The 72,089-nt window shown below is 41.5% G+C and overlaps 1 protein-coding gene and 1 pseudogene across 4 annotated transcripts; both read right to left on the reverse strand.

The window, feature by feature from the left end:
• Window positions 1-948: 948 nt before the first annotated feature.
• On the reverse strand, window positions 949-43,076 carry IL1R1 (interleukin 1 receptor type 1). Of its 4 annotated transcripts, none has more exons than XM_077749221.1 (12): window positions 42,460-43,073; window positions 31,746-31,899; window positions 27,138-27,204; window positions 18,147-18,381; window positions 17,849-18,038; window positions 16,704-16,872; window positions 14,683-14,748; window positions 9,101-9,218; window positions 7,972-8,123; window positions 5,967-6,110; window positions 4,806-4,973; window positions 949-4,302 (listed from the first exon to the last, which is right to left on the reverse strand). In XM_077749221.1, exons 3-12 carry the CDS (start codon window positions 27,196-27,198, stop codon window positions 3,884-3,886), a joined length of 1,722 nt encoding a protein of 573 aa, XP_077605347.1. In that variant the 5' UTR covers window positions 27,199-27,204; window positions 31,746-31,899; window positions 42,460-43,073; the 3' UTR covers window positions 949-3,883. The 4 variants fall into 4 exon arrangements, with proteins under 4 accessions (XP_077605347.1, XP_077605348.1, XP_077605349.1 ...); XM_077749222.1 differs by lacking the exon at window positions 42,460-43,073 and adding an exon at window positions 41,599-41,619; XM_077749223.1 differs by lacking the exons at window positions 16,704-16,872; window positions 17,849-18,038; window positions 18,147-18,381.
• Window positions 12,145-12,565, reverse strand: LOC144219258 (small ubiquitin-related modifier 1 pseudogene; annotated as a pseudogene).
• Window positions 43,077-72,089: the final 29,013 nt, after the last annotated feature.

Here is a 72,089-nt window from a genome sequence, read left to right on the forward strand (position 1 = left end):
AAGGCCGGCAGAGGGTCAGCTTGAATGAACATCAGTCACTGCCCCTCGGTGACACAGAGACGCTGTGGCTGAGGGGAGCAGGGGTCCTGGCTCAGTGTCCTGCAGCTTCATCTGGCCACTTGTACTTTATTTTTCTGATTGCTTTACTTCCTCCTTGGTGTCAGTTGCCACTTCTGGTTTATTACTCTCCTCCCTCCACTCTATTTGCAGATTCTAATATGATGTGAGATACCCAAGTTTATTCATCGAATGGCTACTCACCAAGCTCCCACTTTGTGAGGGCCCCGCTAGGCATGGTGCCTGTCAGAATATACTTCATCTTTCTGATCCTTTCACAACTCTATGAATTAGATATTATACCCATTTTACAGGTGAGGAAACTGGTGCTCAAATGATTTTTCCAAGTTTGCACAGCGAGTTGGAGGCAGGATGTAGGGTGGGTCCTCAGACTCCCGGTTGGCCTGTGTCCTCAAGCCCACTCCCCAGGTGCCGCCAGAGCCACCTGCTTGCTGAGTATTGCTCCGAGGTGAGAGCAGAGCAGCACTGACCATGCAGAGGGCTCTCTGACCATTATTACAGTTTGTGAGCACTGTGAGCTGGCACTGTGGACACGTTTGTCAATTCTGTTCACCTCCTGGGTCAACGGGGGAAATCAACAGAAACCCTAAGCAAAATGCACAACAGCCCATACAAATGTTGCCCTTGTCTTTTTGGGACTAGTAAAGGGTTAACACTAATAAAACTCACGTTTTAATCCATTTTAGAAGCCAGCAAACAAGTGGAGTAGACTTGAGGCTAGAGATGGGATTCAGGGCTCACTGGCTGGCTCAGGGTTCCTGAATTCCCCAGACGGAAGGTGTGCTCACCCTACATCAGACCCGGGAGTGTGGCCGGGGAAGCCCAGGGCAGGGCTGGCGTGGAAACGGATTTAAATGAGGAGACTCAATACCAGCTTTTGCCAATTTTATTGGAAAACAAGTACAGTCCATCAATCAGTGATACATGCTATACACGAATCTGGTGTTTTCCTATATAAAAATACTTGGTATCTGCTTAGAATGGTACAAACAAGTTTTTAAAAAACCCTTCATTGTCAACCAGTAAAAATATAATTTATCAAAAATACCACTGGGGAAAAAATGGCTCACTACCTTTTCTGTTATTGCAAATAAACAAAGGGGGGTGGGGGAGAGAAGGAAGATATAAATTCTGCTAAGCCAGTTTGGACAACTGGAAGCGAAATGCTTTGTGGCAAACTTTCCTTTAAAAGCTCACAGGAACAAAAAAATCACCTTCGGATAATGCAGTAAAATCTAATTAATGGGAAAGGCCTGAAAGGAAGAGCTTAAAAGAGGTTTTCAGGGAAAACAACAAAACAAAGGAAGTTCCCAGGGAGCTAGGAGCGTAGCTCCTTCCCCCGGAATCCTCCCCTGGGAGCACTGGGAGTGACATGATGACATGCACTTTCCCGTTGGGGCTCCTCCTGGTCCCCAGCAGTCCCTCCTGCTGTCAGACTGGATCCCAGAAACATCCCTTGGTCCTTGTCCCTTCTGAAATGCCAGGTGCAAATGCCACTGGCAATTCTTGGTTATTCTCCCTGCTCCTTACTTTCTGGCCAACTTTGCTGCCAAGTCTAATATTCAGAATTGGCTTTCGTGGGACTACACGGCAAGTATATTTTACAGATGACAGACTACAAATGATCAACAACATTATACGTTCTAAGCATCAGCCCCCCCACCCGAGCCCCTCAGACTTCTGGCTACAGTCCGTGTGTTCCGGCAAATAAAAGTAAGGCAGTTTTTTAAAAACAACAGCAGCAACAGTCGCAAAACCGCACTATTACTTAGTGCTGTCAGACTGGATCCAAGAAAAAGCAGGTGGAGAGAGGAGAGGCAAAGCGTTCAACTCTGTTTCTGTCTGGCTCTGACCACTTTCGGGGAGAAAAATATACTATATGAGGCTGTGTTCACCCATAACGTTAAACTTAAAAAATTTAAAAAACAAAGGGCCTGTCCATGTTCATTCAACTTCTAAAATGGTACACATGTCCCTCAGCAAATGGCACGTGAACTTGGCTTTGCAGTTTTCCAGGGTTTCTCTGAGGACTACGATCACATTTTAAAATACCATGTCCTGGACCAAAACACCAACTTGCTTTCATTTTTAATTCACTAAGAAATATCTACCGTTTGGGAAAGAATCTAGGAGAGCAGAAACATTTTCCGTAAAATTGAAACAATTTTTGGAAATTCCAATGCTCAGAAATTTAGAATTTGGTTTCTTAAATGAGAGCATCTCTAGACTCGGCCACCCTCCCGGAAGACGGTCATTTCTTCTCACAAAAGTGCCAGGGTAGGGGCCAAGGGGACATTGGATGACCTGAAGTCAAGCGTTCAGGACAGCACACTAAGAAGCCAGCGACGGAGCTAGAAGGCCTAGGTCAGACAGCACTAAGCGTGATTTTTAAAAAGACAGGTCACTTATTTTCTCTGTAAAATTCGGATGATTGCAAAACTTAAATATGAGAACCTGTGGATACTCTTCAACAAGAAAGCCCCACACAAACCTATGTCACAAGTGCAGGCACCACAGTCTACAGGAGACACACCCCTAGCCTCTCCTGCAGACAGCAGGGTCTCTAGCTGGACATAGAATAACCTTCTCATTAAGTGATGGCCAATGGACTACGTGCTGTCAGACCGACACCAGACAGCAGGGGTCTTAGGGCAGTTTCTTGGGGAAATCTCTTCGAGAAACAGAGCTGGGGTAAATCCTGAATTTCATACAACTCTGGCGGGCTGGAGAAAATTCCAGAAGGCATTTTGGTCAGAGGAGACAGGAAGGAGAAGCAGAGATGAAGGAGCACGAGGCGCAGGTATGAAGGGGCCCAAAGGCTGATGTGGGAGTTCACAGAGCAGGACAGTGAGGGGCACAGCTGTGCAGACAGACCGGGGCGGTGGGGGGGTGGGGTAGGGAAGGGGGCGGCAGCGGTGAAATGCAAGTGGGGAATTGGGCTTTAAGTCCTAAACCAGGAGGAGCCCGCAGAGGTGTTTTTAGGAGCTTAGAGCAGCACTTTATGAAGGAAGGTGAATCCATGGCCCAGGTGTGCGATTGAGAGGAAGGAGAAAGGGACTGAGAAGCTGTCCTTCCAAAGATGAGTCAAGTGGAATGTGCAAGAGGAAGGTGCGACAGAAGGGTCATTCCAGGGGGGATGGCGTCCGGAGGTGGATCAATTCTCTGCTACTCCTGCTTCGGAAATGCTCTCTCTCCAGCAGAAAGCTAAGGTGATCTCAAAAACGTGCAATCCTTTCTTTACTGAAATGAGAATTTTAAAGGGCCACGAAATGAAATTCAGTCTTTGGAAACTGACTGCCGGCTGTCGATGAGTAGGGAAAGTGCAGAGCAAATGGAAAGTTCTCCAAGCATGCTTCTTTCCTCCTCTGTGAAATACCAGTCTCACTTGGCCTGCTGCAGCGCCAAGGGAAGCCCCTGGGGGAGCCGGTGACTGTGCCATCCCCAGGCCAGGCCACAGCTGCCCTCCCTGGACTGTGGACAGCGCCAAAAAACCTTTTCTGGAGGGTAAATGTTTCCTGATTGTTCTTAGCTCTCATTTGCCGTCCTGGTGTCTGTTCTCAGCAGTTCAAACATTCAGACGGGACGTCCGGGGCCCTTTCAAAGGACTTGCGAGCCCTCATTCTGAACTGCCCTGACCTGCTACCGTCACCACATCCTGTTCCCTGAGCAATCCGATTCCAGGTGATCTCAAGGATAAGGGACTCTACGCGGGCATTTTATGACTGTACAGTCAGTGCGGGCACAGCCCGGCCTGTGATGCCAGAGGACAGGAGTCACAAGGAATTCTTGGCCAAGCTTCTCCCTGCTACCCGAGAGGCACCTGCACCTCCCTCGGAAGCTTCTTCTTAGAGTCTGGTCTCAGAGCCAGGGACAGTAACTGGTGTTTGGACGAAGGTGGCTGCCGCTGGACAGGCATGTGGTACCTGACATTCTTCCAGAACCTTGTCTTTGCAGACTGCACGCCCTCTCTAAAATCCCCTGACCAGCGTATGGCCCCGCGTTTCTGCTTAATGAATTTAATGGTCTCTGGCATTTTCTCATAGTCTTGGATTGTCTCCAGTTCAAGCAGTACAACTTTAATCCCATCCTGAATGAAAGCATTGTACATTGCTATCTGCTCTTCAGATGAATTCCCCAGCCAGCCCAATCCTGATGCTTCTGGGACCAAAACGATGATCAGTCTTCTGCTTTTCTTTATGTTTTCATTAGTGACATCAGCAATGTCTGAAAAACAGGAAGCCCGGCAGAGTACATAAAATTTCAATTTATAATCATTCGCTCCCAAGCCAAAAGCCGACCCCCATCCCCTATGTCTTCCAATATTCTTTTCTCATCCTAATTAAAGACCAGCTTAAAACCCGCCCACAAAAGCTCAAGATTTCATTTAGGACTCAGAATACGCCTGGTAGAAACTTTAAAACCTTAAACCATTTGATCTATTCCACTCCTATTTTACTGTCTCAGTTGTAAAGTAACTAGCAGATCTAACTAGTTCTGAAGTTTTCCAAAAATAAATAAAACTGTGTTAATTCCTGTGCCGACAAAATACAAGAAAAGTAAGTAGTACATTTTGCACTTAATAGATGTGGAAATCATCAACACCCACCACTGAGGAAGTTCTTGAAACTACCAAATATGCACACCTAATGCCACAGTTCTTCCTGAAAGATGAAACCTAGCTTTAGCAATTATTTTTACAACCATTTTTTGTTCTTTGACACACATACCTTCCCCAACATAGGCGTCCCTTCCATAAATGAACAGCTTATATCCACACTGTTTTTCCAAGACCTCAGGCAGGACTTTAAACACAAAAGTATCTGAATTCGAGGTGGACCCTTCCCCAAGGGTCTTTGGATATAGTATGTATGCATCATAGGTCTTTCCATCTGAAGCTTGAGGGGGAAACATAAAATATTTAGATGTATTTGGACCCAGTCCATTTGCAACAAGAGATCTGGTAAAGTCAGCATCCCAAACATGCACTTCAGAATGAATTATTAATGTCATGTGTGTGTGATGGTATGAATGAAGTAGCGATGCCAAAAGTCTAATAACTGTTTGAAGTGTTCATCTACAAGTTTCTATGTATTGTGCTTTACTATGAAGGTGTTCTTATGTTGCTGAACGGCCACCTCCTATGCAGAGATTGTGTACCTCTTGGTCTGGGAACTATCCTTGCCTCGCTGGTCTTTTCTAATTTTTTTAATGTTTTATTTATTTCTGAGAAAGAGAGAGACAGTGTGAGCAGGGGAGGGTCAGAGAAAGAGGGAGACACAGAATGTGAAACAGGCTCCAGGCTCTGAGCTGGCTGTCAGCACAGAGCCCCACGTGAGGCTCGAACCCAAGAACTGTGAGATCGTGACGTGAGCCAAAGTCAGAAGCTTAAACGACTGAGTCACCCAGGCTCCCCGTCACTGGTCTTTTCTTCTTTCCCAGTTGTCTTGGCCCTGAATTCTATCCATTCTTCCTTTTATGTATTATGGTAGTATTTTTTTTTTTTTGCAAGGTTTAAACAAAGGAGAAAGTGAAAGCTTCCCTGACACATGAAAATCATCATTTCTTTCCTTTGGAGGCAGATCATGGAGTCATCTATGTCCTAACCAGCATGGAGCAGGCGCTCAAACAACACATCCTGGATTTACCAACAGATGCTCTCAGTGCCTGTTTATCCCACCATTGTGAACACCAAAGCAGTAACTTGGAAAACAATGATATTCAGTCTATTCAGTCCCAAAACTATAATTATATATAAGAATAGTTACTATTCTTGTATAGGCCACATTTCATTTTACAATTTAAGTAAAAACCCTCTCAGCTCTCTTCTACATTGCTTAACTACCCCTTATCTCCAACAAGGAAATATTGAATAGAATACAAAATTGTACCTTTTGGGGGGAGAAAATCATAGCAAGAATCCCTGTACCACAGCACAATGTCAACCTTGAAGATTTTGTAGATGAAAACAGAGCATGTAATTACTAGAGTTAACATGACAAATATACCAATTGTGTGCTTCTTGAAATCAGGGACTATGGAAGAAAAAAGGAAAAAAATACGTTAGAACCAGAAGAATTAAAAATTGGAGCATACCAAATTAAATATTATCATCCCAAAGAGACCATTTTTGGGATTGGCCTGCAATCCCAAATCCCAGACAATATTAACCTATTCATGATCACAACTTAGTAATGCATACTAATGTACAAAGCTGTCTAGAATTGATACTGTATAAAACTGAGGTACAATGTATTAAATTTCCACCTAAATATTATAATACAGTTGACCCTCGAGCAATACAGGTTTGGACTCTCTGGGTCCATTTTTTACAGTAAAGTGCTGTAAATGTATTTTCCTTATGATTTTCTTAATAGCATTTTCTTTTTATGCTTACTTTTTTGTAAGCATAAGCATACAGTATATAATACATACAACATGCAAAATATGTGTTACTCAACTGTTCATGTTATCCAGCACGCTTCTGGTCAACAATAGACTATAAGTAGTTAAGTTTTGGGAGAGTCAAAGTTATACTCAACTTTTGACCAGGAATGAGAGCATTGGTGTTTCTAATCCCCATGTTGTTCAAGGGCCCACTGTATACAGCCATATAATAAAAAATGCCAAAGACCACAGAATAGAGCATTTCAGAGTAAAACAAGTCAGAGTCACTCAAAAGTCTACAAAAGTTTCTGGAGGTACAAGAGTTAGCTGGGGAAACCTGAAGTCTGGGAGAGGAAAGAAAGGGCTTAGGAATCCCATACAGTATGTTTCACTCTTCCACACTCTCTTAGCTTCACTCTCTAATTATTCACCCAAAGATTGCAGTGGGGGAGGGGCAGAGAAGTAAGGTGAAGGAGGGGTAACGGGTACGGCGTAGGGAAGAAAGAAGAAAGTGCCTTCTAAACCTCAGGGACCATACAGGCATCCGGAAAAGAGAATCTAAAAGCTCTATCACTCTAATTTCCCTGTTGGGTCTTCAATCCATCTGCAGCTGATTCGGGTATGAACTAGAAATCAGGATTGCACATTTTCCAGACCCATATCCAACTGGTCCAATGGATAGTTCACATTTATAGCCTTAATGACTGTAGCTTCACACAAGATCATGATACCTGTAGTGTAAATCTTCCATATTTCTTGTTTTTATGCAAGACTATCTCGATTATTTTTGTTCTTTTACATTTCCATATGACTTCTAGAATAAACCTGCCCACAACAACACACCCACCTAAACACATACCCACAGAAACACTAGTGATCGTGCCAAATTCATTTACTAATTCTAATCATCTGTCTCTAGGTTTTTACATTTTCCTCCATGTACACATTTATAAATACACTATTTTTATTCAACTACAATCAAAATATTACACAAAAATTTTCAATACTGTGTTTCATTACACAGTTGAAGAGAACTAGTAATTTCTGACTTCCTCTCTGGAAACTGGATATTTAGGCTTCCCCTGTTCATCCATTATGCTGTCATTTACCTAAAAATATTCATCAGGTACCTACAATATACCATACTTAAGTCACTACTAGCTCTGGATACAGAATGATTGGTAAGATAAACGGTCAGCACCAACATAGAACTTAATTCAAGGAAAGAAAACTAAGTATGACAGATACTGTGACAGGGACATAGGGTTCTCTGAAAGTATATAACAGAGACACTAACCTCATCTGTCTGGGCAGAGAGCTTGTTAAGAGCAGGCAGCAAGAGAGAAAGCTTCCTAGAAATAGTTCAGCTGACAAGTGAAAGCATAGAAATTTGCCAGGTTAAGAGGAATCCAAGAGCTTCTAAGCAGAGGCGATAGCATTGCGAATCTCAAAGTCATGGAATCTTGCAACAGTAAACCCAAACTGCATTTCAAATATGTTGTTGTTTACCTGGATGTATTAATTGGATATATGCCGAATTCATACCATCTGTATTCTTGGCAACACAGATAAATGGATATAGATAAAATCTACTTTCCACTTGTGAAATATTAAGCACAGTGATGATTGTGTTCTTTCCTCTGGCTGAAAGATTTTCCACTCTGTTCAAAAAAGAGAGAATAAATGAAGTTGTTTAAGCAAAACTACTACAACTGAGACACATACACATGATTTATCTCTTTATTTGCCACGTGAGTTACAGCAGCATTATCACCAGCACTAAGCACAGGGATAACAATCAGGCTGTTGGCAACACTGACCTGAGATTTTATAGCCTGAAGACCACAGTCAGTGAAAGAGTCAGTAGCAGAGGTCATATTAAAATTACCAGCTTCCAAGAAGAAAAAGATGGATGCACATGTTAACCGCCATGGGGCACAGAGAATACATGAAACAGGAGATTGGGACAGGTGAGCAAGGAGAATGCTAAGGAGTCAGGAGCTGATCCCGAGAGAGGAAACAGAAAGTCACTTGAGAGTTGAGAGGTAGAGTGCCAGATTCTTGGCCCACTTAATGAGTCTTTCTTAAACTGCTTTAAAAAACCCAGAATATCAGGGTGACTGGGTGGCTCAGTCGGCTGGGCATCTGACTTTGGCTCAGGTCATGATCTCATGGCTTGTGAGTTCGAGCCCCGTGCTGGTCTCTGTGCTGACAGCTAGAGCCTGGAGCGTGCTTTGTATTCTGTGCACCTCTCTTGCTCTGCCCCTCCCTCACTCATGCTCTCTAAGAATAAACAAACGTTGAAATAAAAAAAAAAAAAAAAAAAGAATATCATAAAGGGTAATTCAGGAAAGTTGTTTCACTGGAATTCTGTAACACATCTATCTACATTCAAGAGAAAGCCTTCCAAGTGGTTCAGAATTTGTACCAGGATGACATGTGTTTTTACCTGAAGTGTATAAGTTCTTATAAATCCTGCTAAGCTCAGCGAAACTCAATATGGGCAGTAAAGGGTCAAGGGCCAGTCAACTGCCAACTAACTCTTGAGATTCAATGAAACCATTAAGGTTGTATAAAGCATGATATGAAATTTAATACCAAAACTTCTTTGTGCATGATAGGCTTTTAGCATACTTACGGCAAATAATCCTCCACCAGCACTGGGTCATCTTCATCAATAAATGACCCATTCCACTTCCAGTAGACAAAGTCACTCAGCTGGCCACTGACATTGCAGATCAACTGTAGCTTGGATCCTGCAAAACAATGTATTTTTAATCAGAGCAATTGATTTTTATCTGATCTAGATTGGTAAATGGCTATTGATGAAAAATTTTCAATTCTAGAAAAGTACAAAGAAAAACAAAAATTGCCCTTTGACCTACCACTTGGAGATAACGGTGATTAGTAACCTCATGTATCTCATTCTCTGTGCATATGAGCAATTTTTAAAATGGAACATTGTTGTCTGCTATTTGTAAACATTGTATACTGGGAATTTCAGCTCAGCCTTCCAAAAGAGACATTTCATGAATACTTAGAACTCCATAATACAGATCTACTATGATTAATGGTTTTCCTATTGCTAAACACAATTTGTTTCTAATTTTTCATTATTGGGACTATATTCTAATGAACATGCTTATGCATCAATATTGTATATACCCTGAAGTATTACTTTGAATCTGGAAGTAGAATTAAGAGATAAACATATTTTAAAAGTCCTCCTCCTTCTTCCAAATGAGACTGTACATGTCTACACTCTGTCCAGCAGGGTATGCAAGTGCTAGCTAACCCCCAATCCCCCCAGATTCCAAATATTTTTGGTTAATGATTGTCCAATGAGAGAATTAAAACCGCCATTTAAATTTTCATCTGCATTTCTTGGTGTGCTTGAGTGACTCAGTTGGTTAAGCATCTGACTCTTGATTTCAGCTCAGGTCATGATCTCATGCTTCTTGAGTTGAGCCCCACATCAGGCTTGTGCAGACAGTGTGGAGCCTGCTTGGGATTCCCTCTCTTTGCCCTTCTCTCTCCTCTCTCTCTCTCTCTCTCTCAAAATAATAAAGAAACTTTGAAAAAATTTAAAATTTAAATTTTCATCTGCATTTCTTGAAATCATGGTGAATGGACATCTTTTAGAAGCTCAGTGTTGGTTTGTGGTTAAGAACTGTTTGTTATGCTTACTGTCCATTATTTAATTGCTTCTCATATTAACCTCACTTCTGTATGGGAGTTCTTTATTCTTCAAGGATATTAACTTTTTATCATACATGAAAACTATTCCAAATAACCTTCAGAGTTTGTTGCTTTTGTTTTATTTGTTAATGGAAATTCTTTGGTGTAGATTTTTTTTTTCATCAAATTTCTGTTTCATCTGTTTTCACAATTTTTTTCTTAAAGCTCTACCACCAAATCAGGAAAATATCCATGTCCGTTCTCACTGAGGTATATACTGCTGCAATTGTTTTGACTGTTTTAGTTCTTTACTCTGTCTAGAATGTAATTGGGTATGGTGTGAAGGAGAGACTTAACTTCATGTTTTTATCCAAATAGCTCATTTATCACTTCAGAACCCCTTATTGGAAAATAATTTGTAATGCCACTTTTGTTATAAAATAAAATATTTATTTGGGACTCTCTTGGTTGATCTGAGTGGGTATACTGATGCCAAGGATACCACAATCTTAATTGCTACAGTTTTAGGGTAAATATTGGTATAATTTAGAGCTCTTCTTGTCAATATTATTTTAATAATCTCATCATTTAATATTCTTGGTTAATTTTAGAATCACTTGCAAACTTTTGAGCCCATTCATATTTTTTCTGGAATTCCATTAACAGTATAATTTTAGGGACGCCTGGGTGGCTCAGTCAGTTAAGCATGCAGCTGCAGCTCAGGTCATGATCTCATAGCTCATGGGTTCAAGCCCCACATTGGGCTCTGTGCTGACAGCTCGGATCCTGGAGCCTGCTTCGGATTCTGTCTCTCTCCCTCTCTCTCTCTGCCCTCCCCTGCTTTCTCTCTCTCTCTCTCAAAAATAAACATTAAAAAATTTTTTTAAAGCTATAATTTTAAGAGTTGATATCTTTATAATTTCTAATTTTCCACATATGAAAAACATACATTTCTATTACAGTTTTCCTTAAATTGGTGTTTCTCAAGATTGTTTCCATTATTGCTCCCTTTTGAGCCATTTTAGACATTTTTATCCTAATTGACTACCTCCCCATAAATCTTTAATGCCTCAGACATACAGTCTTTCTATTGATTTAGATTTTTTCCCACTAAGTACCAATTTTCTCCTCATTGGAAACAACATAGCTCCCACTCCTTGTCAATATGTATGCTTTAAATCTCAATTTTCCCGAGATTTGTATGTCAGAATCTTTTCTCCCCTCTAAATCCTGTTTATTTTTAAAAAGATTTTGCTAAGAAACTTTAGAGATATCTTTGTGACATGTTGCAAATAGGACCTCTTTCCAAGCCATTACATTTTCTAGCTGGTTATTGCCAAACAAGTTTATCATTTTTAGACTATTGATTTTGTTTTTTACAAGCATTTTATTTTAATTAAGTTGGTATAGACAATGTTCATTTAAAACCCATATCCCAGGCCAAAAAGTACAAATAAAATAAAAGAGTGCACTGTTCGGTGGTATACACTTGTGAATGAATAACTTTATTCACTGCTTATGAAAACCAGAACTTTTCAGGGATCTTCTGACAAGATTTTCTTTCATCTTAAAACGCTTTCTCTTCAGTGACACCATCTTTGGAGTTAGTTAGTATTCGTACCATCTCTATGTCAACTCTACTCCAACCCGACATTCCTCTTCTTTGGGTCCAGACCCCCAGATTTTAAAAGCAGCTTTACATTAAGGAAAGGCCATTTTGCCACCGCTCAGTTCTCTGAGAAACTTCTGTCTCCCACTGACAGCCACAAGTCCAGGAGAGAAGCGATCGTGCTAGAACTTCAGAGCCAATTGGAAAGCCATTATGAACACTCACATTGGCCAGTCTTAGTCGCCACAAGCCTGAAGATGCACAGGCCTGGAAAAGATGGCCCCTCTGTGCACACACGTGATTTATAAAAAGGAGAGGACAAAGGAAGGAGGCTGAGGTTTGATCACCAAAAATCAGCACCATGAAAACAAATGATGACAAATGGACACTAGAATTCAAATTACTGAAAGATTTAAAGAGGTAAGGTGCCAGTCTTCAGTTCCATGTTGAACACCACAAGATGAAAGAAGTATTTTTAAAAGTAAAAAGGGATTGAAGGGGAAAAAAATGAAAGATAAAAAGATATCTAAACCACTGAAGGACCCTGTTTGTTCCTGATAAACTTCAATCACTTCTTCCTCCATTCCCAGCTCCTTCTGACTGTGATTATCAGCAATTCTCTGACCTTTGAAACCTGAGTGGAGTCACTGGAACTTCCAGTCTTTGACAGTATAATTCTTAGAGTTTCTTGAGACATGTCATCTTCACTTCAAAGTGAATCTCACTGCCATCCTGTCCGACTCTGAGTTTAATGCATGCTCTTTCCTTCTTATCCCACAAGTCCCCACTTGAAGGCTTTGTCTCCCAGTCAGACATGGTGATGATGGCTTCACCCAGCGTCTCCTCTGCACAGCAGTGACCTCAAAGAGGTAGCCCTTGTTCTGGGGCTCACAAATCCATGTCTTCCCCACGGCACACCACCAGAGCTGGAGGGACATCTGCTATACCTAGAATATTAATTTTATATCTAGCCAATTAATATATTAATTTTAATTTTAATAATAAAGTCCTTTTCTCCCTTACAGTAAGTATGACTTACTTACTTACTTACTTACTTATAGTAAGTAAGTATGTATCAGTGGGCACTTCTACAATATGTTAAGTAATGTTGGTTATGTGGCCATCTTTGTCTTGCTCTTAACTTCAGTGAGGGGAGGGAGTCTATACCTGTAGAAAGTCAAACACTACAGTGGTTCACCATCAAGAACGTTAGTGACCAGGGCGCCTGGGTGGCTTAGTCGGTTGGGCGGCCGACTTTGGCTCAGGTCATGATCTCACAGTTCGTGGGTTCGAGCCCCACGTTGGGCTCTGTGCTGACAGCTAGCTCAGAGCCTGGAGCCTGTTTCTGATTCTGTCTCTCTCTCTTTCTGACCCTCCCCTGCTCACGCTGTCTCTCTCTCTCAGGAATAAATTAAAAAAAAAAAAACATTAAAAAAAAGAATGTTATTGACTATTGGTTTGAATTGATGTTATTTATTAAGTTAAGGAAGTATCCCTCAGTTCCTCAGTTACTTTACTGGTAATTCATATTGAATCTTATCAAATGCCTGTTCGACCTTCAGGGTAATCATATGACAGGGTGATGTGTGCATCTGACCAACATGATATATTAAAAATGATAAAATATGATATATTAAAATATGTTTCTGAATATAGGGCTATTTTTAGATTTGGAGATCAATGTCACCTAAACTATAGTGCTCTGAAGTGTACACAGTCTAGAATAAGAATTCCCAACAGGGGCTATGGCCACTAGGGCAAAAAGTGGATCTTGGGAAGAAGGCAAGAAAATCCTTAGATATTGCAATGGTTTGTAGCCCTGCAAAGGGCACGGCACATCAACAGATATACAATATATCTGTGGGATTAGAAAACTGTAGAAGGGAAGAAGATTGGGTGGGGGCAGGGGGGAAATACCTTTTTAGGCTCTACAGGGGAGCAGTAATGCGGAGGAAAAAAAGGATTAAGGAACACTGCTCTAGATTCTGTTGGCTTATATTTAATTGTGAGTTTTCACGTCTTTGTTCTTTTTACAACTATGAATGCCTTTATATTACCTTCCATCATTAATAATGACTTGGACACATACAGCATGCATTGGTCACAAACTTTTACCTTCTGATCTCTGTATAACTATTCACGGTCTTCACAGAAGAGAACTTTGTATGCCAGCTTGGTTTTCGATCCTCTGATATAAACATCTGTATTTATGCTTGGACCAGTGGTTTTCAATAGAATTTTCAGGGACAAAGGAAATGTTTTATATTTATGCTAATGCAGTAATCACTTGCCACATATGGCTATTAAGCTCTTGAAATATGGCTCCCATGACTGAAGAACTCATTTTTAATCGAACTAAATTAACTAATTTACTTAATTTAAATTTACATGTCCACAGCCACATATCGCTGGTGGTTACTGCGCTGTATAGTTTAGGTCTGGATGCTTACAAGATTATGTAATATATATATTATGTATATATAAATTTATAAGATTATTTTTCCTGCAATAAAAAATTTTCACTGACTTGATGGTCATCCTAGAAAAAAATACTTATCCTTTTTAGTCTGTTCTCTTATTCTTCTGTCTAAAAACGTTAAGTTTTTCCGGACATAAGAAATCCATCCTGTGCCAGTCAGATAAATTACACTTCTCATTTCTAGTCGTGTTGAACTTGGCCTTTGGCTAGTGTTTCCATGGGTAATAAGTATCCACAGGAAAGTGAGAGTGGACAAATCAGACGAGGCTAGATTTTTGTCCTGAGAGGCCAGAAATCCAAAGAAACATTTAAAGACATTAACTGTACCACGGTTTCCCACTAATTACAGGCATATTCAGTAAAGGATTTAGGTTACATGTGGTAAAGGCAGAGCTGATCTAACCCTTGAGTTCAAAATAATGATTTGAGCATATCCTGATTGGAGCCCACTTACCCAGACGTGCTTCCATTGTCTCATTAGTTGGACTCACAATTACAGGCTTCACGGGCTTGTCTTCCTCTGAAAGACAAACATCCGCAGGGTTTCTTAGTCTCTTAGAGAGCAGAATCTCAACTGATGACGACAGTTAGCAAAATATACCAAAATATATCACATGGAGTCTGGTCAAATATTTCCCTGAAAGCCCAGCGTATATATGGCAGGAGAGAGAAGGCAAGAGGTGAAGGAAGGAGGCCACGACAGAGGCCATTGCAAAACCATGAATGCCCGCCAGAAAGCCTGGGTCCTACTGAGCCCCTGGAGTTTGGTGCTACAGACACACACATCGCCAGGAGTCCAGACAAGTGCCTCTCTTAAAGCAAATCAGGAAAAGCAAGTAGCTGTGGAAAGGCACTTCTGTGGATGAAGCATTATTACCCAGAAGGACCGTCCAGTGCTAGACCTGCTTGTATTTAGTAATTTTAGTAATGACCCAAGAGTGGAATGACAAGCAATTTGGCATAATTTACTAAAAAGGGCGGAAAAGCATTAAGGGGCTCCAGAAACCCATCTGACTTTTATTTACAAGAAGATTAGCTTCAAAAGCTGAACTGTGGCCAAGCCAGAGAAACTATGAACTGGAATGCCCCGGATTCCACCACAGTCAAACCAAACCAAACCAAAGCAACAACAAAACAGGAAGCCCCATCAGAACAGGATATTGTCTCTTTTGTCCCCTAATGTGTACCTACTAGAACAGTGTGCCTGGCATAGAGGAGACGCTCAGTTAATATTTTTGAATCTGCCTTTATGAAAACAAAATGTGACCTCATCTCTGATGAAGTATATTATTTCTATAGAAGGGATCAGAAAAGGAGATGGAGGGTATTTAAAACATATTTGAGCTCTCTTAAAAGTTCCCTAGTTCTCTCTAAAACACTGTCTGCCGCTCTGGTGGCTATATGTCAAGAAAGACAAGCCAGAGCTACACAACGGCCAGAGAGGGGTTGCTAAAATCTCAGGGTGGTTGTGATATAAACACTATTGGAAATTATAACCCACTGGTGCTTGTAGGACGTGGGTAAGGAATTAATTGTGATTCAATAAACTTAATGTTTAAAAATATAAATTATTAGACTATTGAGAACACCTAGCTATAGGTAGGGTGATCATATTTTGGAATTATCTAAGATAGTCCTCATTTATGCCTCTTGTCTCAGCATAATTACTAGTAAGACTCCTTTAACTTTTAAAGTCCTGATTAAAGTAACTCTTCTTCTATTACTGACAGCTTACAAAATCTGATACTTGCAGAAAGGTTGAGCATTCTGACCATCCCCAGGTAATTTGTAGGAGTGCATTTCCTTGTAATAGCTTCTAAGGTGATACGTAGTTAATAGAGAATTGAAAGCCTTGGGAAGATTTACTAGAATAATTATCATATTCCTATTAATTTCTCTTCTGTTTTGCACTGGGCACACGACCACAAGCTGAGCATGCTTGACTGCTAATCTCCCCAATGACCTTGGAAGGCTGTATCACATTACAGAACAGGAAACAGGCTTCGAGAGGTCAAGTGAGCTAACAAGAAACTAACAAGAGGTAGAGCGTGCTCTGGGAGTGCAATGTGATCCAAAGCCCATCAGCGTTCACCCTATCACACCAACAACTCTCACTGCTACACACTCAGACTCCCCAAGCCAAAGTGCTTGGAACTACTCTTCCTCGTACACCGGCCACAGGGAACCACAGAGCTCTCTGGAAGAAGCATCTTTAGCCATGCCAGAGAACACACCTCTTACTTCCGTTGGAAAACAGCTCTTTACTGTTGGTCTGATTAGCCTTGCCTCTGAAGCAGGAATGCAAAACACAGACACAGTATTAGCAACAAAAACGAAACTAAAGCCACATGACATCTGGCAAGTCATCAAGCTGCTCTTGGATTTGGTTCCTCCATGAACAATGAAGGCAATATTAGAATCATGGCTTCCGGGCCTTCCCAGATTCAAACTACCGGGATTAGAGCTAGGACTCACCTAGAGTGATAAGTTCTATAACCCGGGTAATACGATATTGCTTTCCCAAGTATGTATAGGATGCTTGACAAGTATAGTTCCCCATATGTGCTGCAGTCACATTTGTCATGATGAGTCTATTTGTCAGTCCAGAAAAGTTCTTATTGTCAAGTAGTAGAGGTTTGCAATCCTAGACAGAGGGAGAAGAAGGATGTACTGAAAACCAATTAATGATTTCCCCCAGCCTACCAACAAAAGAAACTGTTTTCTCACACTGGTAAATGTTTTACGCATGAGTGTGTGTGTACACACACACACAATTCATATATATTTATACATATGTGAATTGAAAATCCCAGAAAAATTTACAAAAATAATCATCATATGCCTATTTATTTCTCTTCTGTTTTGCACCAGGCACATGATCACAGCATATGTATGAATATATATATATATATATATATATACACATATATATATATGACTATGTTCCTTACGTACAAGTTTTAATATAGTGTATTTTAAGCAATACTCACAATGATGTTTCCAGGATATTAAATGTTTATGCCTATGAGCCATGCACTTTGAAGACAAGTGAAGACAAATGTACTTTGCAAGAAAAACATGTTTCAGGAAACATTGTATTTTCTTACTCACACTGTACTTCCTTTCTTCATTGACACTGTTTATTTTGTATTTCTTAACCCCTGCAAGATGATTCCCCACCCAAGCTCCAACCAACTAGGCAGATCAAGGTACCAAAAAATGTAATGTGTTCCATGAAGTGCTAGTCAATCTACTTTCAAGACCACTAAGTTATTTAAGGACCACTTAATATTTTTAATAAAGAAAAAAGTAAATATTTTATAATAAATAGGGATATCTTACAAACCTTAAATTTATAATAAGTCTTATTTTTAAATATCTTTTATTTCTACTATAATTTTCTCAATCTTATTAAATTAAGAGAAAGTAAGATTTTTATTAATCTACAAATTAAACGTATGTAGTCTTACAACTTTTTAAAAAATTTCTAATAAGTTACACACACAAAAGCAAACAACATGTCAAATGAAAAAGTATTCTACAGATTCACCCTATTGTCCAGGACAGACTACTATTTTATTTGACAGAAAAGTAAAATACCGTACTTAACATAAAATTACCTTATGCCACTGTATTTTGGGTAACTCATTTTTTTCATCTTTAAAAAAATCCAAATAAGGACACACAAGTTGTCCATCTCTTGCAACGGGTAGTTTCTGTGTAAATATAGCTTCTGCATTGTAACACAAGTTAGGTTCATGCTGCACAAACTTAGCGGTTATCTTAATTTTGAGGCAGTAAGTTGCATTTCTAAAATAAATCAAAATTGATGAATTAAGCACCATTAAAGAGATTTCAGTCCTTAACCGCTACAGCCACACAGAACACATGTTTGTAACATATTAATCCCTTTCTTACCTTACTGCACAATAGTAATGTCCTGAATCCTCTGCCTTAGCAGGAACAAACCAAAGTTTATCATTGTGCTGATGAATCCTGGAGTCTACTTCCATAGATATAGGTGTCTTGCTGTCATTTTTATACCAAATTATAGTGCCTTTCTTTTCATTTGGGTTAAGAAGACATGAACGAACATCTATTTCATATGCAGATGAAACTAAAACTACTTCTTCTTCACGTTCCTGACATATATCTTTAAAAGGGAAAAAGGGAAAGCAATTTCCATGAGAAATTTATCACTGTTTTTTAATGTAATATCTACATATACACCCATCAATTATAATATACATCAATTTATATTATATGTGAGTTTTAACAGCTTTAAGATTAAAAATACAATCTTGGGGGCAACTGAGTGACTCAGCTTGTTGAGTGTCCAACTCTTGGTTTCAGCTCAAGTCATGATCTCATAGTTTGTGTGTTTGAGCCCTGCAGTAGTCTCTATACTGACAGTGAGGAGCCTGGTTGTGATTCTCTCTCTCCCCTGTCTCTGCTCCCTTTTGCTCATGTTCTTTCTCTCTCAAAATAAATAAATAAACTTTAAAGAAAATTTACATAAAAATATCATCTTGAAAGTCTGAAAGATTTATATTCAAATCTAATCGTGTCACTTACTACCTGTATGTACTTGGGAAAGCTATTTAACCTCTCTTATCCCTTCTTTATCCATCTAAAATTTGGTGCTAATGTAGCAGGAGAGATATTTACTTCAGTACAAAATCACTAGATTTGGCCTCTGACCTAAAAAATTTTAAAAATGGACGAAGTGTATGAAGCAACAATATTCAAGACATTGAACATCAGGGAACAAAAGACAGAAGTGCTAGAAAGATGGAAAACAAAATAGGTGAGCCCTACAATTTCCTCAAGTTACTGCCTAGAGTAAGAGTCTAGGTCATGACATTGCAAGGAGGAAACATAGGCAAAGCCCAGTGTTCTCTCTGAATGGAGAAAATAGACCTGGAAATCCAGGTAAACCATAAGCTTGCAGGACAGAATACCAAAGGATTATAACTGTATAGATAGAGTTTTGGAGATAAGTCTCCCTCAAGCTTTCAGCTGAGTACCAATTAGCATGAGCACATTAAAAGTGCGAGGCCAGAGTGAAAATTGCCAAAAGGATTAGAGTGAATACCCACTGGAGCACACACATGCTAGTAACTGCTGTTGTTCTCAACAGACAGAATGAGAAATCTCATTAATTATGGGGCATCAGGTAGAGTATCCAGAAGGTCCTGACCTAACAGTTGGGGCAAATTAGGCCCCATATAAAACCTTGTTCTGATCCTGACTAATAAGGCTTAAAATATTAATCTTAAAAGATCAACTATTTCCAGGTAATAACCTTGTGGCAGAACAGTTCAAAACATTTTAAGTAATACAAAAATATCCAGCACTCAAAATGGTAAAATTTATAATGTCTAGCATTCAATCAAAAATTACCAGGTGTGCAAAGAAGTGGGACAATACAATCAATAAGAAGAAAATAATCAGTCAATCAAAACTGACCCAGAATCGACACAGAAGATAGAATAGATTGAAAAATTAAAATAGTTATTACTACTGTGGTCCATTTGTTCAAGATACTAGACCAAACATGTTGAGTAGAGAGATGGAAGAGATTTTTTTAATAAAACTGAAATCAATTTTCTAGTGATGAAAACTACAATGCTGACTTAAAAAAAAAACACTGGATATGATTAATGGAAGATTTGACAATACATAAAAAAAGATTAATGATCCTAAAAACATAGCATTAAAAACTATCCAGAATTAAACACAGAAAATTTTCAAAATAAAATTAGTTAGCTGCAGGATAACTTCAATGAATGTAATATTAATCCCTAAGAAGAAGAAGAGAGGTGGGTGAAACATAAAAAGTACTTAAAGAAATACAGGCAGGCTTTTAAGTTTTTGTTAAAATAATGTACCCACAGATCCCCAAATCACAATGAACACCAAGCAAAAAAACAAAAACAAAACAAACAAAAACAAAAACAAAAAAATGAAGAAAAATACACCAAACACAGAAATGATGTAGCCTTCTTGCCAAAAAAACAATAAAAGCCAGAAAAGAGTGAAATAAAGATAAGTACTAAAAGAAAAAATTGCCAACCTAGAATTCATGATCTTGTAAAAGTATCTTTCAAAAACAGAAGCAAAATAAACACTTTTTTCAAATTTATAAAAGCTATAAAAATTCACCATCAGTACATCTATGCTAAAATATAAAAATATTTAAGGAAGTTCTTCATAAAGAAGGAAAATAGTATCAGATGAAAAATGAATCTATATAAAAGAATAAATTCCTCCTGAAATGTTTGTTAATGTGTACATATAAAATAATTTTTATTATTTAAATATCTTTAAAGATAACTGAATGTTTAAAGCAAAAATTTTAAAAATAAGTATTGTGAGATTTATAACATATAAAGAAGTAAAACATATAGGAACAATAAGGCAGAGTTCAATATGGGAGAAGTGGATGTATATTGTTCTAAATTTTTTTATACTATATGTGACATAGTATGGTATCACTTGAAAGTAGACAGCAGTAAGTTAAAATGGGTACCATAATCCTGAGAGCAGTTATTTAAAAAAACAACAACAACAACAAGCTATTAGTATAAGCCAGACATAGGAGATAAATATGAATTATGATAATTCTCAATTCAAAAGGCAGCAAAAATCTGAAAAAAATAAAAAGGACAAGCAGAAAATAAAATATGGTTCTAAATTAAACCCAAATGTAGTAATACTCGTATTAAAATATTTTAAGGGTCTAAATGCCAAAAGGCAGAGATAATTAGACTGGATAAAGAAAGAGGCTCTAACTATATGTTGCCTAATATGCACTCACTCTCACACATACACACACTTTAAGTATAAAGACACAAATACATTAAAGGTAAAAAAGAGAAAATATACACCATAATACTAATCAAAGGAAAGTTTGAATGATTATTATATAGTCAAATTTTATAATAAAGAATATTACCAGGATAAAAATGGCCATTTCATTATAATAAAGGAGTTATTTATCAAGTAATTCTAAATGTTTATTCGCCTACTAACAGTGCTTCACTGTTAAAGCAAAAACTGATAGAACTTCAAGGAGAAATAAAGAAACTCACAATTATAGTCAGACATGTCAACACCTTACTCGCAATAATTGATAGAACAAGTAAAAACAGACAATAGCCATATAATGATAATGATATACAAGATGTGAGCACTATCAATGAATTTGGCATAATCAATTTTTAAAAATTTTTTAATGTTTATTTTTGAGAGAGAGAGTGACAGAGCATGAGTAGGGGAAGAGCTAAGAGAGAGAGGGAGACACAGAATCCGAAGCAGGCTTCAGGCTCCGAGTTGTCAGCCTAGAGCCCGACGCAGGGCTTGAACTCACAAACCATGATATCATGACCTGAGTTGAATTCTGATGCTTAACCAACTGAGTCACTTAGGTGCCCATGGCGTAATTGATATTTATAGATAATTCTACCCAACAGAGCAGAGGACACAGAAAATTTATCATATTCTTGTTCATTACCTAATACTCAATAAATTCAAAAGGATTCAAATTAGACCAAGTATGTTCCCTGGTGACAATGGGACTAAATTAGAAATCAATAAGAGAAAGACATCTAGAAATCACCCATATATTTGAAGACTATAAACCACTTCTAGATAACCCATGAGTTAAAAAGAAAGAAAAAAGGGAAGTTAAAAAGTATTTTAACCTGAATAAGGAAAACACAACATATCTAACTTGTGGAATACAATGAAGCAGTACCTAGAGGAAAATAGATAGCACTGAAGGCCTACAAAAGAAAAAAATATCTCAAATTAATAACTTCAGCTTCCACTTAAGAAATTAGAAAAAACATATATCCTATATAACATTGATCCGAAAGAAAAACTGATGAAATGAAAAACAGAAAAACGATAAAGTCAAAGATACCAAAAACTAGTTCTTTCAGTTTTCAGTTTTATAATCAATAAAATTTATATATGTCTAGCCACTAATCAGGAAAAAAGAGAGATGACATCTCTTATTAAAAGTATTTTAAAAGGATAATTAGAAAATCTTATGAACAATTTTATACCAATAAATTTAAAAACTTGAATAAAATCAGCAAATCCCTTGAAAGACAGACTATAAACTGTTTCTCATAAGAAAGAGATAGACTGAAGAGCCTTGTAAATGCTAAATAAACTAAATCTGTAGTCAAAAAACTTCTAAAAAGAAAACCAGTCCTACATGGCTTCACTGGGAGAAATAACACCAATTATATACAGAGTTTTCCAGAAAATCGAAGAGTCAATAATGCTTCCTGATTTACTCAGAGGTCAGCATTATTCAAATGTCAAAAACAAAGACATGACAAAAAAAGAAGACCACAAACCCCGCCTCATCATGAACATAGACGTAAACTGCTTTTGAAATATCTTAGCAAATTGAATCCTACAATATATCCAAAAAAAAGTAATGCATTATAATGTACACAACATCCCACAAAGTTAGGTTTACATCTTTTAAAAAATCTATGAAATTCCATATTTGAACATATCTTAAAAGAAAAATTATATGATCATCTCAATAGATGCAGAAAAAGCACTTGACAAAATCCAAAATACATTCTTGATAAAAACTCTCAGCAGACCAGAAATGGAGGGGAACTTTCTGAACCTAATAAAGGACAGGTATAAAACACCTACAGCTAATCGTATATAGTAAGATTAGGAGCAAAGCAAGGATGTCCACTCTAACCACTTCAATAGTATACTGGAAGATCTAATTAGTAAATTCAGGCAAGAAGAAGAAATGGTATCTAGATTGAAGAGGAAAGAAAAATGTCATTATTTGCAGACAACATGATCGTCTAAGTTATGTAGACTATGCTATGAAATCTACATAAGACCTGGAAGGATTAGTAAGTTGTAGGATATAATACGAATATGCAAAGTTAAATGTATTTGTATATACAAGCAAAAAATAGTTGAAAACTGAATTTTTTAAAATACCATTTCTAATAGCATCAAAAATATGAATAATTAAAGGATAAATCTGACAAAAGATGCTTCAGACCTATCCAATGAAAATTACAAAATGTGGCTTAAATACTTCTAAGTAAATGAAGAAATGTATAATCTGTTCATGGGTGAGAAGACTCAATTTTGTCAAAATGTCAGTTCTCCCCCCAAATTGATTTATATTCAATTCCATTCTATCCCAAATATGAGCAGGATTAAATTCATATAAAATTAGTCAACAACTTCGATTTCTAAAAAAATGCTTTAAGAAGTTACACGGCTTTATTTCAGCATTTATTATAAAGCCACAGAAATTAAGACAGTGTAGTATTGGGATAGAGATAAATAGGTCACCAGAATAGAAAAGAGGTCTCAGAAATAAACCACACAAAAATATTCAACTGGATTTTTTTTTTTTTTACAAAGGTGAAAAGGAAATTCAGTGAAGAAAATACAGTCTTTTCAACAAATTAGATATCCTTATGTTTAAAAGGAAAAAAAAAGGAACATTTGAGGCAGGATCTCCAGAATGCAGTGAAAGTCTCCATAAATCCACCCCTCCATAAAAACAACAAAAAGACTGGAAATTTTTTTTCCAAATCAAAGGCTTGCAATAATCAAAACATTTATTTAAGAGGTGCCTGGGTGGTTCAGCTGGTTAAGCATCTGCCTCTTGATTTTGGCTCAGGTCATGATCTCAGGGTCGTGGGATCAAGCCCTGCTTCAGGCTCCATGCTGAGTGTGGAGCCAGCTTAAGATTCTCTCTCTCCCTCTCTCTCTATACCCTTTCCCCCCACTCTCTCTCTTAAAAACAAAACAAAACAAAAGAAACAAAAACCCCCAAACATATTTATTTAATAACAACACCAGCTAAATCTCAGCGGAACAGCACAGTTTGTCTTTGTAACTTAAAGTAGTGTCATTCCCTTTTCCCAGCTCCACTATAGCCTTGAAAATCAGCAGCCCTAAAAACCCAACAGCTGTGAAAAACAGCAGGCTTTCAAGAGGAGACCAGGTTTGGAGCTCCTGAAAGAGGCCTATTTTCAGAGCAGTGCCATGATTTTACTTGACTGGGAGCTCCTTGGATAAGTCACAAAGAGTGATTTTGTCCCAAAAAACAAATAATCCAATTAAAAAATGGGCAGAAGACATGAACACATATTTTTCCAAAGAAGACATACAGATGACTAACAGACACATGAAAAAATGCTCAACATCATTCATCATCAGGGAAATGTAAATGAAAACTACAATGAGATATCATCTCACACCTGTAAGGATGGTTAAAATCAACAACACAAGAAACAACAGGTGTTGGTGAGGATGTGGAGAAAAGGGAACCATCCTGCACTGTTGGTGGGAATGCAACTGGTGCAGCCACTCTGTAAAACAGTATAGAGGTTTCTCAAAAAGTTAAAAATAGAACTACCCTGGGGCGCCTGGGTGGCTTAGTCAGTTAAGCGTCCGACTTTCGCTTAGGTCATGATCTCACGTTTCGTGGGTTCGAGCCCCGCGTCGGGCTCTGTGCTGACTGCCAGCTCAGAGCCTGGAGCCTGTTTCAGTCTGTGACTCCCTCTCTCTCTGACCCTCCCCTGCTCACACTCTCTCTCTCTCTCTCCTAGAAATAAATAAAACATTAAAAAAAATGAAAAAAAAATAGAACTACCCTAAGATCCAAGAATTACACTACTAGGTATTTATCCAAAGGATACAAAAATACCAATTCAAAGGGATACAGGCACCCCGACGGTTACAGCACTGTTATCTACAATAGCCACATTATGGAAACAGTCCAAGTGTCCATCAATTGATGCATGGATAAAGAAGATGTGGTATTATATACAATGGAATATTAGCCATAAAAAAGAATGAAATCTTGCCATTTTCAATGACATGGATGGAGCTAGAGAGTATTATGCTAAGTGAAATTAGTCAGATTACCATAAGATTTCATGTACATGTGGGATTTAAGAAACAAAACAAAGGAGGAAATCAGAAAAAAAGAGAGGTAAACCAGGAAACAGACTTTTAACTGTAGAGAGCAAACTGATGGTTACCAGAGGGGTGGTGGGTGGGAGATGTGTTAAATACATGATGGGGATGAAGGCGTCCACTTGTTGTGATGAGTACTAGTGTTACATGGAAGTACTGAATTGTTATATTGTACACCTGAAATTAATATTACGGTATGTTAACTAACTGGAATTTAAATAAAAACTTTAAACCAAACCAAACCAAACAAAGAGTGGTACTGACTTGGAGGTCTACAGGAAAAGTCCTATCCCCAGGGTGTTTGTTCAAAAAAAAAAAAAAAAAATCAATCAGTGGCAACTGTTTAACACTTCAGCTACCTGAGGCTGTGATACCATTTGGGACAAACAAGAGTCTTCTCAAAAGGAAAAGGAAGATCTGGGATGCTAAATGTCTACAAGGGGCTAGATGAGTGCACATGGATACAGGGCTGTGAGCACACTCAGTAATACCAGAGAAGGCACTAGTCTCTCAAATCTAGATGACCTTAAGGTCATACAAAAGCAGAAAGTGAAGGCTAAAGCAGAGTAGTGAACAGCTTAGTTGTTGAAGGTGAAGGCATACTCCAGCACACATAGAGCCCCTTCAGCAAAGGGTTGAAGACTTTAATTAAATCTCTGACCAAGCATTAGCAGACCAAACTGAGACTTTGGTGGCCACATACTACAGGAAATACCAACTTTACAGAATTAGCCCAAGAAAGTTATTAAACAAATGAACAGCAGCAGCAGTAACAACAACAACAAAACTAACCATGACAACAAGCCTGTGTATGGGAGCCAGGGCATGGAGGGATCACAGGGGGCACATCTGATCTCCAGAGTTACCACATTATACTACCTAAAATGCCTGTTTTCAACAAAGCATACAAATAAACAAAAAAAAGTATTCCCTGTCCACGGGGGGCGGGGGGGGGGAGGGAATAGGAAATAGAAACTCCCAGGGGGGTCCAGATATTAGATTTACTAAAGACTTTAAAATCAGCTATTATAAATACGTTCAAAGGACTAAAGGAAGCTATGTCTAATGAATCAAAGGAAAGTATGACAGCAATGTCTCAACAAATAAAGAATATCAATAAAAAGAAATTATCAAAAAGAATCAAATAGAAATTCCAGGGTAGAAAAGTCCAGTACTAAAATGAAAAATCCACTTGAAGGGCTCAACACCACATTTGAACTGGCCGAAGAAAGAACTAGTAAACTAGAAGTCGATCAACTGATTACTGGAAGATTATCCTGTCTTAAAAAGAATAAAAAATTGAACAAAGCCTCACAGACCTGTAGATCACCATCAAGAATACCAACATAAGAGTGCCTGGCTGGCTCAGTCAGTAGAGCATGCGACTCTTAATCTCAGGGTCATGAGTTCAAGTCCCATGTTGGGCGTGGAACCTCTGTATATACATGCATCCATAAAGCAATGATTAAAAAAAAAAGAATACCAACATATACATAATGAAAGTCTTAGAAGCAGTGAAAAAACAAAGAACTGTTTCTTGATGGCTTCCAGCTGTGGGTTCATAACAGCAAATTTTGACAATTCTTCTGAATGAGAGCCAGGATTTCGCCTATCACACTCTTTAATCAGCAACAAAGTCAGAGAAGGCTTGGCCCTGACATTAGAGACCTGGACTTGAGCTCCTGCTCTGACACGAGCTACATGAGCTTGGGCTCGTAACCTCACTGGGCCAGTTTCCCGTTCCGTAAGTGAGAGAATGAGGAAGGAACATCCAGCAGTACAGTTCTGTGACCAGGAGGTCACAGATTCAACAGAACAGGAGAGGGGGAAAAACGACTCTGTCATGGAAGGTACTTCATGAATTCTAAATAATAGAGTTTCTCAGCAAATAAGAACACAAGGAAAAGCTTAACTTACCGGCTTTCAGAGAAGAAATCAGTACAGCTGTGAAACCCACAAGCCTGAGTAACACTTTCATATTCTCCTGGAAAAGACAGGAATGGAAGAAAAACCAAACTAAAAATGTTACTATTCCAGAAAAATCTCTAAAACCATATACATTAACTCCCACCTGCCTCCACCCCACCCCCAAGCCCCACTGATGGGTTAGTCCCTTACATCAATGTGATCATGTTTCTGGACAGAATTGGGGACAAATTCAAACAACTTAAGATTAATAAAACATCCATCATCTGTCCCAAAATTCATTTCCCGTCTTGTTTCCCATTCAAATTTCTTCCCAATCTAATCTATGCTCCTACCAAGTGGCTAGGCCCTAAACCAGCCTGCCTCTGTTTGTGGGGATTTGTTCTGCACCTGGAATGTTCCCCATTGCTAGGACCCACATGCAAAAGTCTTCCCATACTCCCAGGCCAGCTCAAAGGTCACACCTTCATTTTATAAGGTAAGATACTAAATCGTTGGTACCAAATGATATACCTATGTAGAGATGCATCAGATAAGACTTCAAAAATAATAACTATATAAAGAAAATGCATGGTTTTTCACTTCTTTGAGGTTTTCTATCTAAAATTTCTACAGTGAACATATATTGATCTTATCACAAAGGAAAAAACAAAAACAGAAAAAGACTCCACAGCCCCTGAATGGTTTATAAGGCCACACTAACATAGCATTGGCCTCAACAGGTGTCTGTCAGTGACAGGGCTACAGATTGAACCGAGGTCCTGGTAAATTATGATTTTAACTACATAACACTTTGTCCACATCACCTAGCAGGGGGTATAACCGCATTAGGTACTTGATTGATATTGGAAGGAAAACATGCCCACTAAAATCATATGAATTGGATATAAAAAGAAAAAAATTTTCCTACCCTTCTAAACTTCTCAAACTCAAATGAATTTAATTTTCAGTATAGCCTCATTTTCCTTCAGAACATTCCTTGCAGGTGCTTCTGAACAGGGCATGACGTAAGTTTCAGTCTCGTACCTCCAGTGAATGACTGCACAAATCAAGGGCCCGTGAATACCTCAGACTCAGTAGGTTCCCAACCAAACTCATCTCCCCACCTCAATGACAGGCACAGCACTGCCCTGCACAGGCCACACATACTTCCACCCAATGAGAGACCTAGGTCAATGGCTTGAGCCCGCCACCCCCCCCAAAAGCAGCTCTCTTAACCACCCTACCCACTATCAAGTGGCCCCAATCACTCACACCCACTGCTAATGCCTCTAGCTCAAGCGATCACCAGCTCCTGCCTGGATCAATTATGGCAACAGACTTCTCACTGGTCTCTTTGCCTGTGGACGTACCACCTCCCTCTCATCCAGAGCGCCTACAGACCCACAGTTACCAAATGACCTTTTCAAAATACCTCCACTGGCTCCCCAGTGCACACAACAAAATCCAAACTGCTCAGCAAAAGCATACAGGTTCTTTGTCCAGAGGCTCTGACTTTCTTGTCCAGACTCAATGCCCCACCTCCTTGCCCCCCACCCCAGTCCACAGTTACCTTCCCATCCCCCTGTCCTTTACCTCAGAGCCTTTGCCTTCCCTAGTCCCTCCTCCCTTCACCTGGCCACCTCCCTCATCTATCAGGTCTCAGCCCCATCACCGTCCTCTCCCGTCAGACCCCAGCCCAGCTGGGCCTTCCTCCTCTGTGCTCATGCAGCTCAGAGCTCCCGGCACATCTTACTGTGGTTACGCCAGGACAGGAAGCCTCATGAGGGCAGGCACCATGACAGGCCCCTCACTGCCCCCACAGAATCCCACTACGCTTGGAGCTCAAGCCCTTAATAAATTTGCATGGAACAATGAAAAAATTAACAAAAGAAATAGCTCTCCCCTCTAACCCAACCTCAGGGGCAACGTCTGGAGTTAACCGTATAATTTCACGTTTTAACAACACCTGTCCATTAATTTTTACAGGAGATGAAATCTGCCTGTATTATCTGAGGCTATAAGTTAATTTCAAGCATAAAGCATATTGTAACTAAGCCATCACTAATTCAGACTCTAAAGGTGCACAATCATTTGAATATTACCTGGGAAATGTTCTATTTAAGAAGTGGTATTAAAACACACAAAAAAAATGTCACTATGTGCTTTTTATGTAAATGCCAAGAGAAAATAAAAAAGAAAGACTTTCTAAGCATGATAGACACTCCCATTTATAGTCTCCTCAGTTTAATCCCCAGCATGAGGATGATGATCCTGAAGCCTGGTTCAAGCCCTGAAACCTACCTCAGAGCAGTAAGACTGCATTCCTTAAATATCCTGTGATTCTGACATTTCATTCATGTAAATTGGCCTTCTACCAAGTTAGCCAAGGTTAATTGGCATTATTAGTACATGTGCCTTTAAACTGTATTCAGATTGTTAGCAGCCTGGCTTATTAGCTCTTCCTATAACCATATAGAAGTGTTTTAAGACACCCTGCTAGAGAGGCAGAAAATAAAGGGTTAAAATATTTCCCAATGACCAGGTCCAGGCCAATCAACTGCTCATGTTACTTTATCTACAACAACATAAAGGCACTATGAACTAACTGAACCATGCCAGCTACTACTTCATGCAGTTACAAGATCTGACTTGTGCGATTACTCAACAGGGAAGGAAAGGAACATGCCAGGGTGAATTTTATATATAGACTGTATCTCGAGATCTAATTCCAAATTAATTGTAGGTAAATGCTGATTCCTTACAAGTCCAAGGCCTGCCACCACAGGGCAGTGGGATATTGGACATGAGGCCTCCCTGGGCCTCAGTCTCCTCATCTGTACCAGTGGTCAAGGGGCTGGATGATCGTTGAGCCACTCCCGCTCTGTTAGTCTACAAAACGCAGGAGCCAAGCCCCAAGGGGCCTGGTTTTGCTTCACCTGCCCCAGAAGTGCTCTGGGCAAAAGCAGGGGAGGGAGTGGCCCCTTCCCCTCACCAGGGGACCTTCTGAATCCATATCAGTCACCAGGCCATGGTATGAGGTTAAGGGTCACATGACCTAAGGACAGGAAGCAGAAGGGAGGGAAGTAAAGGTGTACTGTACCCAAGATTAAACTAACCACACTCCTGACAAAAATCAGCACAAACCCCATTAGGCCCCAAAACAACACAGAAATCCCAAGAGTGATGCCAAACCTGACTGCCAACAGGTGAAAGTGTGGCTAAGTAAGGAAGTCCCTCAACAATGTCTGTGTTCTGCCACTCTCTGGCAGAGTGCTGGTGCCAGAGACAAAGGAAAATAATAATTAAATAAAATAAGAAAGCAAGAACCCACTCCTCAAGATGGTCACAACTTAAGTAGAAGTCACATGGGATCACAGGTCTGTCGCACACACCCCATCAGCGGAACATGGGATAAGAGCTCAGCCTCCGTGCCTCAGTTCCCCACTTGACAAATGGGGGTGCGGACAGCAGTACTTATATGTCGCCAGCTCGTTGTGAGGATTAAATGAGTTGTCACTGTGAGCGGTGATGCTCAAATGCTAGCTATTATAAATCACCCTCGTGCTGATGACAAATACAAGTTTTGGTAAAATGTTTTCAGATATCCATTTATTTCTTTATTCATTCACTGCTGAACTCAACAACTGCGTATTGGACATCCACCACGTGCCTGCATCTACATGTGGCCCTGAAAACCAACGGGAGTAATGAGCCGGGGTCTGGCTCAAGCAGTCTGCCTCGGGGGCCTCACTCAGCCTGGAGGACGGCTCCCGGATGAGGTGTTACCTGAACCTCAGGAGGTGGTGGGGAGCCCGTGGCAGAGATCAGCCTGTTTTGGAGCATAAACCAAAGGTCGAGAGGCAAAGCTGGGGAAGCCCAAAGTGCCCAGACACACAGTCTCGCTGTGGAGATGACTGCACTTTGTAGGTGGCCAAAAAGAAAATCACTTAAGCCACAGGGTGGTATATGATCAGATTTTCATGTTTTACAAAATCTTGGCACCCACGTGGAATACAAAGCAGAGATAAGAGGGTAGGTGGGGAGAGCGGCTGCTGTGAAAGGAAGTCTAGACGAGTAGGGATGAGGTGGGAGCCAGCGGCAGTGAGAGACAGACAGAAAGGGGCGTATCTGACACCCATTCAGAGGCCCATGGAAGAAGGGTGACAGAGGGGGTCTGGGACACACCAGCCCCTATTCATTCAGGTGGGCCCAGCAAGGGTAAGGACAGGTTCCAGAACCCACAGATGGTCCGAGGAGATGCCCAAAGGGTGACACTCCCAGCACCACGGGGCCTGCGCCTCCTGGGGCCAGCTAGCAGTGTTGCTGCCAACAGAGACTGAGAACCTGAGTGTCAGCTGAAATCTGAGTGACATGGACACAGGGCCTGGAATTTGCTGGAACTGGAGAGCATACAGCGCATTGGGAGTCATCATCACACAGGTCATAATCGTAGTGACAGGAAAGTGGCCTGGTCACTGGGAAAGTGACTGAGCAGTGACCCTGTGTGAGGCCAGAGACCCCTTCAGAAATCATATAAAGCCATGGAGCTGTCCCCACGGAAAACGTATGGACAGACATCAAATATTCGGTATGCGGTGAGAGCTATGCCCGGCTCACCTGAAGCTGAGGCTGGAGACTGCAGCTGTCTGTGAGAAAAGGCCGGTGAGCCCTCGGGGGCAAGCAGCTCTGTGACCTCGGAGCAGTGTGAAGTGGTGAGTGAGGTGGTCCTGCTTCTCAGGATGGAGGCAGCATCTTTAAGGGGCTCATCTACCTAAGGAAGGAAGCGCACACACCCGTGTAAGCCCAAATGAGGAAGCTTCAAGTCACCGACCAACCGCTGCATGGATCTCAAGTGTCCAANAAAAAAAAAAAACAGAGGCTAGAAAAATGAGTCATACATTTTTTTTATTTTGATGTTTTTTACTTTTTGAGAGAGGGAACATGAGTGGTGGAGGGGCCGAGAGAGGAGATGCAGATTTTTGAGTCACATGTATAAAGAGCAAGATGTCCCACAGTCCTCTGAGACGACGGTTTCAGAAAATCAAATCACGGGTGTGAGAAATACCAACAGGTGGACAAGCACCGTCTCTTCTGGGAAAAAAACGCACACAACGTGGTCCCTGACCAGCCCCAGGGGAGCAGAAAGGTGGGGCCACCTGCGGGGACGTCACTGCTTTATGCACTTGGAAAATAAAGCGCAGAGAAAGACCCAGGTGCCAGGAGGAAATGAACGGCCCCCTCTGTAAGACCAGGCACACTGGGGGTCCTCAGCCTTCCTTATATCAGGCATATGAATGCACCTGCATTCCAAATTGCAGAGTTTGAAACCACTTCCAAAAAGCTGAGCTCTTAGGTCCAGTTGATGCTCCACCATCCTTTCCCTGGTTTTACAGTTTCCTTTTAATATTTGGAGTCTGACATCTTCTTCAGGTCTGATTCATTTCCTTAGGCCTTTGAAGGCTGGTAAGGGTGAGCCTAAGGCCTTTTAATGTCCAATCACTAAAATGGCCTGACTAATGCAACACAAACACGTCATTTAAACAGACTAACCACTACTGCCTGATTACTCACGTTAGATTTATGAGAAGATACACAGCATAACATTAAGGGGTCAGAGGCCCAGTGGCTTATCCACATGAAGGGTACAGAACACAGAATCAAAGACTCCCTGATCTTCCTGTCCCCTGTCCAAGGCACAGTGCCCTCCCGATCTCCACAGCATGGCTCGGAAATGAGTGCAGCAGGGGGCAACTGCTTGGGGGATGTCAGAGGAATTATGGGAGCGGGGGAGGATGGGCAAGAGGAATGAATTTACTTGGAAAGTTCTGGAAACCTTTTGCAGAATTGACTTCCCACCTCCCCTAAACCACTTCACTTTCCCTCTTCCTCTTTGCCCCAGAAAGTTCTTAAAAAGAACGTTTGTATTCTGTTTCCACTTCCCATCCTCTGCTGTTTGGTTTATAGGGTCTTCTCCTTGCCCGGCTGCAAGGACGCGACCTTGGGCTTCCGTGGCGTCTCTCAGGGGCTTCCCAGGACTGTCACTTTATTCTATGGCTCCCAGTCCACCTGCTTCTTCTGCAACGTCCAACCAGCCGATTCTGACCCCAAGCCTTCCCCAGGGGCCCCTGTAGAGGCCCCTGTCCTCCGTGCCCAGGACCACAAGTCACAGAAGGCACAGGGCACCCAGTGCCTCAGATCTCTGGCTCTGGGACCCAAGGCTTGGACAGCATCAGTGGCTCCCCCAGCTGCTGGCCTTCCCTACCTGGACCAGGAGAGAAAGGTACAGAATGGACCCTCTCCCTCTCCCATACTCCTTTGAGGGAGCCCCATCCTATTTACCCTGCATGTGGTAAGAGCTCAGGAAGGAAGGAAGGGAGGGAGGGATTCACAGATCCACTATCTTCACATTCGACTACACGGGGACAAAAATCTGGCCTCGAATCAAGGGGGAGAAAGGACAGAATACAGATACTCAGTGTGTGTCAGAGAAGAGAAATGCAAGGGAACCCCCCAGGAGAAGGAAGGCTACCACTTTAGGGGTTACACAAAGGACACAGCCCGGAAGCCAGGCAGGATGCTGGGGGACAGCAGATGGAGAGGGACCAGACACTTGGAGGGATTCCTGCCAGAAGGGATACCTGCCACGTCAACCTCCCTTGTGCAGAAGCAACTGAGCAAAGCCTGCTGTGAGTTTTGCAATTGGTTTACAAGTAAAATTCAAAACATTTTTTAGAAAGTATTGACAATAAAAAACGTCACGTATTTATTCCACTGTGTTATTTTTCTGATGAATTTTCCACAAAGAACAATTATTAAGGAAGGGGAAACGATTAATGCACCCAAGAAATTAACAAGCCCTACCCGTAGGGGCAGTGACGTCTGTTCCACAGGCAATTTCCCACCCTGCCTACCCTCCTCTCCATGGCAGTTCCCAGCTCTTGTGCAGAAGCCCAGAGGTGCACTGAGGGGCTGACGCCCAACCAGGGTGGTCAGCCAGGGTCTGGCATGACAGGAGGCCTCATCGGTCGGCCCCCTGCCCCCAGCAGCCTGGTCTATTCCCTGCAGTGCCCCAGGGTGCAAAACAGGAAACACAGTCTTCTATGACAATTACATGAGAGGTGCAGTTCCCCTTGCTTGTTGGCGATGATAACGTATTTGGAAACTGGAAGCTGGTACATCACACCATGATCGTGTGGCACATGAAGCTCCTTGTTTATTGAAGATAAAGTGGAGGGGCACCTGGGTGGCTCAGTAGGCTGAGGATCCAACTCTTGATTTTGTCTCAGGTCAGGATCCCAGGGCCTAAGGATCAAGCCTCTCACCAGGCTCCTAGTTGAGCATGGAACCTGCCCAAGATTCTCTCTCTCTCTCCTTCTCCTTCTACCCCTCTCCCTTACTTGCACACTGATACTCTCTCTAAAATTTAAAAAGATAAAACGGAAATGTGGATTTGAGGCATAAAGCAATGTCCTACTAGACCTAGAATAACAAATTTCAACATGAACTAAATCACAAAAGCAGAGATCAAGTATACGAATTACCAATGAACGTACAGGCCTCAAACAAAAGTGCCCCGCTTTTCACATAGCGCATCACACGGTCTGCAAGGAACTCCATATCCAGCACAGACACAGGAAAAGTGACAGCTGGGGGACAGAGGGACTGTCACCAGAACCCAAGTGGCTTCTGCAAGGCCCAGGGCCCCAGTGCAGACGGAAGGGGCATTTATTCCTACTTTGTGGCCACAGTGCATCTATTAACGCCTCCCTATTCTGGAAGAATTTCCCACAACCTTGAGGAATTTCCTTCCTACTCCTGAGGAATTCCCCCACATTGTGAATCTAGCTTTCCAGGACAAAAGCCAGGCACAGGACAGAGGTGGCATGCATTGGACACACCCCAGACATCATGAAGATGCACGTGCTGTGTGGGTCCCCTTCGGGGAGAGGGGAAGCCTCTAGAGGCACCGGGCTCTGGGAGCAGCGTCTGAGCCCCGGCTGTACTGTCCCGCCAAGGACCTGCGTAGAGAAGACCCTGGTGTGGTTCGTGCTCTTCCTGCCTACATTAACCTCTAAGATGGCCCCCCTGGACTGTCCCCTGCCCAGCCACATATCAGGAGGGGCCCTGAATGGGCACACAGGTAGACATCCCAATCCATACATCCAAGTCCACCCACCCCAATACAGCCTTGGCCACTCAGCAGACCAGGGAGGGACCCTGGCAGCAGATCCCATAGGGGAATGACCTAAGAAGGAGACCTATATATACTCTGTCCAAGCTGTCTGAACAAGGCATTCGGGGGGCCCGGGTACCTGGGTCATGGCCATGCTGCTGTTCCTACACATTCCAAGTAGGCATGTCCTTTCGGCCCTACAGACTCCCGGCCATGCTGAGGCCCACAGCTGGCTGAGAAGCAGAGCAGAACCCTCCAAAGAACAGGGCTGGATGGGACCTCTCTTGCCTGCTTCTAAGGGAAGTTCTGTGGCAGCCAAACCTCTGCAGAAACCCAAGAAGAGAGAGAAGGCAGCAGCAGATGCCCCTCCTTCTTCCAGGGACCTGAAGAGCCCCACATCTGAAATTTAAACGGAAATCCTAATGGTACTTTCCACATTTCCACCTCATACCAGCTCACTGTTCACAATGAGTGCCTTCCAAATACAAATGCAGCATCATTTAACACAACTTCTCATCCCAAACATTATTCAATGTGTGTATATATGTATAGTTGAGCTAATGGGGAAATGTTCAGAGAATTAGGCTTCAGCTAAGCGACTGTAACTGAGAAGGGACTGTGGATAGTCCCTGGAAGAAATAAGGACTAAAGCACGTTCTTCAGCTCAGGAATCACCACAACCTCCATGCTCTATTGAAAACCATCTCTTTGGAGCACCTGGGTGGCTCAGTCAGTTAAGCATCCAGTTGGTGATTTCAGCTCAGGTCACCATCTCATGGTTTGTGGGTTTGAGCCCCACATCGGGCTCTGTGCTAACAGCATAGAGCCTACTTGGGATTCTGTCTTCCTCTCTCTGCCCCTCCCCTGCTCACTATCTATCTCTCAAAATAAATAAACATTAAAAAAACAACAACAACATTGAACACATAAGGGGAATGGAGTATGGCATTAAAATCAAGCCCACAATTATGACCTTTACCTGTTACAAGGATTCAAACAGCAATTAAACAGTCTCCAAACTGTCATGGCCCAAAATGTCCATTTTAAAGACCAGGCATAAAGGAACTTGCTCATAACGCCATAAAACCACATGACTGTGGGAAATATTTTAGAATTCTGGACTTGCACAAGTCCTTCTTTCATAATCTAGAATCAGCAAATCCCCAAGGAGAAGCTGTAGGCAGCCAGGCAACTCAGAGTCTAACTTCCTAGGGCACTGATTTTACTCAAGGATTTTCTGGCCAGAGTTATTTTTCTATTAGAGAAAACACGGCTATATTGTGAAATGGAAAGAAAAATCTCCAAGAGGTAAAACATGAGTCATCAGAGAAATAGCCTTTAAGGTGAGCCAATTTGGAGGGCTGGATTGAGCATTATTTTTCATTTCTCAAGAAGAGTCCCTCGGTGGTAAAATCGGAGAGGCGCTGCCCTACGAAAATACCCACAGTCATGTCTGCTCGCCCCCAGTCATGAGAAACAGAACCATGAGGGCCACATAGAGTCGCACCGTGGGGCCAGGCTGACAGTGCAACGTAACCCTAACAGTGAGGAGCCTCCCCAGGACGGGAAGGGAAACAAGGATTTGAACACAAAAGGGGGTCATCACAGTGTGATGTAACTGTTTCCATTCTGCAGAGAGGAGCAACATGTACCCCCTACCACACACAGATATCCCAAAACCCAACTGTGCGCTCAGCGTAGCTATCACTGACCTTCCCCCAGAGGAAAAAGTTGTATAAAACTATGAGCAAACAAAACCACTCCCGTGATGAGGGAACAGAGACAAGCATCATCTCAGAAAGGCTGAGAAACACTGAAACTTTGGAGACTTTCCTATCAGATGATCCAAAAGCCTGGCTCGCAGCAGACCCATCCGGCGTGTTTACCCACACGAATGAGGCAAGGAAAGGTTTTTAATCACCAAACGCTATCACGCACAGGGATATGGAGATAAAGCAAACACACCACAGACGTTTTAGGTGTAGCTATACAGTCTAAGTTGTTCCGCTATTACAAGGCACAAAGCCACCGGATTGGTGATTTCATGTGGGGTTTAAGGGCAACGGGGAAAATAAGGCACAGAAGGACAGGATTACCATCACCAGAGGGCGATGAACAGGAATCAGCCAGACCTACCTCTTGGTGGCTGGACTGAATATTAACACAGCCTAATTTCTCCCCAGCGAACCCTCTAGGGCTCTGCTGTCCTGTCCCTTGTACCCTTTTAAATGCTCTGCCCAGGCCTATCAGCCCTCCAGCACAACTCCAATCTGGTGCTTGCGAAGGGCCTGATACGGAGTCCTGCCCCACAGGGCCTACCCCCACGCACCGCCTTGCAGCGGTGAGAACAATTTTGTTTCTCTAAGTGGCAGCTACAGGTAGCCTCAGGGACTAGACATTCCCTGTACAAATTTTTCTTTGTTTTCATTCCTGTGGCTTTTTCACCAAGATGAAATATGCATAGAGTGAAACACACAGTACATCTTCAGTGTATAATTCCATTAACTGTGACAACTGTATACACCGGAATACGCCATCAAGATAGAGACCATCTCCATCCTCCCCTAAAGTTCTCTGGTGTCCGTTACTAGCCACCCCTCACCACACAGGACTCCATGTTCTGATTTCTGTTATCAGCAATACGACCTTTTAACAGTTTACTCTGGACGGCTGGCCTCCACCCCATCAGGGCCCTGCTATGTCAGGGTGCAAGGGGCATCAGGGATTCAATCACTCACTACCAAGTGATGCGAGGGAAACACTAGTTCTCAAAGGAGCCAGCACGGTTGCCAGTGTGGAAAATGGGACACCTAGGGTGATCACAACGAGGCACTTAGTAGGAGAGGCAGTTCACGAAGTAAAGATGGCTTCTTGTGCTGCCTGACTTCCAAGCATCTCACGGCATTTATCATTTGGGGAGGCTAGTGCCTAATTTCATCCTACATTTACATATTGTTGGCACACTTTTCGTACCTACTGAATTTTCCAGGAATGCAATTACGGTGAAAACAGAGAGGACTTGGCTTTGACGACCACTTAGACCTTGCGCAAGAGTCACTCATCGCTCAGTGGTACTTGGATCCCCCCACCCCCCACGACGCCTCTCTTCCAGATCACACCTGGAGTGTCCTCTGTGATCCTACAGTCTGGCCTCCATAACACATGTGGCAGCCTTACTGGGTGCTGGTTTGGCGCTGCCCAAGCATCCATCCGCACAGCGATCCTTTACGTCTAGCTATTATAAAGATTATTTGGAAATTACATTGCCAGTTTTATTACATCATTTCAGAATTGCAGATATTTGCATTAAAGGGGGTCAGGCGTAAGTGATGAGTCTACTCCTGAAGCCAAGAGCACACTGCATATGCTGTATGTTAGCTCATTGGACAATAAATCACATATTAAAAAAAGAGGGTGTAAGGGGTTTGGAATGAGCCAAGAAGCGCTGCTCTAAGTGACAGCACTTAACTCTTGATTTAACTCCGGGTCAGGAGTCATGGGCTGTGTTTGCTGGTGGCCTTCAGTGCTCTGGTTTGCCAAGCCGCACGTGCAGAGCTCAGGATGCAGAGGTCACCTCCCCCACCTCCTACGAGCACCCTAAGTCCAGCTGAAACTTGGTTACCAAACTGCAGTGTCGATGGGGAATCGCTTCAAGAGAGCCTAAAAGTTGCTCTTGGCCCCTCTTCAATGGGGACCTCAGAGGAAAGGGCCCACTTTTCTCTGCACCAAGCCTTCTTTTACTTCTCCTGAGCACCTCATTCACAGCTTGAAGACACAGACAAACGTGCCCCACCAGGTTTCCTCTCTCCCACCACTGTCTGCAGGAAAGCACACGGGTGTTGTCAACCGTGGTTATGCATTTAGAACCACCCGAGGCTTTAAAAACCCCAGTGCCTGGGCGCACCCCCAGAGACGCTGGTTTGTTTGCTCTGAGGTCTAGTCCTGGCATTTCTCATCAGAGTACTTCAGGCAGTGCTGAGGTACAGGCAAGGCTGGGGTCCCCAGCTTACCCCCAGATTTGGAGCTCCACTTGGCAACTTTGCAAATAGGTACTTCATGAAGGTTTACGTTTGACACTTTTCTAGACTCACTGCAGGCTCTGCTTCATCCCCGCTCTTATTTTGCTATCATCCTATTTTTAATTTATGGCATCATGTAACTCCTTTCTGGAACAGGTAGGGATGGGGGAAAGCCTCCATCACTCTGCCACGTGTATACAAGAAGAGACAGCGCAGAGTTTAAGCATCCAAACCTTCAGGAATCCCGGCTCCTTTCAACACTTGGTGAGATTGCTCTGGCTCCAGGGCTCCCCCAGAGTCCCCCCCACCTCAGTGCTGAGCACGGCCAGCAGGCTGCAGCAGCAGTTCCTGGGGTCACAGCAGGTAAGGGCAGGGTGGAAGAAGCGGGTGACCAAAGCTGCTGATGGCACAGATCCTGCTAGACGGCCTGACGAAGCCAAAACCTCAATGAAAGGAAAACACAGACCTAAATACAAACAGCAGCAGATGGGGAACGTCGAGAGGCTGGGCCACGGCCAGTGAGCCTCGGTGCCTCCTGATGACAGCTGTCCTTCACCATGGCAAGTTCACAGTGAGTCTGTCATGTAGCATGACTCTGTACACCCCTCCTCCCTGTGCTGTGGTAGTTGCAACTGCCCAGCTTTGCCACTGTGATTAATAAGACACTCTGTTTGGGGTGCCTGGGGGGCTCAGTTGGTTAAGCGTCCGACTTCGGCTCAGGGCACGATCTTGCGGTTCGTGGGTTCGAGCCCCATGTCAGGCTCTGTGCTGACAGCCAGCTCAGGGCCTGGAGGCTGTCTTCGGATTCTGTGACTCCCTCTCTCTGATCCTCCCCTGCTCACTCTGTCTCTCTCTCTCGCTCAAAAAATATAAAATAAAACATTAAAAAAAATTAGACACTCTGTTTACAACGTCATCTCTGCCTGCTCCCAGGTGGACACCCATCTCCGCTGATGCATCCCAGCCACAGTGGTTTCCATGTGCCATGATCCAAGGGCATGGCCGAGCCCTAGAGCATATCTCGGCACCCTTAGGAACCTAAGACAGCTTAGAAGCTGTCTCTGTATCTGTTACCTTCGTGCCCCCTCCGGCGGAGACACTAAAGGGTGTCCGGCCTGCAGGCAGCCAGTGTGCCCACTCTCCATTCAAAGAGGCAGAGTTCAAAGAACCCCCTTATGCAGAGACTGTGGCTGTCCTGTGACTTCACCACAAGGACTCGCATCCGTTACAGGGCAAGGATTTTCATCTCTCCCAGTCAACAGCTCTATTCTTAGTACTTGGACCAGTGCCTGGCACATGTAGATATTCAATAAACATTTGTTAAATAAACAAGTGAATATAAGTAGTATTTCACCAACAGGAAAAGAATTACCCAAAAGATGCTATTTTAAAAAGCCATAGAGAAAGCCTTGTTGCATCATGCCACACAGGGCTGAGTGGAGCCTATTTAAAAAGGAGGGTTTAGGGGCACCTGGATGGTTCAGTCGGTTAAGCGTCTGACTCTTGATTTCGGCTCAGGTCATGATCTGATTTGCGAGTTTGAGCCCCCACTCAGGCACTGACAGCTCAGAGGCTGCTTGGGATCCTCAATGCCCCTCCTCCCACCCCACCCCACCCCCGCAAATAAATAAGTAAACAAGAAAGAAAGAAAGAAAGAAAGAAAGAAAGAAAGAAAGAAAGAAAGAAAGAAAGAAAGAAAGAGGAGGATTTAGTTCTGCCCTGCCAAGGTCATGTGAAAATTCAAGTCAAATAACCTTTCTGGAACCACGTGGCAGCCACCCAAATGTGGACAGGGCCAGGTGATGCTCCGCACGCTGCAGACTGGCAGCTAGCCAAACACCGCTGAAAATACACAAAGGATTCCACGTCCCTTTTCGCATCAATCCCACCCCAAAGGCCCCACGTTTTCATTTGGCACAAAACATAAGACAGGGTGTGGATACAGAATATTAAATAAGAAATTAAAAGCAGTCAAGAGAAAAAAAAGGTGGCGGTAGTTGCGCAGTAAACTGGGCGGGGAAAGGCGCAGCAAACTTCCCAGCACTCCCTACCCCCACCCTGCATCCCCGGCCCTCCTCAGTTCACCAACAGTCCTGGAGTTAAACATTCACCTTCCAGAAGCTTGGTACCAAGCCGTGGTGACCCAGACAGCATCTTCCAATGACAGATGGATCTCTGCTCACCTTTTCTTCAAGGCATCAGTAGCCCAGAGAGGTACCTTACTCGGTTCCTACGCTGTGGAGCTAAAACCCCTAGAAGGTGCCCATCTGATAAGTACCTTCTGCCACCAGGAATCGCTGGGGCATCTGCCCTGGCAGGAGTTCACACGCCCTCAGCAGCACAGAAGAGAAAGCCCTGGAAGGCACTGACCATGGAAGCTACCATGCAGTAAAGCAGAAGGCATAGCTTTAGAGTCCCAAGGGCTCACTCGTCTTCTGGGTGCCAGTCCCCTGAATCAGTCACCCTGTCTAAACCTCTGCTTCCTCTGCTGCGAGAGGAAGGTGACAATAGCATGTCTCTCACGAGACTTTGGGGAAGATAAAAGAGAAGTGTAAAGAGCCTTATAAACTGTGAAGTCCTGGACCTGCCTGTTGTGAATGACGGTCTTCTTCACGTCTGTAGCATCAGCCTTTCCCTGGGGTTGGGGGAGCATAAGTTTTCCTCCCACACGGCGTGTAGGGCATTCCCCTACTTTTGTTGAGCAGAGTGACCCCTCTGAGCCTAAACCCCGGAGAGGGACACTCCTGAAACAGCCGTACTTGGCTGGATTCAAATGCCTGTAAGCAGTTTACACACACACACACACACACACACACACACACACACACACACACTGCAACAACCCTCCAGGACCATCAGCAAGTTCCCCCCAAAGGGATCTGAACAATCCTTATTCCGGTTTCACACAAAAATAAAAACAAACAAAACCCCCACAGGTTTCACCGCCATCACCTTCTTCCACAACAAACTGACAACCAAGGCTGACTTAAAAAAGGCACTTTCCCCGCAGTTGGCACGGAAGGGAAAGGTGTCAAAGCCGCTGTGGGTCCCCGNCCGCTCATCCCCGGGGGCCCCGGGCTCCCGCACCACGGAGGGGCAGTGACCGTGGTCCCACCCGAAGTGACTTGGGACGACTCACCTGGCTACCACCCAACTGCGGGGTCCCTGGGCATGAGTTCAGCGAATGGAGCTCGGGACTTTCGGGTCCAGGACAAACACTTTCCAGGCCAAGAGACCAGATAGTGTCGGTCAGCCACTGGAACCTGAGGCCAGGCCCCTGCTCTCACACTGGCTCTAGGAACTTTCACGAGTCACCAAATTCTTGGTACCTCCGTTTCCTCTTCAGCGAAAAGGAATCATAACAGCACCTATCTCGTGGAGTGGTTGGGGAGATTACGTAAATTAATACTGTAAACCAGCGCCAGGTCACAGGAGTGACCCAGGAGTCACTCCTACTTGTTATTGTTTTGCGCCCGATGAAAAAAACAGCTTATCGGTGGTACGGTCTTGATACCAGACTTCTTGGCCTGACCAGGTATTCTTTTAAGCTTAAAACCCACTTACTCCCATCCACACATTTTGCACATGAGAACTGGTACCCATATCAATGTAGTGAATGGCCAGGGTGAGGCGTGGACCTTGGTGCCGGGAGGGAAAGACGCTGGGGTATCAGCAGAAGCTGGCTTGGGCTCCAAGCCCAATAGCCAGAGGTTTGGAAGCTGCTCTTCCCTTTCCACAACTCTGTACCTCCAGCAAGTGCCTGGACCCTGACTTGTTTTGAGGACCTAAGGAGCCATCCTCCTCCCAGGAGACATGGGGTAAATGATGATTGCTTCCTTCCTAACAGAACACACACACCCACCCCCTTCCTGTATCCCTTCCAGGCTGGGCAGGTGCTTGTTTCCCTAACCCATCCCTTGATATCTCTGTCAGAAACCCAAGAATTGAGAATAACCCTGGCCTCAGCTGGCCCAGATAATTCTGGGCTGGAGGAAAGCATACAGAAACCAACAGCAATAACTCATCAACGCTAATGCTGACTTGTGGCCTGTATGATGATGATGTCTCATTTTTTAAAAAAATTTTATCTCATTCCAGCGCTTGCATCTGGTTCCTCTTTCTCCAAGGAACAGGCTTAACTCTGGGGCCAGTGACATGGTATTATGAGAATTCACCAGGGGCGCCTGGGTGGCTCAGTGGCTGGGGTCATAATCCCATAGGTTCATGAGATCGAGCCCCACATCGGGCTCTATGCTGACCGAGCTGAGCCTGCTTGAGATTCTCTCTCTCTCTCCCTCTCTCTCACTGCCCCTCTCCTGCTCACTCGCTCGCTCTCTCTCAAAATAAATAAATAAACTTAGAAAAATAGCTTAAAAAAAAAATTCACCAGATGTCCACATCTCTTTAGTATTCCTTTTTGGAGTGGTGGTTCTCAAAACCTTGATTATACATTAGAATCATCAAGAGAGAGATCTGGACCATATCCTCTGAGGATTCTCAGTGTATGCCCTTCCTATCAAGCTGCTCAAACCATCAGACCGTCTTTGAGAAGAGTATCTAATAATGCGCAAGAAACAGAGTCCTGTAAACCACCTGTGAGGATCCATGAACGAAGCTGACTTCGGTTGTGGAAAATAAAATGACATTTTGCACACAGGGCCTCTGTGATTCTTGCTACGCCTGTTTTTTGTTATTTATAGACCTGCCAGTAACTGCTCAAAGAACCACAGTGTTCCCTGAGATAGGTTTAAAAACCACTGTCCTACATGGACTTCCTTCCACAGCCTAGTTTTTCGTTCCTTCACACAGTTTCCATCTCCTGACCTCCACATAACCACATTTTCAATCTGTGTCTCATATTACCTCCCATGACTGCCACTTGTCCATTTTCATTGGTTCAGTACCATCCCTTTCTCTAAGCATTTCCTTGTGGGCTTCTCTGATCATCTTGCTGTTCAGATTCCTCTGATGTTGCAAGACCTTTGCCAATCAGAAAGCCGCATGTGACCCAGAGATGAGAGTTGATGAGAAACTGTAAAATATCATAAAATTGCCAACGGCAATAAACTATTTCTTAACTTCCTTTCTAAGACGAGGACAAAAAGATGAACATGGCAGGCAGCCCAGCCAACTTATTGTTCTAATTGCGGCTTTAATCTTGCCCAATGAAAGCAACTGAGGGTGCCTTGGTGGCTCTGTCGGTTAAGCGTCTGACTTCAGCTCAGGTCATGATCTCACCACTCTTGAGTTCTAGCCCTGTGCCAGGCTCTGTACTGACAGCTTGGAGCCTGCTTCAGATTCTGTGTCTCTCTACCCCTCTCCCGCTCATGCTCTGTGTTCTCTAAAAAAATAAATAAGCATTAAAATAAAATTTAAAAGAAGAAAAGAAAACAACTGAGTGCAAGCAGCTTCTTGCGCCTGGTTTTTTTCCATGCTAACAACACAGAAACAGCACAGAAGTTCCAAAGACCGATAGATGGGGTGGCTTCCAAGAACTGCTGCACCAAACAGAACCAGACTGGTGGCCTCTTTCTCTCTTATGCCAGATCTTTATTCGATCATTGGTTGAATACATGAAACTCAAAGCACCAAACGCCAAGCCAGCCATCACCACCCAAAAGGCAGCCATTACCAGCTTCCCACATCATCCAAGAGGGGCTTTTTTTTTAAATGTTTATTATTTATTTTGAGAGAAAAAATAGAGAGCAAGGAGGGAGGAGCAGAGAGAGAGGGAGACAGAGAATCCCAAGCAGGCTCCACGTTGTCAGTGCAGAGCCTCTCATGGGGCTTGAACTCACAAACCGTGAAATCATGACCTAAGCCGAAACCAACAGTCTGATGCTCAACTGACTGAGCCACCCAGGTGCTGCCAAGAAGGGCCTTTTGAAACCTTTGTCCTCAGTCATGTAAAAGACACATAACAAAAGCATTGTCTTCCTTAAACTCATCTTGAAACATAATGAAAGAACTGCCTGCCTTAAATGCTTTCTCTTGTATTTCTACAAGCTCCCACCATCTTTGGCTCTCCAAAAGTTTCTATAATCTGTCTCTATTTTTGTCACTTTCTCTCTTCCATAAGCACCTTCCAAAATCCAGAGTTCATGTTGCAGCCTTTCAACCTTTGATCCTTTCTAAACATTACTGCCAATTTATCTTCTCTAAATGGTTTCCTTTTAATACTATCACTGTAGTAGATTAAAGATGGCTGCAAGTTCTTCCCTTCTCCAAATAAGAAGTGAAGTCTAATGCCTCTCCCTTGAATCTGGGCTGCTATCCCTGGCTTAATCAATTTCAACCAATAGAATGAGGTGAAATTGACTTTCTGAGACTTCTGAGGCCAGATCATCAAAAACCTTTCAGCTTCTTCATAGGCTTCTTGAAACACTCACTCTCCATCTCCAAAGCTGCCAGATAAGTATCACCCCAAACCTGTGCTGCACCCACAGTGATTTCTAGCAGAGGCAACAATCTAGGCCCCAGTAACAAGGTCATAAAATCAGCAACAGAATATTTATTACTTTTCAATTAAAAAAAAAAGACTGAATGTTTAAAATACAATTATGTTAGCACTGTAAAATCTTACCACACTACATTTTTATCATTCCTTTTTGTTATTCTCTAAGAAAAAAGTCATTTACAGTGCTTTGCCCTGGTGCTTTGACACATTGTGTGCTTGTCAAGGAACTTGGCGGCTTCCCAATCTGGATGTGAAAATAATGACACAGAGAAACAGTCTCAGAGAAGGCGCCCAAGGAGAAAAGACATAGGTGACACCCCAAGCCCAGGCTCTCCTAAGAGCATGAGGAACGGGTCCCCGTGCATAAGATTTTGAATGCAGAGGAAAGCCCTATGTGTCCTTGGAAGAGAGTTTTTCCCCCATGCTATCCCAGGAAAAGGAGAGGAAGTCCGGAGAAACACACAGTGCTTAAAAAGTATTGAGCACTTTTTCCACTTTTCCTGCTCTCTGTGTGGAAGAAGTGAGGTAGGTACCTGGAGGACACAGCGAATGCCAGCAATTGGGAAAGACTCTGAAATAGTATCTGCAGAGAGAAAAACCCAGGCCAGACATGGCAGGGGACAGAGACAAGAACAGTGCCAGGCACACTGTGGGCTCGGGGATAGAACAGTGCCCATCGGTGCTACCACCTTGCACCTGATCTCATACAGCTTCTTTCCAATGGATCCCTAAGGTTTTCATATTATTCATATGAAAATGATATCAATAATATTAATATGATAACACTGATTGTAAAGGACATTGCTTTTTTAAGACATTGGCTTTTAAGTGATCACTACACCCAACTTGGGGCTCGAACTCACAACCCCAAGATCAAGAGTCACACACTCCACAGACTGAGCCTGCCAAGTACCTCAAGGGTATTGTTTTTAAATTTCAGTTTCTGACTGTTCATTACTAGTATACAGAAATACAACTAATTTTTGTATATTGACTTATGGATCACAAAATTCACTTATTAATTCTAGTAGCTTTTTACTGATTTCATAAGATTTTCTATGAAAACCACCATGTTGTCTACAAATAAAGAGGGTTTTACTTCTGCTCTTCCGATCTGGATGACTTTTATTTCTTTTCTTGACTTTTTACACCAGCTAGATCTTTTCGTACCATGCTGAACAGAAGTGAGGAAAGTAGACATTCTTCCCCTGTTCTTAATCTTAGGGGAAAGTCTATGAAATTAGCTGTAGGTCTTTCATAGATGCCCTTTATCAGGTTGAGGAAACACACTTCTATTCCTAATTTTCTGAGAATTTTTATCAGGAATAGATGTTGGACTTTGTCAGATGCCTTTTCTTCATCTTTTGAGATGATCATATGATTTTTCTTTTTTGGTTTTATTAATATGGTGAATTACATTTATCAACTTTCCATTGCTCAGCCAACTTGGCATTCCTGTCATAAAGCCCTCTTGGGCATGATGTATTAGTGTTTTTATACATTGTTGGAATGCACTTACTAGTATTTTGTTTAGAATTTGTGTGTCTTTCTTCATGAGGAATACTGGTCTATAGTTATTTTTTTCTTGTAATGTCCTATCTGATTTTGACACCCAAGTAAGGCTAACCTCAAAAAGTTGGGGAGAACTCATGAGTTAGGAAGTATGTATTCCTCTTCAATTTTCTGGAAAATTCTGTGCAGAATTGATACTATTTCTTTCTTAATGTTTGGCACAATTCACCAGGAAAGATATTTGGACTTAGAGTTTTCTTTGTGGGAAGATTTTCAATACAAATTCAATTTCTTTAATAGACAATTCTATTCAAGTCATCTATTTCTTCTTTAATGAGATTGGTAGTTTGTGTCTTTGAAAGAAATTATCCAGTTCATTTAAGTGTCAATGATTTTTGCATAATTTTATTCCTAATATTCTGTCATTATCCTTTTAATATTTGTAGTATAGCGCAGCAATATTACCTAAACCTTGATATTGATATTTCTGTCTTCTCTTTTTTATTCTTGATCATGCTGGCCAGAGCTTTATCAATTTTACTGCTCTTATCAAAGCATCAGCTTTTGGTGTCATTAATTTCTCTAGTATATTTCTGTCTTCTATGTCATTGTTTTCTGTTTTGATCTTTATTACTTCTTATCTTCTACTTGCTTTTGGTATAATTTTTAAAATTTTTCTAGTTACAGTGGAAGCTGAGGTCATGGATTTAACATTTTTCTGCCTTTTTAAGTAGGCATTTCATGTTGAAAATTTCTCCATAAGTGATATATATATCATTCCACATGTAAGAACCTGACTTAAAAATAAAACTATCATATGATCCAGCAAGTCTACTTCTGGTTTTTATCTGAAGAAAATGAAAACACTGAATGGAGAGGCACATGGACCCCTATATTCATTGCAGCATTATTCACAACAGCCAAGATATGGAAGCAGCCCACATATTCATCAATCAATAGGTCAATATCAATACCCATCAATAGATGAGTGGATAGATGAATGGGTAAAGAAGATGTGGTATATACACACAAGGGAATGTTACCCAGTCATAAAAATAAACACAATCCTGCCATTTGCAGCAACATGAATGGACCTAGAAGGTATTATGCTAAGTGAAATAAGTCAGAAAAAGACAAATACTATATGATTTCACTTACATGTGGAACCTAAAAAACAAAAAAATGAAATGGAAACCAACTCATAGATGTGGAGAACAGACTGGTGGTTGTCGGAGGGGTATGGGGTGGGGGGACGGGCAAAACAGGTGAAGAGAATTAAGAGGTACAAACTTCTCAGTTATCAAATTAATATGTTACGGGGATTAAAAGTACAACATAGGGAACATAGTTGATAATACTGGAATAACTTTGTATGGTGACAGAAGGTAAAGGTGATTATGTTTGATGTATAAAATCATCACACTCTGTTGTACACCTGAAATTAATATGATATTATATGTCCATTATAATTCAATTAAAAAAAAAAGAAACAATACTATAGTTCCATCTTTTCCTGCCTGGCTTTTGTACTGTGTGTGTCATTCGTTTTCCTTTTACGTACGTCAAAAACCTCACACTGCACTATCACTACTTCTGTTTGAACAGTCCATTTTCTTTTAAAGAAACTTATTGCATACTTTCATTGCCATTTCAAGGGATTTTGATTCCTCTGGATAGCTCCAGATCTCCATCTGTCATCATTTTCCTTCCTCCTACAGGATTACCTTTAACATTCGGTAGTATAGGTCTGCCAGTGATAAATTCGGGTTTCGTATGTTTGAAATGGTTTAATTTTTCCTTTGTTTTTGGATAATATTTTCAATGTATATAGAATTCTATGTTGACCATATTTTTTTCTTGCAGTATTGTAGAGACAATACTTCAAAGCCTTTTGGCTTACGTTGTTTCTGTGAGAAATCTGTCATCTTGTATCTTTTTTCCTCTGCGTGTTCTTTCACTGACTGCTCTTTTTATTCTTTGCCACTGGTTTTAAGCAATGTGATTATCACAGAACATAACATATTTTTCTCTGTTTCTCAGGGTTCATTGAACTTCTTGGATCAATGGGCTTGTAATTTTCATCCAATTTGGAAAAGTTCTGACCATTGTTTTCAAGTATTTCCTCTGCGACCCTTCCTTTCTTTTGGGGACTTTGATTGCATGTGTATTTGGCTGCTTGAAATTGCCCTACATTCACTGATGCTCTGTTCTCTTGTTTATTTGTCTTTCTCCTCTGTGTTTCAGTTTGGTAGTTTCTACTGTTGTATCTTTAAATTCATTATTCTGCATCGTCTAATCTAATGAGAATCTCAATTAGTATATTTTGATCTCAGACATTGCAGTTTTCATCTCTAGAAGTTAGAGGTATGCCTTTTTTTCTTTTTTTAACTTTTTTCACTCCTCTACTTACTGCTTTGAACATGTGGAATATAGTTATAATAACTGTTTGAATGTCTTGGTCTGTGTTAGTTTTTAGTTGGCCTTGATTGATTGATTCTTCTCCTCATTTTCCTACTCCTTTGCATTGCACAGTGATTTCTTATTATATGTCAAACATTGTGAAGTTTAACTTGCTGGACGCTTGGTAAGTTTGAGTTCAAGGATGCATTTTAGCTCTTGGAAGTGCCTCCATTATTTAGGGTGTTGCCCTTAGGACTCATTAGGCAGGGCTGTGGCAACATTCAGTATGGGGCTCATTTCAGGCCACTGCTCAAACACAATCCTAGTTCTCTACCAAATGCCTGCAAGTTATGAGGTTTCCATTCTGACTAATGGAAACAGAAATTATGCTTGGCCTTGCTGTCTACTACTTCATCTAGTCCTGTGGGTGGTTCATTTCTGGCCTTAGGTAGTTCCCCACACATGGGCTGACCCATACTCTGATGAATTCTCAAGAGGGAGCCCTTGCCGACCTGACGTTCTTCCTCATTGAGGCTTTCTCCTCTCTGCATCTGTTCTTGTGAACTACAGCCACCTGGGTCTCCCTTGACCCTCAGCTTCATCTCAATTCAATAAGTTTGCTGAGTTCTGCCTGGACCTCCTTCCCTGTGGAAATGGCTGCACATCTTTCCATAGCCTGGGAGCTCTCTCGCGTCAGTAAGTGGGAGCAATCGTAGGGCCCACCTCATTTTTATTCCTGTCTCTCAGCGGTCCCTGTCCTTCAATGGCTGATGTCCAGTATTTTAAACACCCTGGTTTCATGTATTTTATACAGCTTTTTTGTTGTCTGTTGTGAGAAAGTAAATCCAGACCCTACTAGTCAAATCTTGGCTGGCAGCAGCACTTGGCTACAGTTTCCAGCATTCATAACTATGACAGTTGGCCAGGAACATGTCTAAGATTCTTTACACATCTCAAAACTTTTTCCTTTTAATTTTGTTTGGAAGAGTTTTTGAAATATTTCTAAAACATAGCCCAGAATTAATAAATGCTAGCCAAAACCAAGACTTTTGAGGAAGGAAGGAAATTGTAAAGGGCAGTCTGGCAACCACTGGGTCCCAGAGGCAGAGAAATGAAGATTGGGCCATGAGGAGAAGAGAGGAAAGAATAGTGAAGGGAGGAGGCAGGGGAGGAAGGAAAGAAAAGAGGGAGGAAGGAAGACATATAGGGACAAAGAACCTTATTATCAATCCCAGGGTTGCCAAACCCAATAATTTTAAACCATTATTAGCGTTTGTGATTGATTAAATACAGGCATCAGGAGGGAGAGGTTGAGAGGAATTCTATGAGGGTTCCAAAAAATTGTTAAAGAGAAGAAATAGTTTACATTAGTGGCTCTCAAAGTTCCCTGAGATCCTTTAAGAGGTTCACAAGGTCAAAGCTATTTTAATAATAATTCAAAGATGGTACTATGTGTTCTTCATACACATTCTCTCGCAAGCACATAGTGGACTGTCCAGAAGCCACATGATGTATATCTCAAAGATTGAATGCAGAAGCAGATATGAGAATTCATCTGTCCTCTGTTGATCCAAATATTCAAGAGATTTCCAGAACAATGTAAAACAATGCAACTTTTCCCATTTGTTTTCAAAATACATTTTTGTAAAAAAAATGTTACTTATGTTAACAGGTAATGGATTTATTTTTCTTTTTAAATGATCAATTTATGGGGCGCCTGGGTGGCTTAGTCGGTTAAGCGTCCGACTTTCGCTTAGGTCATGATCTCGCGGTTCATGGGTTCGAGCCCCGCATCGGGCTCTGTGCTGACTGCCAGCTCAGAGCCTGGAGCCTGTTTCAGTCTGTGACTCCCTCTCTCTCTGACCCTCCCCTGCTCATGCACTCTCTCTCTCTCTCTCTCTCTCTCCTAGAAATAAATAAAACATTAAAAAAAATTTTTTTAATTGGTTTCAATGTCTAATACGTTTAATACCAATAGAGTTAATCAGGTAAACAAATCTCTTTAAAGTTCTCGATAATGTTTCACAGTGTAAAGGGGTCCTTAGCCCACAAACCTGAGAACCTCTGTTCTAAAGCTTTTGCAGGCTTACAGAGGCCACTGAGTACTTCATGGAAGTATCTTCCCCAGAACAAAGATGAAGGGCAGATCAAGAAGTCAGAAGGGAGAATCACCCCCAACACCACCTGCTTTATCTTTTACCCAAGACTTTGAAATGATGACTCATAGAACAGCATCCCCTATAAGCCTCACCCACAAGGAACTGGGTCTTATGTCATTATTGAGATCTGAACTGCAAGTCCCACCCCAAATTTCTCGAAAGTTGTGCGAAATTGCCAGTATCCTCTCCAGTCTACCTCACCATAATGTTCTCACTATTCACTGACCCATGTCTAATAATAGATTATTTATGAAGGAAGGAAATGTATATCAAGCACCTATTACATATCTAACAGTGAGTTCAACGCTTTCATAGGACATCACGTTTATGCTCACCACCCCTTGCTTTATAGACGGAAACAGAAAACTTAAGTATCTTGCCTCAAATTATCCAGTGAGTGAAATAAACCAATGGGGACTCAGCTCACTCTCCAAAGGCAAAGGTCTTTGCCATTCACACTGTGCCTTTCACTGCTCTGCAATTACCACTGTTATGTTATTGTTGTCTGTAAAGTAAAAAACACCCTAAAATATTGGAAGTCTGCTTTCTACAACCAGAGGGAGAATAGCCCAGTGGCTATAGGTGTAGACAGTGGAGACAGACAGCTGTAGATCAGATCCCAGATCTATCAGGTACTAACTGTGCAGTGCTGAGCAAGTCACTAAACTTCTTTGTTTCCTTGATAGTAAAAAAAAAATATTACTAATTATACCTTCTTTATTGGGTTATTGTGAGAACTGAAAAAGCTAATATGTAAAGAGCATTTAAACATTGTCTAATATATAGTCAATGATAAAGATGATTGCTATTTTCCATACATTAATCATATTTGGGTAAATTACTCAGGATCTATGAACCTAAGAAATAGGTACAAAAATACCTGCCCAGGGCACCTGGGTGGCTCAGCTGGTTAAGCACCCCATTCTCAATATTGGCTCAGGTCATGATCTCATGGTTCATCAGATCAAGCTCCGCTTCAGGCTCTGCACTGATAGTGTGAAGCCAGCATGGATTCTCTCTCTCTCTGCCCCATCCCCTGCTTGCTCTCTCTCTCTCTCTCTCTCAAAATAAATGAACATTAAAAAAAGAAAAAATAATTGTCTGGTTACACCAGAGAATTATTGAGAAAGTCACAGATAATGAATGTACCAGACAGTATTTTTAACTCAATAATATGCAAATAAGCAAGCAATAGAGTAATTTTATTTGGCATAAACTTCCAATATGATGTCATTTTTGAATACGGAGTTTTCTGGTTAAAGAGGAGATCATATTTCTGGCTAAAAGATTATATACTTTTCACCACAGCTGATAAATTCCTCGTTCCAAAAACACTAACCAAAACCACATTTAAAAAGCAGGATATTTCTGCACAAATACTCAAGTCTAAAGTAACCAAGTGTGAAATGTAAAATAACTTCAATTCTGTGTGATCAAACAATAAATTTTGTCAATATTGTGAGGAACCATCACAAACTGAAATTTAAACAGTCCTCGGGGATAATGAAGGACTTAAAACAAACAAAAGGTCACTTTGCAACCAGAAGTTTCTCAACATTCCTTACGTAAGCTCAGAAATTCAATTTTTGCCATGCCAAAGTTGTTCTGTTGCTCTTCATTTTTCATTGTTAAAAAGTTTTACCAAAACTTGAATCATTTCCTGTCTTGACAACCGCAATATCTTTTCCCCGTTCTTTCCACACTACTAAACTCCAAATCACTATTGCCAAATAAATTCCCTTCCTCATTGCCAAATGGTATCTCAAGCCATTAGATGTCACATGCACACGAGCACACACATGAGCATGCACACACACCCCTACCCTATCTGAAGTCCCTACTGGTGCCTTATAGCATATTTCATATCTAACCCATTATCTCTATTACTTTGTGATTCTGATTCTTAACCAGATATGTCTACTAGAATGTAAGCGCCCTGAGGGTAGGGTTTTGGTCTGTTTTGTTCACTGTTGTACTATCATTGTCTAGAAGAAAGTCTGACATGTAGTAGGTTCATTTTCAATTATTTATTGAATGAATGAATGAATGACTTAACTCTGCACACTGAAGGTCCTTGTACTTGATTTCAGTATTCTTCATCCTTTCCATTTAACATTTATCTTCTTTGCCCCCACCTCTTACACAACTGGTTATAGTTTTCTCAACCATCTTTGTTTTGTCTCATCAGGCACTAGCCATGAAATATGTAGGTTGTCAGAATTAAGACAACTTACCTGTCCTGGGTCTTTCTAAGGGTAGGTGGGGAGCTGACTCAACCAATAGGACTTCACAATATGGAGACCTGAAACAAAGTGTTTGTCACCCTTGATGAAGTGAGGGTTCTGAACATAGGAATGAGCAAATCAGAGAAAGCTGAAGTCTAAATCATGAATTGACCATTCCCTGGGTTGCTGCACACAAGGAAGGACCCAGGAAAGGGATTTGTATAGAAGCTTAGACCACTGCTCCAATTCATGGCTTGCATTTGGGCTAATAAGTGGGCTGGAAAGAGAATTGACATTACAACCCTTCTCCTTCGAACACAGACTGGATAGCCACTGGCCCTAGATATGAGAAATGGGCCTCATGAATCAGAAAGAGAGATGGCTGGGTCAGTGGGCTGCATATTAACGTAAGCCCTGCTTTGAAATATTATACCCAAAATCATGAGAAAGGCTTGACCCAACGAGGTTGGCTGACACTCCTGAGCTGTAAGTACCACAGTGGGCCTGAGAGTTCCCAACATTTTGTGCTTTGCCTTCTTAAACATCTCTCTTATTCTCATTGCTCACCTGTGTGCCACACAGTGTCATCTCAGCCTCCTAAATGTGACTTAGAAACTCACCTTTGTGACTGCCCTCAACCCATGTCAGGAACTCCTCCCTCCACTTTCTCCAGAAGCCCTCAGTCCAAGAAATAATAATATGGTTATGAAGACTTGTGACCAAATGGAAAGAAAAACATTGTTAGTGCCAAACTAAATCCCAGCTCGGAATTAGTCTTCATGAAGAGACTATGAAGTCACAAGAGCAAATCCTCTACTGTTGTTTTCCTACCAAGTTCTTCTGCAGGGAGAACACAGCACGTGCTAAGTGATCAATGGGTTCTAGATCATCGGGTAGTAGCTGAGAAAGAGCCTGCAAGAGATCCCCCCTAGCCAACAGACTCAAGAGCTATGAGGATGGCTGCTCTGCCTTCTCTTTGCATTATCCTTGTCAAACCTTTCCTTGGCTCAATAGCGCAGGTAGCATCTGAGTGCTCTACTGAGATGACCTCAAACACCTTCCCTTCTTCCCCCTCCCCCTTTCCAACCTCTCCCCCAATTTTCTCTCCCTGTTAATCTCCATCTCTCACTACAATTTCTTCCAAATTCCCTTCCTTGCTCTCCATCAACCAAGAAAGAGCCACCTAAGACACTCTACTCCTATTTCTACATTTTCTTGGAATTGTATTAGTGGAACTTATCTTAAACCATAACATTTTATTGGTGCATATATATATATAGCATATATGTGAAGTATTTTCTATTTAACTATGGTAAATATACTTTTGATGTACTCAAATTTTCTTTGAGCATGGAGCTCTGGGAATACTTCATTCCAGAGAAGCTAAATGTGTTTCTAAGAAAACTCAGCTTGCTTCTCAAAGTGGGCTTCATAATGCTTTTTCCAAAAAGATAAAAAATACAACTTCACATGTAATAAGGGCAGTATGGCATTGGTACATCTGTGGTTAAATGTCTTTGACCAAACTTTGACATTATATTATATCATCCTTTGAATCAACACACCTTGGATTGGGACCCAATGTCACCTTAATGAAATAGACTAAATATATTTGTATATTTAACTCAAGGCTGTATTTGATCTTTCCCCATTTATATAGATGCCTTTGGGTTGGTGTCTACTCAGTACATAGCATACCCCTACTTCTTAGGAAAGTAAACCAACCTCCCTGACCCCCACTTCCAGTCTATAGGTGTGGGGCTAGGCACACTTGGATGGTTAGGCCGAGAGTCTTCACTAGACCGAAAGCTGGGACATTTACATGCTCTCTCCCAAGAATTTTGTAACAAGCCTGAAATGTATGGAGCTAATTTTTGTGTGCCATGGACAGAGTCAAAACAAAGGTATTGTTCTCCTTTGGACTCCATTTGGGAGGGTGACCATGTTTCTTCCATGTAAACCAGAGAAGCAAAGAAAGCCAGTTTTCAGAGAAAGAGAAAAGCAAGAAGTGGAGACAAAAAAAGAAAAGAAAAGAAAAGAAAAGAGATTCAGACTCTGATAGACAACTCCCCAGGCTGGTTCAGCCCTCCTGGGAGCCAGGCTGCTTCCTTGCCCTTGGGTTCCCAGAGGCACTTCTGAATGTTGACTAAATTTCTTTCTTTCTGCTTGAGCAAGTTTAGCTCCTTTAAACATGCCCATGGCTCTTGCTGTTGCCAATTCCTATTGCTTATAATCATCAAAATCTAGCTGAGAACCCTCATTCTTATCAGATTTTTTTCTTGGATTCTTAGATTCCATTGTTTTTGCAAGATTTAGCTCTTCTCTATTTCATGTCCACTCATTCATTATTGTGCGCGCACGCGCACACACACACACACACACACACACACACACACAGATTGCCAAAGGGGTAAGATAATATTATTTACTGATAGCACATTTTTTTCTTCCAGGAAGGACACACAGAGAAACCAAGATATCATCAGAAGTGTTCTGAATTATCAAGGAATCAGACCAGAGGGTCATTCCAGTGTTTAATGGCATCAGTTTTGGGGGCCTTCATCTTCTCCCTGCACCAGGACCTATCAAGGGCTGTGACTTAATCAAAACCTGGGTGACCATTGTCCCATTTGTCTGGAAATCCTTATGTCTTTGCTAGATGACAGGCTGGGCTTCTTTGAGATGCACACATAATTTCCTTAGCTGTATAACATGGAAGCCAATCTATTGCATTAAGTTGCTCCAATTCCACTTGTATTAATTCAGAGAGTGATTCTATGTACAAGGATTTATTTTTCTTGAATACATAAAATGATGTATATTTTTGCCGGGTCATGATTTGTGTTTGGCTTCCCAGTGGTTTCATACCTTTGAAGAAGAGGCATCCATTACCTTGTGGAAAGGAAGATGGAGGCTAGAACAAAGAAGACATTCCTCGTCTTTGAACTCCAGTTTAAGGTCATGGCCAAAAAAAATCCTAAGTTAAAATCTCATTAGTTGTAATATGTGTAACAGAAAAGAAAAAAATGCTGCCTACTAACTATGACCTATCATCTGTTGCAAGATGTATCTTCAAATATGCTGGGGAAATGGCAAGGCTTTGTTGAGAAACAAAAGTGATTTATTTGGAACTCCTCAACTGAACTTTGCATTTTAAGAGTCAAGGAGGAAGACAGGACCCATGAACCAAAGATGAGGCAGAGCTAAACTACAGCAGTGGAGACCCTCTACCACACAGATGGCTAAGGAATGTCCTGAGTCTGATGGAAAAAGCACACAGAAACAGAAAAAGGAGAAAGCAAGAGCTTAGCTCCTGCAGTCACATCCGAAAGGGGGAGTAGAAACCTATGGTTAAAGGGCTGGCAGCCTCCTCCCCCTGAGCTGGCCTGGGGAGATGGCAATTCCCTTAGAGAAGGTGGGTACAGAATGAGATCTGCCTTCCAGCTGGGCAAGGAGAATCACAGAGCTGAGGGAAGTACCACCAACAGAGTGGGAGAAGCTGCTGAGAGTTCCTGGCACCAGAAGCTTGGAGTCCAGGGGCCTCACATCTACATCAAGGCCCAGAGTCATCAGCACTGAGTAGCTTGATGGCCTACACCCAGGTGAGACCTGTCACACCACAAGAGACACATGGTAGACAAAACACAGCAGGGACCCAAGGACAGGGCCTTGGGACCATTGACAAATCAGAATGAGATATTTCACCAGGGCCAGCTTGGGTTGGGCCCCCTCCACAACGCCAGCATGGGAAGCAATCCCCAGAGGATGCTAGATCAACCTTAGGGAGAGGACCAGAGAAAAGCAAGAGGTAGAGACCCTGAAAGGCTATTTACAAAGAGTTACTGAGACTGAAAACAAATTGTGACCGAGATAATGATGCCTGTATTTGGCTAAAAACCTTGACTTGGACCAAACATGCCGGAACTCCTCTATTCTCACATTTACTCATTCAATGGACAGTTATTGAGCACATGCTACATACCAGGCAGTGTTCTAGGCACTTGGGATGTATCTGAGAACAAATCACACAAAATCCTTACCTACACGGAGCTTACATTCTACATGGTGTAAACAGATAATAAACAGTAAACATAATAAAGAAGGAAAGTATATAGTATGTGAGAAAGTGAATGCGGAAAATGTGTCTGCCTCAAGAAGACTGAGCCTGAGGATGGAGAAATATATATCATGCTACAGGAAATCAAAAGAAAGCCGGAGTAGCTATACTTATATCAGACAAACTGGACTTTAAATTAAAGACAATAACAAGAGATGATGAAGGGCACTACATAATAATTACAGGGTCCATCCATCAGGAAGAACTAACAATCATAAATGTCTACGCACCGAATATGGGAGCACCTAAATATCNAGATTGTGGTTAGCTACGTGGTATATATTTCCCATCTGAGCCCCTATACTTATGCCTGCAGTGCTGTAACACAAGAGAGAACCTACTCTCAAGTCACTGACAATCCAACCTTGAGTGTATACAGTGAGCTTCATGGGAGCAGGAATTATGCCCTTTCCTCACTTAATAAATATTTACCAAGCACTCAGTAAAATATATGCTAAGCACTGGGCACTCCCACAGCACATATACAACACAGAGATGCACACAGTACATAAAATATTCACAAAGCTCACATAACAAACACAATACACACATCACATACACACACACAACACTCACCAACACACACAACACACGAAAAACAGGCACACAACACAGCCACACCACATATAATATACACACAACACACAAAAACACATTCATACAACACAGATACACAAAAGCACACAAGAAACAGGATACTCACACACTCAGGTAATACACACATCAAAGGCTCTGTGCTGAAATATTCTAACATGAAGAACCACATGGCCGAGATGAAGGTTGATCTAATCAAATAAGCCTGTGAAAGTCAGTGAGACCTGAAAGTGTTGAGACCTCAGAGGGGAAACTCTAATTGAGCTAGTTCAGGGCAAAACTATTTGTCCACCTGAATTTCCAAAGGAGCCATTACAGAGTCCTGTGAAGGGATTTCTGGCCATGAGAATGTGTTATAACTAAAATCCACCTGCATGGCTGAGAGCTAATGGTCTGCGCTTATTACGTAATTCCCATTAAGATTCTAAACTCTGCCCCTGCTAGGCCAAGGCCATCAGCACCAGGTGTACCTTACATCTTTCTCAACACCCAGGGCTGGCATGGACGTTAGGATTGCATTGCGAAGTTGTGTCATTGGGATTTCAGTCCCAGAAGTTAATCTGATGTAGTTAAGTTCGAAACAATAACTCACTGATTACACACAATTTATTTTCTAACTTTCAGCAGACCAAAGGAAGTTTATTTATTATGGTTTCCATAATAAATATTCCAACTTCACATGAGGGTACAAAGAGAAGCCCTCCTTAGACAAAGGATATTTTTTTAAAATACAGTAAGGATCTTGTTTCAATTAGGTATGCTTGAGTTATTGGAAAGAAGGTCCAACCCTCTGACAAATGTTTCCTTGCTTACAGAACTATATGTTTATTTGGAGCAATATTTGCTCCAAATAAACATATACTTTATGTTTATATAGAAACATATAGTTATGTATATATATAATTATATATAGCTATATATATATAATATATTAACAATGTTCATATATATATGAAAAGATGTATCTATATATATACCTTTTCTTGATACTCTGCAAAACATTCTTTACCATGCCAGAGGATTGATTTTGGTGGAAAATTCTCAGGAGGTAGCAGCTTTGGCACTCCTCCAAAGTCTTAATAAGTTAGGATATAACTCTTCAAACTCAAGTGCTCAGAAGAAAGTAAATGTTTTCTGCCCAGCAGTGTTCCCCACCCACAAACGCCATTTCTGAGAAGCCCATATGAGACATCCCCAAGGGGCCATACAGACTTGGCCACAAATTTAAATAAGCAATAAGCTGTCTCAAGTCCTCGAGTCACAAAGTGAGACTAAGTTACATATAAAAATAACATGCCAGAAGAAACATGCCAGGAAAATGCCAGAAGTTAGGATAGAGACTCAGAGGTTGCAATTTGAGCACAGAAGTAACTGAAGAGAGATGTTGGAGGCTGTTTAATGATCTGAGAATTCAGATGTAACTAACAGTAATATACGCAACCACTTGATTTTGTGATGTCAATAAGAGAGCTAAACTAGAAATGTCCATGCATGACAATGCCACAAACAGCATCAACCCACAGATAGGAGAGGCCAAGGTGCCTCCAGCTCTACTCTTTCCAAATTTGCTTTATCAGCCACAGTGTGCCATCTGTCACCTTGCCAAGATGGCAAAAATGCAGATAAAATGTTTTTTGTGATAGGTTGGCATATGGTAGGTGCTTTGCGTTGTTATTTTTCGTCTTCCAAAGATAGGTGGAGAAGGTGTTAGAGTGTACAGTAAGGAGCCTTTCCCCATCTCATACTGGACATGTGGTTTGATGAGAAAAGATGTGGACATAGGACAAGACTGACCAATATTTAAAACCAAGATGTTAAAACTAAGACATTTAATATTTACTTTGCCATGCATCTAAGATTCATAGGGAAATAAGCATCATCTTTTTAAAGATTTTTTAAAGGTTTTTTTAAAAAACTGTTTTAAAGGTCTTTTTAAAAAACTTCTTAAAGGTGTAAGCCTTTTTAAAAGATTTTTTTCCTTCCCCACTTACCACTAGATTCTTTCACACATATTACAGCGAGATAATAAATTAACATGAGAACAAAAAGAAGCAGAACTAAGAAACTACAGATGTGCAGATTTCATTTAGAAAACTGTAGCCTGGTCATATATACCCTAGGATCAAGTGTGGAAAGTCGGCTAGCATGATTTCCTGATTTCCCCATTTCTTGCACTGGGCAAAAGGGACAAAAAGGCAAACCCAGAGGTTCTGGGGACAAGGAACTTCCTCCTCATGTTAGTTTAGTTTAGTTTGGTTTAGTTTATTATTTTATCTTTTTGTATCTGCCAGTGTCTAACCCAATGCAAAGAACTCATTAAATACTTTCTGATACTTGAAAGTCAGACTCAGACAAAGTGATCTCCACTATAGAAATAGTGATGTCTACTCCCCTTTTAGGCTGACTCACTAGCAGCACTTACAGACTTTCTTATAAATAAAATTCCCAAAATACACTAAAGAGCATTTGGATGCAATAAAATTAATCCAGAAGCATCATTTGCAGATGTGTGTTACCCATTTATTCCAAAGTCTGCCTTACTTTTACATTTGTTTTTGTATTTTGAAAAGAGAAGAAAAAGAAAAGCAGTTGCAGTATTTACTTAAGAGTCAATACGGCCCCAAATTGTTAAGTAAATACTGTGCCAACCATCAAACCTCTTAATGGCTGCACCTAATCTTCTCATATTCAGAGTTTCACTGGTACTACTTTAGACAAGATCATGTGTGTGGGAGGAGCGGGAAGTTCTTAAATGTCTTCCTCAGGAGAACCGGGGAAGACCAAAGGAAGCACACGCAGTTCGAGAAAAGGCAGTTAGAAGAGTCTGAACCACCCAGTGCAATACACTTCCCTTGTCAGCACAAAACTGGCCTGTGTAAACTCTGTGGGCTTCTTTTCCACCTTGTCAAAATGGATGGTTAGACCAAAACACACTTTTCTTCTGAACGATACACATTAGCTGAGTAAATAGTGCTAGGCAATGTCTTTTGCTTCAACGTTGGCAGTCAAAGCCTTCACACACACACCCCCACACACGCACACTAGGGGGAGGCCAGACCACTCCAATGCGGGTCCTACACTCACCTGGGTGTGGACTCTAGCTTTTGCAAGTGTTTGCCTCCTCGCCAGCTTCCTCTGTCGCTGCCTCTTTCCCGCCACAGAGAATGTCACTCTTCCTCCTCCAGCTCATGCCCTCCTCCCCACCCCTCCAACCAGGAGGATTCTCTCCCCTTCCCCTGAACGCTTGGATTCACCTCCCCTTCTCTGGTGGCAACGGCACCCCCAACTTCATTTTGGACGAGTTCTTCGCTGCCCTGATACTCAAGTTCTTAGGATAGTCTCTTTCTCTGACTATAGCTTGAACAGAACAGATGTTTGAATCTTTGCCAAATAAATAACAGTGGCTACATTTACACAACTAATGCCCACCATGCCTTAGAAAATTCCAGTCACACTGACGGGATAGAGAGCCTTTGGTAACTTCTAGAGGGACAAGGTTTTCTGGGAAATGGGTGTAAATTTCCCCAGCAGGCAGGATTTGGCAATCGCTCTGGACAGCTTTGCTCCAGTCAGCTTCTTGTTTCCTCAGGTAATTTACTGAATTTATGGCTGTCTACATCCCAGGTCAGTGGTTCTCAACCCACATTATATCGGTGGCAAGGTATAATCACCTGCAAGTTTTTCAAAATCCCTGTGCTGAGGTTGTGTCCCAGAACAATCACATCAGAACCTCTGATGGTGGGGCCCAGGCATCAGCATGTTTTAAGGCTTTCCAGGTGATTCTGACGCACAGCCAGGATTGACGACCACTGGCTCGGACCATAGAGAATTCCTATTCAGCAGGCATGTATCCTATTTTAACCATAGAACCAAAACTGTATGGTTCTCTAAGACAGCAGAATCTGTTTTCTACGCAGACCCAGCCTACGATGGCCAGGCAAAGGAAAAGAGTTGAGCCTCAAGGACTTACTCACACATGGCAGGTTTCCCTGGAACAATAATTTCTAATCTGGACATCAGTACATCAGTTCCAGACCAAAGGAAGTCGCTGTCTCCACCACCCCTCCCCATAGCATTTTTCATTTTCCTGTGAATGTAGTTTCTGTACACTTGTCACACTCTCATACCAAAGCACCACTCTCATACCAAAGCTCATAAAAATTTCAACTGGGAGAAAGAAGTTTAGAACTCTGATCTTGCTGTTAAATAAATCTCAGAACTTGAGGTCGATGATAAATATTCAAGCACGATGAGTGATGTTGGGTGTAATTTCCCACATTATTACAATAGCAAAAATGTAACCTCCTCTTCTCCTTATGAGTCAGCTCAGTAACCCACTCTATTAATCTAGAGAAATGCTTAAATCTTGAGGGGAATTTATTCAAAAGAGGTAATCATGGTAAGTTCACATGAGATTTTTAATACCAACTAAGTACACGTTCTATCACCACTGATTATAACCATGTAGTTTCCTTCTAGGAAAGAAATCCTGTGAATTTTTGCATTCCCAAAGATTGTATGTATATGTACATGAATATCAATATAATTGTCATATAACGTTGTGTACATTTAAAGTGCACAAGGCGTTGATCTGATCCATTTATATATTGCAAAATGATTACTACCATAGCATAAGCTAACACCTCCAACTCATCACATAACTACCACTTCTTTTTTTTTATGGTTAGAACATTTAAGATCTGGTCTTAGAAAATTTCAAGTACATAACATAACATATCAGCTATAATTGCCATGCTGTACGTGAGATTGCCAAATGTGTTAAATTTATCACTGGAAGTTTCTATCCTTTTATCAAAATCTATTTCCCTCACATTTCTCCTCAGCCTCTGGTAACAACATTCCACTCTGTTGTCCTGAGGTCAGCTTTTTACACTTCATATGTAAGTGATATCATACAGTATTTCTCTTTCTCTGTCTGGCTTTTTTCATTGAGCCTAATGCCCTAAAGCTCATCCATGTTTTTGCAAAAGGGAAGAGTTGCTTCTTTCTCATGGTGGAAAAATATCCCATTGCATATATATGCCACATTTTCTTTATCCATTCACCTGTTGACAAATACTTAGGCTGTGTCCATATCTTGGCTATTGTGAATAATGCAGCAATAAACATGGGAGTGTAGATATCTCCTCATGATCCTGTTTCTCTTTCCTTCAGGTATACACTCAGAAGTGGGATGGCTCAATCACAGGGTAGTTCTACTTTTAATTTTTTGAGGAACCTCCAAACCATTTTCAGTAATAACTATACCAATTTACATTCCCTCCGGCAGTACACAAGACTTCCCTTTTCTCTACAATCTTGCCAATGCTTCTTATTGGTTGTTTTTTTTTATATATACAGATTATTCTTTAATGGACAGATGGTACTATTTGTGAGAACAGGTTTTTCCCACCTACTTCAGGTAAGGTCTTTAATCATTCCAGAGAAATATCTATCAAGTTAATTTGTACCTTATTATTATATATATTTCATCTATATTGATTTCAGTTTAAATATTATCTACTGACCATTTCAGAGGGTAGAAAATAACACCTGTACATAATACCTTTTTTAAAAACTAGCTTACAGATAACATGTGCCAATTTAGGTGATAAATTCATATCAGAGGTGGAAGGAGGGAGCCTTAATCACATACTTCATGCGTACAAACTTTGAAAAACATCAACACTCCTGAAAATATGACTACTTCAACTATACCTTAAAAAGAATGATTCCACAAACCAGTCCTTCCCTTCTTCAAGTTCTCTTATCATTTCAGCACAACAAAATATGAAGAATTTTGGGATTCCAACACATACATGTTCATATCTGGACCCTTCTTAATCATTCACTACTTGCTGTCTCTGGGTCTCTGTCTTCAGAGCAAATTGAAAGTAATAAAATCTGTTAAGGATCACAGGTAATGTCTGAAAAGCACCCAGAAATCATGGGGAGGAGACCAACCAGGGCAGGGTAGGAGGGTGCTACACTCTTGGTATTTCCAGAACAGTGTGGCTGGTAGTCAGCCTACAACCAAGAGATCAAGAGGTAGGCAAATAAAATCACAGATAACAAAACATCGAACAAAAGATAACAAAAGAGAACTTGCCAGAGGAGTTCCAGTCAAGTTATACCCTCTCACTAACTCCGGGAATAGAATTAGAGTAGCCACCTCAGTTTTTTTGGGGGTGCACTCATGGCTTTGGAATGCATTGGTTTTGTGGCCCATGTTGGAATATGCTGTTGGCAAAAATGACTGAGTGGCTACGGTCATCAAAAGCAATACTGCCTACCTCAGCCAGAAGGGATTCACTCTGTCAAGAGGTTTGGTATCTTTAGAAACAAGACAGGATAATTTATAAGCATGTTCATGTCCAATAATACCCCTCAAACTATAAAAAGGGCAGACATCCACAAAAGACGCAAACATGCCATCACCTAATTAATACTAGAAAAATGTCATTATTCATTCGTTGATTCTGAGAATGTCTGAAGGCTGCAGACATCAAACTCGCTAAAATCCTTTCTGAAATTTTAGTCTTTAAAGCAAACCATGCCATTGTTATGGACTGATTGAACATAGACATAAGAAAACCAAAATCCTAAAATCTAGGAATCCTAAAATATTTCTTTCAACTATTATTAGCACGGACACATTTCAAATTTTACAAATAATGCTTCTGGACTTAATTTTTTTTTTTGGTACATATCCCTTTTGCTGCCCTTTTTACCCATCATTATCACTTGACAGTCCTTTACCCCATGTTGCTTTCAACTAGACAGTTCTTTCTGGGTTGGTTGAACACCTGGAATTTACCTGAGGAGTCCTTTCCTCTCAGAAGCAAACCCTGTCCTCTTTTCTCTGGACCAGGAAGAGAAGCTCCCTGAGCTCAAGTTAAGAAACTGACCTCACACAGCCTTCCCATTTCCTACCTAGATGTTCCCCTGCCCACGGAAACCTGCATCCCTAGGCACCTCTTCAGGGCCAACAGTTCCTGGAGTCTTCATTCCAGACGCCCCTCCGCACACATACATTAATTCCCACTCTGCTCTGGCCACAAATGACAAGCTGTCAGACAAGCCTGAGCACCCACTCAGTCAATACTCTGTCTCGGTTGCTTATGTTTCTTACAAGATGGAGGTTCTTCTTAGCTTCAAGACTTATCATCAGGTACCCAAGGGTGTGATCCATCCATACCTCTTTTGAGAAGCCTTCCCAGCACCATAAACTCATAAGCAAAGTAGCCCCATAAGAATGGAACCAAAGGATCAGAGTGAAAGAGAATGCATAATAGAGAGAAAACCTCTCCTCAGGGCCTTCCCCAGATAGTAAAACTTGGGTATTTTCTTTGTTTTGGAGCACAGAAAGCCGTGGCTTCAGTGCTCAGGGGACAGTCCCAGCTCCACCCCTTGCCCACTCAGGGGTCTTGAGGAAAGCTCTCTACTCTTCACCTCTAAAGTTAGAACGATAACCCTACCTGCACCTCCAGAGGAGGATGTAGGAGAAGCACACACATGGCCCACACCATAAGGTCAGAGTTCTCATCTGGAAGCCAAAAGTGGCAGGGCTCTTTTGCTTTTTCTTTCCTGCTTTCTTTTTGGTTGTTGACATTTGATTCTCTAGAAACCGGAATGTAAACTGCTACACATTTTCTAAATCTTTCTATTTCCCCCCCCACACACACACACACCTCCTCTTCCTCTTCCTGGGGGCACCCAGTACAGGGCTTGGCCCAGACTGGAAATGCAATAGTGACTTGTGAAAATGATCGGTTAATTCAGCACGGTGCAAGATGATGAAGGAGAAAGGCCTTGTAAGCTGAGTTTTATTTCTGGGAGAGGTAGAACATATTTTTGTGGAACATCTCCGTGGCAATGTTTGGGCAAAGCTTTTGTCACTTGTCACACACACAGGAATTCAGGGCTGGGCAAAAGAACAAAGTGTCTTGGGTGCCAGCACTCTACCAGATGTCAGCCATGTCGCTATCTCTTGTGACAAGTACATGACTTCTCCCCATGACATCCACCATCCAGATGGGCATTTATGGTCTACTTCATAGACTCTGTCACCATCTCTCTACCCCATAACTGAAGGCTACCTGAAATTCAGAATAAAAGCCAGTCTCCTGACAATGGCCCCAAATACCCACCGTGATCTGCCCACTGCCCCTGTCTCCAAGTTCATCTCCACCCCTCCTTCCACATACTTGGCCAACCCTGTACCTGTCTTCTTCTGTTCCTCCAACAGGGCTAGACATGGCTAGACACCTAGCAAGGCCTAAATAATGCAATCATTGAGCAAACCAAAACTTATGATCACAAACAGTTTTTCAAAAAATCTCAGTGTTGCTATGTACTTATTAGAATGACCAAAATCCAGAACACTGACAACATCAAATGCTGGCAAGGATGTGGAGCAACAGGAACTCTGATTCATCGCTGGTGGGAATACAAAACAGTACAGCCACTTTGGAAGACAGTTAGGCAGTTTCTTACAAAACTAAACAGACTTACCATACAATCCAGAAACTGTGCCCCTTGGTATTTACATTAAAGAGTTGAAAATTTACATCCACACAAAAACCTATACATAGTTATTTATAGCTGCTTTAATCATAATTGCCCAAATTTGGAAGCAACCAAGATATTATTCCGTAGATGCATGGATAAATAAACTGGTACATCCAAATGGTGGAATATTATTTAGTGCTAAAAAGAAATGAGCCATTCAAGCCTTGAAAAGACACTAAGAAAACTTAAATGCACACTGCTAAGTAAAGGAAGCCAATCTGTTGCTTGATTTCCAACTACATAGCATTCTGAATAAGGCAAAACTAAGAAGACAGTGAAAAGATCAGTGGTTGCCCTGGGTTGTTGGGTGAGTATGGAGAGAATGAAGAAGTGGAGCACAGAGGACCTTTAGGCCAGTGAAAATACTCTGTGAGGCCACAATGATGTGTGCATGTCATTATATACTTGTCTAAACTCACAGAATGTACAACAGCGAGAGTGAATCCCAGTGTAAACTACGGACTTTGAGTGATAACGATGTGTCAGTGTCGGTTCATCTACGATAATAAATCTACTACTCTGGGGAGAGGGTATTGATAATGGGGAAACCTATATGTGTATGCGGGAAGAACATACACGGGAAATCTCTGTACCTTCCCCTCAATTCTGCTGTGACCCTAAACCTGTTGTTAAAAAATAAAGTCTAAGAAAAGAAACTCCATCATGACATGAGATACGAAAATTTTAAAAACAAGCTGAGTTAACCTCTTTCCCCCCAAAATCACAGAAGATTAATAAAAACCAGTTGGTTAGCATACTCTGTTGACAAATGCATGGGGAAATGTTCTCTAAAATATTCCCAGAAGAAGTGTTCATTAGATAAGCAGGTGGGAGGTGGACGGGCAATTTTGAAATACATATCAAAATCACAAATGCACATAGTCTTTGACCTGTAATTCCACTTCTAGGGATTTAGCCAATAAATACGCTTGCTTGCACTTCTGCAAAATGACACAGGTGAGGCCCTTATTCATTGCAACACTGGTTGTAATAGCAAAAGACTGCAAGCAACTTAAAAGTCCACTGAAAGGTTAAAAAATGTACCTCGTTAGATACAGATATGGAATAGGGTAAAGAAGAGTGTACACCATTAGTGTGTGTGATGGTTGATTTTGTGTGTCAGTTCAACTGAGCCATGGGATGCCCAGAGTGCTGGTTAAAGACTGTGTCTGGCTGTGTCCTTGAAGGTGCTTGTGGAAGAGATCAGTGTTTGAACTCATAAAGCAGATGACTCTCCCCAGTGTGGGTGAGTATCATTCAATCCCCTGGGGGTCGCGATAGAACAAAGAGGCAGAGAAAAATTGAATCAGCTCTACTTGAGCTGAGACATCTGTTTTATCTTACCCTCCATGCTTTTTGTTCGCAAGACTTCAGACCTGGACTAGAATCTACACCTTTGGCTCTACAGTTCTTAGGCCTTAAAACTATGCCACCTGCTTTCCTGAGTCTACACTTTGTCAACAGCAGATGGTAGTACTTCTCAGCTTCCATAACCATGGGAGCCAATACTTTATAATCTCAATCTCTCTCTCTAAATATCCCAATTATATGGCCAATTTTATATATAAAACCAATAGGAGATTGGAACTCCAGGTACCATTTCACAATGGCCCACATACATTCAGAGAGAACAAGGCAGAGCACCCCACCTCCCCACAATCCCCAAGAGAGGGGATGAATTAGCTGAGTTTCCAGGCCCATCACCTCCAAATGTAGCACTGGGCTCTTGGCACTTTGGGACAAAGAATCAACCACACCAGCACTTAACTGTCCAGACCAGTGTAGCACGTGGGCTAGGAAGTTCAATGGACTTGATATAGATTGATGGGGATCTCTCATCACTAGCTCATCTCATCACCCTTGGGCCATTTGCTGAGCTTCTCAGAGCCTCAGTTGGTTTGGTCCTTGAGCAGGTATAATGATGCCAATTTTGCAACGTTATGAAAAGGTGACATAATGATGTAAGAATGCAGATCAGCATGTGTTCCTTAGTGGGAACTCAATAAATGGTGGCTATCTACCCAAATGAATAGCACAAACATCAGTGAGTCAGTGGTCCCAAATCTATGTGCCATTCATTGTCTCTAGAGTTCAGTCAATCTGACACTCACCAACCTGTGGGCTCTAAGTAAGACTGCACCATAAATCCCAGCTGTGCATTGACTATGGGCAAATCACTTCTCTGTACTTCAGCTTCTTAATCTGCAAAATAAGATCATAAGAGTGACTACCTCATATACGAGGTACTTAGAACCAGATCTCATATATAGTTAAGTGCTCTATTAAGTACTAGCCCTCATTATTATTTATTCAGTATCAAGTTCAAACTATCGTTAAGCATCAGTTTGGTTCTGATTTTAATAGCCTAGGGGGTCAGATCTTGGGGTCAGAATGAAACTCTGTACTCCCTGTAAAGCTTTTCATACTCACACCAACCTCATGAGACTTACACTTACAAGTCTAGGATCTCCTTTCTCCTGGTTCTACCCTTGGCTTGTATTCACTTGCTTAATAACCATTAAGAGCTTTAAAGATTTACTCAGATAAAAATGGAAACCAGCACAAATGAAATTAAACAAAATAATCAATTTGCCCCCAGAAAAGCTCCATTTTCAAACTCTTCTGTGATTCCTTTTTGGGATCTTCTTTTCCCTGCAGAGTTGGGTAAAAATGTTCCTGGCTCCCTTCAGTTGACTCATTCAAGAAACATTTGTTGAGCCTCCACAAGGTGTCAGACCCCAGACCAGGCCCTAGACAGAGAAGCACACATAAAACAAGTCCCGCCTTTGAGGAGGGGGCACTGAGCAAAGCAAGTGGACAATGACAATGCAATATAAGAAGGATGGTGCATTGTCCTACATGCAAGTGAGATAAGTAAGCAACAAAATAGAAACCATCTTCAATCTAAAGTATGTCCATATGCAGCTAGGACATACCAAATGCTAGGACTGAATCCAAGAACAAAGAAATATGTTGCAATACACACACACGCACATGGGCGCATGCACACTCCCAACACACACTTTCTGAGTCTAGAATTAGAACATATTGCCAAAATTACAGCATGCAGCTCTCCAACACAACATACTTTATAAGGTGAGAATATAAATAAACATAACAGCCATCGTAATAGTACCATTTTGTATTTTTTCCCTTTTTTCTATTCAAAAAACTTTCCTCTGTCTCATCTCTTCATGTTCCCAGTACAATTGTATGGTGGGATAAAAAGTCAGTGCTTATCTTTAAATTTTATAGACAAAAAGGAGGGTGCCTGGGCGACTCAGTTGGTTGAACATCTGACTTCAGCTCAGGTCATGAACTCACATTTCATGAGTTCAAGCCCCGCGTTAGAGGGCTGTGAGCTCTGTGCTGAGAGCTTAGAGCCTGGAGTCTGCCTTGGATTCTGTATCTCCCTCTGTCTCTGTCTCTCCCCTGCTTGTACTCTGTCTCTTTCTCTCTCTCAAAAATAAATAAAGATTTAAAAAATTTTTTAAATTTATAGACCAAAAGGAAATAAAATCATAAAGACTGAATTTTGCCCTGGGTTGTTCAAATGGTGGTAATTCAGAGCAACAGCCTCTGACTCCCCATATGCTCAGCAGACCTGCTGAGTGACATCAAATGAGGTCAAAGTCCCCAGAAATTAGGTTGGCATAAGTTACTGTAAGAAATGAGTTACTTACAAATCAGTTGCTTTTGATGTAAGTAACCAGAAAGACAAGAGACTGAACCCAAAGGGGCAGAATAGGAAGTCAAAAGATCTTACAAAGGGTTTTCTTGAGGCAAATCAAGACAACAAAATAGAATTTGCCAGTTATTAGCAAGCACATTAAAAAAAAAAAAACAGGCAAAACCCAATGTTGGTGAAAGTGTGGAGAAATGGTATCCATACAGTGCTGGAGGGAGTATAAATCAGTAGCACTTCCCTAGATTGATTTTGTAACAGGGACCATTGAACAGGGATTCAAAAATGCTCATGCCCTTTGACCCCAGTTTTCTCTCTGGGGAATACAATCCAAGAAAACAGATCCTTGAAGAGATAGAAATCCAAGAAGAGATAGAAAGGTTAGTATGTTAGTTATGTAATGTTAATAATAAAAAAAAATAAAACAATCCAGTATCTACCAACATGGTTCAATAAATTCTCTATACATGGGGGCGCCTGGGTGGCTTAGTCGGTTGAGCGTCCGACTTTCGCTTAGGTCATGATCTCGTGGTTCGTGGGTTCGAGCCCCACGTTGGGCTCTGTGCTGACTGCCAGCTCAGAGCCTGGAGCCTGCTTCAGTCTGTGACTCCCTCTCTCTCTGACCCTCCCCTGCTCACGCTGTCTCTCTCTCTCTCTCCTAGAAATAAATAAAAAACATTAAAAATAAAAAAAAATAAAAATAAATTCTCTATACAATGTGAGCAAACAACTTCTGTAGAAAGAAATTCATTAGCATGCCGAGACGCTCACACTATATTGCCGAAAGGGAAATGCGGGTAATAAACCAGCATGTACAGTACAAGGATGTTTTCCTTTTAAATGTAAATGTGCTCAGGGAAAAACATACGCACCAAAATGTTAACAGCATTATTCACACATCGACAGGTTTTTATCTTTCATCTTTTTTATTGATCTATGTCCTTTATTCTATATCTGACAGTGAGCATGGGCCATGCGTGTCCATTTGTCGATTTTGCAAGGGCACATTTTGGAAGTGACTCCCAGCCATTCCTTGACCACACCTGGCA

The sequence above is a fragment of the Crocuta crocuta genome, unplaced genomic scaffold, assembly GCF_008692635.1.
Source record: "Crocuta crocuta isolate KB4526 unplaced genomic scaffold, BGI_CrCroc_1.0 scaffold118, whole genome shotgun sequence".
Taxonomy (NCBI): domain Eukaryota; kingdom Metazoa; phylum Chordata; class Mammalia; order Carnivora; family Hyaenidae; genus Crocuta; species Crocuta crocuta.

Coding starts and splice junctions, on each gene's coding strand:
- IL1R1 (XM_077749221.1), bottom strand. CDS start 27,198: ATGAAAGTGTTACTCAGGCTTGTGGGTTTCACAGCTGTACTGATTTCT. Junction 18,039..18,146: donor CATTACTATTGTGCAGTAAG/GTAAGAAAGGGA, acceptor GATTTATTTTAG/AAATGCAACTTACTGCCTCA. Junction 14,749..16,703: donor TATAGAACTTATCACTCTAG/GTGAGTCCTAGC, acceptor TTTGTCTTTCAG/AGGAAGACAAGCCCGTGAAG.